The sequence below is a fragment of the Lepisma saccharinum genome, chromosome 1, assembly GCF_977018435.1.
Source record: "Lepisma saccharinum chromosome 1, izLepSacc3.1, whole genome shotgun sequence".
Taxonomy (NCBI): Eukaryota; Metazoa; Arthropoda; class Insecta; order Zygentoma; family Lepismatidae; genus Lepisma; species Lepisma saccharinum.
The window spans coordinates 11,467,408-11,539,496 of record NC_139229.1 but is presented as its reverse complement, the minus strand read 5'-3'; the positions used below and the strand labels follow the sequence as shown (position 1 = coordinate 11,539,496).

General features: G+C 37.9%; 1 protein-coding gene across 1 annotated transcript; it reads right to left on the bottom strand.

Moving 5' to 3' along the window:
- Window positions 1-24,186: 24,186 nt before the first annotated feature.
- Window positions 24,187-68,153, bottom strand: LOC145984352 (scoloptoxin SSD43-like). Its single transcript, XM_083118041.1, has 7 exons — window positions 68,016-68,153; window positions 64,932-65,058; window positions 62,519-62,665; window positions 53,355-53,445; window positions 52,417-52,552; window positions 51,370-51,587; window positions 24,187-24,464 (listed from the first exon to the last, which is right to left on the bottom strand). Exons 2-7 carry the CDS (start codon window positions 65,052-65,054, stop codon window positions 24,340-24,342), a joined length of 840 nt encoding a protein of 279 aa, XP_082974167.1. The 5' UTR covers window positions 65,055-65,058; window positions 68,016-68,153; the 3' UTR covers window positions 24,187-24,339.
- Window positions 68,154-72,089: the final 3,936 nt, after the last annotated feature.

Below are 72,089 nucleotides of genomic sequence, written 5' to 3'. Positions count from 1 at the left end.
ATTACAAAATCCTGGTAATGCGCCTTAAAAAATATGTACGAAATAAAGATAAAACAATAATGCAAAACTAATATAAGCATGAAATCTTATTGATCATTATTAATAGAAAGCAAGAATCAAATAAAATCTAATACTTAACAAAAGCATTTCAACTATATTTTGTAATATATTCGGATCTCGTCCCTCCCTGAAAAATAATCCTGGGTACGGGCCGCATCGCAATCACAAAAACTAGCCGGAATGTTACATGAAATACTACCTGTATAAAGCCGGCTTTAGACGAAAGCATTTCCTTTAATATTTTTGCTACTATAAATGCTATGTAAATGCTTCCAAAAAATCTTATAGCAGATAGTACTTTCCACGCAATGCCTAGAGATGGAAAATATGTGATAGCATGTCATTACTCTTTGCCTTCTGTGTGTTATCACTAGACCTCGGATTTTTTGGTTCTAAAAATTGTGCTTCTAGGTTCCTAAAATAGGCTCTAAAATCCTAAAATAGGTTCGTAAAACCCTAAAATAGATTCTAAAAATCCTAAAATAGGTCCTAAGAAATCTTAAAATAAGCTTGAAAAATCCTGAAGTAGGTTCAATTTTTTTTTTTAAATAGTTCAAAATTCCTGAAAATTCTTTTAAAACATCTCTTGAAATGTTAATTGACTGATACTGAAATCATCCATTACACACTGCATACTACCTTAGATGATACATATAAAGAAGGTCTAAATATGGGCGAAGGTTTAAATATGGGTTTTGGAGTTATCAGCGCTCCCGGGTGCTGCAGCCTGGCAGAGGCTATTGGAACTGGTTATCTGTCAAGGACAAAGGTTGCGGCGCCAATTCGCAAGAGAAAGGGGTGGTTAGTTTCGGCCTTGGACGCTGTTATAGAATTGCGACCTCCGAAAACTTTTTGCAGGTATGTTTTAACTCAGCGTTTTCTGAATTCTCATCTGCATTGTATAGGTTATGATATTAGCGGTACATAAAACAAATGTGGGCTTTTATAATGCCATGATTTGTTTGTGAAATATGTACCACAGAGAGCGAAAATAAATTGAAGAAGAAAAATAGGGTGCTGGTCTAAATATGGGCTATGACATGAGGTCTAATGCTGAGATCACATTTTCAACAAATATTTGGATGTTTTTCTTAATTTCGATTTTTCCCATTCCGCGTGATTTTCAAAACAACAGATTATTCATAAATATGAATTTTATAATGTTTTAGCGATAAATAACTGTTTTTTAAAATTTTAATTGTTTTTTGTGACATTGCCACTAGTAGCCCATATTTAGACCACAATTTTGGAATACATCATTTTACCATTTCTTGAAAATTGCTTCTTTTTTTTAAAGAAGGGAGACCTTCTATACTTTACCATACTATTACATTGAAGTATATATATTTCATAGATATGCATTTTAAAGGCAGGTGAGTAGAATCCATCCGAGATTAAGCCAAACAATAGACCTTTTTAATTGACATTAATGGGTTTTTTATTCATTTTCGAGGGGTGACGCTATTGTTATTTAATCTAGCGCCACGTGTCGTGGGTGGAGGAGGGGTGACGCTATTGTTATTTAATCTAGCGCCACGTGTCGTGGGTGGAGGAGGAGATGAGTCACCGATGACTCATGCACACGTGTGAGTTTGAAATTAATGGTTTTCCATTAGTGCACAAAAGACACTATTATGTATTCCGTTTTCGGCCTAAGCTAACACTATTGTTGTATTTTATTAATGCGTTTCTGCCGGATATGAGTCACAGATGATTTATACTGACGTTGGAGTTTGGAATTAATGGTTTCTCCATTAAGGTACAAAAGACACTATTATGGAGTTCGTTTTCGGACTATTCTAACACTATTGTTGTATTTTATTAATGCGTTTCTGCCGGATATGAGTCATGGGTGCTTTAGGCACACGTGGGAACTTGGAATTAATGGTTTTTTCCATTAATGTACAAAAGACACTTCCGGCCATTTTGGCGTCGGTGGTGAGTCATATTTGGTATAATTAAGGATCCGGATTTACCCTTATTCAACCGGTGCCGACGCGTTCGATCGGAGGTAGAAGATATTATAACACATGTTCGCTTTAAAGGCGAAGAAATTGAACGATGTATCCTATATGAAAACGAAGTATGCGAGCAGAATCCATGTTATTAATATTAACCTGTTACGGAAGAACCTGTTATGTGGTTGCATTCATCGGCACCCCCAAACCGCGCGCGTTCATGGACACGTGAGGGGAAGAAAGGTTCTCTATTGTTACGGCCCCCATCGCTTGGTCTTCTTCCGAAGTTGAATGGAAGTCAAGTGTCGCCAAATTTTTACACACGAGTATTGATTTTCTTTGAGGTTCCAATTTTATTTGGTGGAAGTAATCTACGCGGTATTTCTGCCGCCTTTTGTAACATTGCAAAGACTATTTAACCTAAGGCGTAACGAATTTGGCTGAACTAGGAACATTCACTTCCAGTATCTACAGGTTAAAGTGGATGCGATCCACTATTTGCTCTTATTTCTGGGTTGCGAACCACGGCCCATTTGATTATTGGGTTATAAACATCAGGATTCATGTAAAATTGACCAGATGTTTTACTGTTAGAGACAATATTTCGCATTTTTTGTGTATTTTTACTCAGAAAACGCTATTTGAACGATTCAAGCAAGAGTTCGCATGGGAATTTAGACACACAAACTGTGTTTCTTCAACTTTAGCTGAAATTTAGGTTTATTTTTTTACTCTAATATCACAATTTCTTCTATTCAGGCAACATTTTTTATTAAATTTTGGACTCACAAAGACATTTTTCAACTTTTAACTTGTTATTTTAAAAGTTTATTTCCATTTTTTACTCTAATATCACAATTTCTTCTATTCAGGCAACATTTTTTATTAAATTTTGGACTCACAAAGACATTTTTCAACTTTTAACTTGCTATTTTAAAAGTTTATTTCCATTTTTTACTCTAATATCACAATTTGATCTATTCTTGCAGAAGTGTTTATTGCAATTTTGACTTGCAAAGATAATTTTTTCAACTTCTTTTATTATTTTTTCTATTTATTGCCTTTTGTATCTTATATTTTTAATTCTTAACTTTGAGTTTTGTTCTTTATTTAAAAAATTTCTCTAATCACTAAGGAAGAAGTACTTTTAAGTAAAACTGTACCCACAAAGTTTATTATTACTATTATTATTAGTATTATTATTATTATTGTTGTTGTTTTTGTTTTGATGTAGTTGTTGAATCTTGTTGTTGTTGTTAGGGTTTATTGACTTCCACTACGCTATTTTTGGTTTGCTTCGTAGGAAAGTTTGTTTATTTTAGAGTTTCCTCGGTATTTTCTTACTGTTAGGGTAGGTAAAGTTTCCTAAATATATGAGTAGCACAACAACTCTCCAAGTGCTTTTACTGCATGTTTCCATTTTTATTGAGGCTTAGTGATTCCTAGAGCCACTTTATGCATGAGAGAAAGCTTGAAAATTTCGATCTCAGATAGCCGTCAACCTTATGTCAGAGTATTTTCGAGTATATTTTAGACTTATTATGGGGCAGTAGAATATCACGGCTTGCTTATTTTTTAAGTATGTTGCGCAGTTATTGTATTTTTGCTTTTGCTTTCTAGATAAACTGTATGAAATGTTTAATATTTGTACTTTTTTTTTTTTTCACTTATAAGAGGCCAAACTTTTACTGTAACTAAAATTATTATGTCTCTAAGCACTGAAACCCCTTTACCAAGAGTACTATAACTGAATGTTTATTAATATTGTTTCTTTCATCCCTTAAATATAACTACTTAACAATATAATGACAAATCACAGGACAAGACGATGTTAGCAGATGACTACGTGGCTCTTAAGTCCACCTGCCAAACTTTTCTTACCATGCTATTTACCCTTATAGTCTTTTATTCGGGGTACGTTTCAAGTACTACTTGACTTTTTGAGTGTTTGATTAACACCAGGGGTTATTTGTATCTGTTATGCTGTATTATTTGAGGCTTCTTTTTTTATTCTACAATCACTATATGTCCCTGAGAACTAAATTTCCATTGACTGAAGCTTAAAGCTTAGGCTCTACAGCATGTTGAATGGTTAAGCACGGGTCAATATGAATTTTACAGAGGCTAGTAGGAGGCATAGGAACACACGCCAGAGCCTTATTAGCGTGCAAGAAGCATTTTCAGGGAGTACTACGAGGAAACGAAGTTGATTTTTTGAGGGCTTTACCAGTTACACAGCCAATATTTGCTATTTCAAGTAACTACATGTACCAAAACATTTTACAGCCCAACACTAACTAGACTTCAATTTATATTTTATTAGGTGCTAAATGTAGCAAGAACACTGATTGTACATACTTTTGAGAATCCAACTATTTCAGGATTTTTTCTATGTACGCATATTTTTATTGATTACTAACTTTAACAGACCAATCAGGAAGACGCCAAAATTCACTAAACTTAGTACTATAGTGTATGTGATTGCATGAAAAGTAGAAATTATAACAACCACAAGATTTCGCTTTTTTTGCTTTTGGGACTAATCGTGACGCTGAGGATGAATGGATGGCCAAAAATCTTAAGGACTGGATGTATTTTACCACTACAGACGCCTATGTAGAAACACTAGAGTACTGTTAGCTTTCAAAATTGAGGTTATACTGTACTGTTTTTTAAATATTTCGTATTTGGCACGCTTAACAAGTTACATTTATATCCATTTCAGGACAAATATTGCTAAAACTCTCAAATTAATGTGTACAAATTTATATTTCTGCTATCAAAGGAATTAACAACCCTATTTTACAAACAAAGGGTATTGTTTACACTTTATTTACTTCAATCTGAGACTAATATTTTACAGTAATTGAATCATTCAGCCCTAGTCAATATTTTACTGCATCAGAAAGTTTGTTATTAATCTAATAAGTATCCTATTTTGTGCTATTCTAACGCAAACGTTGTTTAATTCACTGGTTATAATGCAAACTTTTGCACAAATTCGATATATTCACTACCTTCAAACCAAACAATTGTACTTATTTAGCGCATTTCATTTATATTTCTTGTAATTAACTTATGTTTCTTATAATTAACAATCTAAACTAATTACTTTGGCATGTTAAAAACCTTATTTTTTACTATTTCCTATTCTATCAGGTTCTATATTGCTGTTTTTATCAATTTATGTAAGACCACACTCTGGTAAATGCACATATATTCTCTTTTATACACACGCACGCCACACACACACACACACACACACACACACACACACACACATTTACACACTTATACGAACATACATCTGACGTTTTTCAATATTTTGCTATGAAGTTTGCATCGACGCTATTCAAACAAGGGCAGGCAATGTAGTATTTATGAGTATTAGTAATCCCAAAGTGCAGATGAGAGTCTGCTATGTGCCTTTTGCAGGGGATTGCATGTGACGTGTATGCATATTGAGCATTATTGAGTGTGTATGCTTCCATACTTTTTCGGAACTTAGCAGTTTTTTTATGTTATGAAGCAGATTGTTGTAGAATATTTTGCATGGTCTTTTGTGATATTGAGTGGCTGCTGTAACGGTAGTAAGTATCTTTCCTTCTTGTGTTGATGTTCTCGTGTAGGTTTCCTATTTTCGGTCAAGTTGCAGTAGGGAACTTAGCAGTTTTTTATGTTATGAAGCAGATTGTTGTAGAATATTTTGCATGGTCTTTTGTGATATTGAGTGGGTGCTGTAATGGTAGTAACTATCTTTCCTTTTTGTGTTGATGTTCTTGTGTAGGTTTCCTATTTTCGGTCAAGTTGCAGTACTTAGAATAATCGCTATTGTCTTATTGATCTACGAAGCTCCTTTGAATAATCATTTGCATGTGACCCTATACTCCACGCTGTACTTTGTTCTGGGAGCTATCTTTTGAAGCCTTGGCATTCTGCTAGTACAGCATTATTATCGTAGAGGTAAATTAGTTCGTGAAAATATGTATTTTTCTGATTAACTATAGTCGCTTAGTTGTTCTAGCAGGTATAAGTAGTTACTGGTGATGTTGTTAATTTTCTATTCGCACGGGCTATGTATGATGTAACGTATTTGTGTTGGCTGTCCCTTTTATTCCTATGTTGTTGAGTTTCTCCATAAGCATGTCCTGTTTTACTCTATTCTATGCCTTGTTGCTGCTAGATATCTGAGGTATGTTGCTGGTTCATATCTGAGTTAGCTTGTTTGACTATCTATTATTTTTGCTATGGCTGTGGCTATTGATGTCCCTTTCTGAATTCCATGTTGGTTTCTGTTTATCCTTGTTGCTGCTTGTTATCTGAGTTAGGTTGTTTGACTTCAGGACTATCCTTTTTTAACTTTATTGTTGATTGCTTTTTTGTTTATTTCCTTATTTGTTTTTATTTGTTTACTGAATCTATTTGTTTTGTGTCTTGTAATATTATTTACTATAGTAACAAAATTATTTTCCTTCCATCCCACATTTATTATTCTGAGCAACAGAACTTCTCCTTCTTTCCCATGTATTTGATTATTTCTGGTGTAAAAGTACATTTTTTTCAAAGTGAATGTTTTAAAAATACTATTCTTTCAAAGTTAATAATTTAAGAGTACAATTCTTCTGCTATTTGAACTTTTGTACAATTTTGTTATTATTGTTAAAATAAATACGTTAGTTGATATAAAGTTACAGTAAATTTTCAGGAATTTATATATTAAATTTCAAAATAGTGTTACTTGCTAAAGATAGCGGACAAAATAAATTAAACTTTGACAAATACTGAACAAGAAATATACAAGTATGTTGATAAATATCAATTTTTAAAAATAATTTTGTTACTATAGTAAATAATATTACAAGACACAAAACAAATAGATTCAGTAAACAAATAAAAACAAATAAGGAAATAAACAAAAAAGCAATCAACAATAAAGTTAAAAAAGGATAGTCCTGAAGTCAAACAACCTAACTCAGATAACAAGCAGCAACAAGGATAAACAGAAACCAACATGGAATTCAGAAAGGGACATCAATAGCCACAGCCATAGCAAAAATAATAGATAGTCAAACAAGCTAACTCAGATATGAACCAGCAACATACCTCAGATATCTAGCAGCAACAAGGCATAGAATAGAGTAAAACAGGACATGCTTATGGAGAAACTCAACAACATAGGAATAAAAGGGACAGCCAACACAAATACGTTACATCATACATAGCCCGTGCGAATAGAAAATTAACAACATCACCAGTAACTACTTATACCTGCTAGAACAACTAAGCGACTATAGTTAATCAGAAAAATACATATTTTCACGAACTAATTTACCTCTACGATAATAATGCTGTACTAGCAGAATGCCAAGGCTTCAAAAGATAGCTCCCAGAACAAAGTACAGCGTGGAGTATAGGGTCACATGCAAATGATTATTCAAAGGAGCTTCGTAGATCAATAAGACAATAGCGATTATTCTAAGTACTGCAACTTGACCGAAAATAGGAAACCTACACAAGAACATCAACACAAAAAGGAAAGATAGTTACTACCATTACAGCACCCACTCAATATCACAAAAGACCATGCAAAATATTCTACAACAATCTGCTTCATAACATAAAAAACTGCTAAGTTCCCTACTGCAACTTGACCGAAAATAGGAAACCTACACGAGAACATCAACACAAGAAGGAAAGATACTTACTACCGTTACAGCAGCCACTCAATATCACAAAAGACCATGCAAAATATTCTACAACAATCTGCTTCATAACATAAAAAAACTGCTAAGTTCCGAAAAAGTATGGAAGCATACACACTCAATAATGCTCAATATGCATACACTTCACATGCAATCCCCTGCAAAAGGCACATAGCAGACTCTCATCTGCACTTTGGGATTACTAATACTCATAAATACTACATTGCCTGCCCTTGTTTGAATAGCGTCGATGCAAACTTCATAGCAAAATATTGAAAAACGTCAGATGTATGTTCGTATAAGTGTGTAAATGTGTGTGTGTGTGTGTGTGTGTGTGTGTGTGTGTGTGTGGCGTGCGTGTGTATAAAAGAGAATATATGTGCATTTACCAGAGTGTGGTCTTACATAAATTGATAAAAACAGCAATATAGAACCTGATAGAATAGGAAATAGTAAAAAATAAGGTTTTTAACATGCCAAAGTAATTAGTTTAGATTGTTAATTATAAGAAACATAAGTTAATTACAAGAAATATAAATGAAATGCGCTAAATAAGTACAATTGTTTGGTTTGAAGGTAGTGAATATATCGAATTTGTGCAAAAGTTTGCATTATAACCAGTGAATTAAACAACGTTTGCGTTAGAATAGCACAAAATAGGATACTTATTAGATTAATAACAAACTTTCTGATGCAGTAAAATATTGACTAGGGCTGAATGATTCAATTACTGTAAAATATTAGTCTCAGATTGAAGTAAATAAAGTGTAAACAATACCCTTTGTTTGTAAAATAGGGTTGTTAATTCCTTTGATAGCAGAAATATAAATTTGTACACATTAATTTGAGAGTTTTAGCAATATTTGTCCTGAAATGGATATAAATGTAACTTGTTAAGCGTGCCAAATACGAAATATTTAAAAAACAGTACAGTATAACCTCAATTTTGAAAGCTAACAGTACTCTAGTGTTTCTACATAGGCGTCTGTAGTGGTAAAATACATCCAGTCCTTAAGATTTTTGGCCATCCATTCATCCTCAGCGTCACGATTAGTCCCAAAAGCAAAAAAAGCGAAATCTTGTGGTTGTTATAATTTCTACTTTTCATGCAATCACATACACTATAGTACTAAGTTTAGTGAATTTTGGCGTCTTCCTGATTGGTCTGTTAAAGTTAGTAATCAATAAAAATATGCGTACATAGAAAAAATCCTGAAATAGTTGGATTCTCAAAAGTATGTACAATCAGTGTTCTTGCTACATTTAGCACCTAATAAAATATAAATTGAAGTCTAGAGTGCGCGTCAAATCTCCTGCATATGACCTTGAACGACTGAACAGCACCAGCGAATCACGGACGTGCAGCGTTGCCTAGTTCAGAAGCTGTTTCACCTCGCTACTAAATATTGTACCTGGCGCTCGGATATAAATAGATTATTTCAAGTGTCAGTAGTTCAACAGATGGAAAGATAATGAATTTGCGAGTATGTACGAAAAACAAGCGTGATTGTAGCTTATACCGTTCCCTCTGTAGAAGCAATGTTATTATAAACGTATTTGCATTGTATCCTTTTTGCTCTCCCTTCGTTCCTGTTGCATTCTGAAACTTTCTGATTAGCTAAGGGAACAGGGCACGTTCGTTCCCAGTGATGGCAGAAGAAGTTGACGAAGAGGATACCGTCATTGTTCGTTTTTTTTTTTTTCATGTGTTTAGTGGATGTGTGCAGCATGTCGTTGAGTAAACCAAGTGGTAGTGATGGCGAGAGAAGAGGGAAAAATACAGTGTTGTACGAAGCCAGGCACGACAGGTGATTTTTCAGGTGTACATTTTTTTTAAAAAAAAAAGTGTTCGAGTGACGAACAAAGAAGTAAAATTGACTTTAAGAAGTGCCAGGATCTAACAGCTCAAGCATGTGGTGTGAATCAAGCTACTCGGATATGTTCGGGGGCAAAACAATGTGGATCGGGGCCTGCTCCAATGTTTCAATAACCTAGACTAGAAAGCACATTAATATACCGAAAAGAACGACAAATTTAGATGACTTTGAAAAAAGACGTAGTTCGTAGAACAGTCTTTGAAATTTACGATCGTGGCGAATTTTCTACTACCAAAAAGATAACGTACTCTTTACGGGACAAAATATCTTACAAAGGCTCTACAACTTCCACCTTGAGAATATTGAAAGAATTATGCAGTCCCTAATCAGGTATGTTCTTTTCTCCCATTATGTTTATTATATGTTATATTATCTAATGTTCCGTGCTCTCCGTGACAAGGCGTTTCGCTCGACCACGCTGTCTCTTTCCGTGTGAGATTTCGACATGGCACCGCTGCAGTGCGCTGCTATTGGCTATCGCCATATGCAGGAGATTTGACGCGCACTATAGTTAGTGTTGGGCTGTAAAATGTTTTGGTACATGTAGTTACTTGAAATAGCAAATATTGGCTGTGTAACTGGTAAAGCCCTCAAAAAATCAACTTCGTTTCCTCGTAGTACTCCCTGAAAATGCTTCTTGCACGCTAATAAGGCTCTGGCGTGTGTTCCTATGCCTCCTACTAGCCTCTGTAAAATTCATATTGACCCGTGCTTAACCATTCAACATGCTGTAGAGCCTAAGCTTTAAGCTTCAGTCAATGGAAATTTAGTTCTCAGGGACATATAGTGATTGTAGAATAAAAAAAGAAGCCTCAAATAATACAGCATAACAGATACAAATAACCCCTGGTGTTAATCAAACACTCAAAAAGTCAAGTAGTACTTGAAACGTACCCCGAATAAAAGACTATAAGGGTAAATAGCATGGTAAGAAAAGTTTGGCAGGTGGACTTAAGAGCCACGTAGTCATCTGCTAACATCGTCTTGTCCTGTGATTTGTCATTATATTGTTAAGTAGTTATATTTAAGGGATGAAAGAAACAATATTAATAAACATTCAGTTATAGTACTCTTGGTAAAGGGGTTTCAGTGCTTAGAGACATAATAATTTTAGTTACAGTAAAAGTTTGGCCTCTTATAAGTGAAAAAAAAAAAAAGTACAAATATTAAACATTTCATACAGTTTATCTAGAAAGCAAAAGCAAAAATACAATAACTGCGCAACATACTTAAAAAATAAGCAAGCCGTGATATTCTACTGCCCCATAATAAGTCTAAAATATACTCGAAAATACTCTGACATAAGGTTGACGGCTATCTGAGATCGAAATTTTCAAGCTTTCTCTCATGCATAAAGTGGCTCTAGGAATCACTAAGCCTCAATAAAAATGGAAACATGCAGTAAAAGCACTTGGAGAGTTGTTGTGATCACATCATATGAAAAAACATGCAAGAACAAGAATATATGGAACCCTACTCATATATTTAGGAAACTTTACCTACCCTAACAGTAAGAAAATACCGAGGAAACTCTAAAATAAACAAACTTTCCTACGAAGCAAACCAAAAATAGCGTAGTGGAAGTCAATAAACCCTAACAACAACAACAAGATTCAACAACTACATCAAAACAAAAACAACAACAATAATAATAATAATACTAATAATAATAGTAATAATAAACTTTGTGGGTACAGTTTTACTTAAAAGTACTTCTTCCTTAGTGATTAGAGAAATTTTTTAAATAAAGAACAAAACTCAAAGTTAAGAATTAAAAATATAAGATACAAAAGGCAATAAATAGAAAAAATAATAAAAGAAGTTGAAAAAATTATCTTTGCAAGTCAAAATTGCAATAAACACTTCTGCAAGAATAGATCAAATTGTGATATTAGAGTAAAAAATGGAAATAAACTTTTAAAATAGCAAGTTAAAAGTTGAAAAATGTCTTTGTGAGTCCAAAATTTAATAAAAAATGTTGCCTGAATAGAAGAAATTGTGATATTAGAGTAAAAAATGGAAATAAACTTTTAAAATAACAAGTTAAAAGTTGAAAAATGTCTTTGTGAGTCCAAAATTTAATAAAAAATGTTGCCTGAATAGAAGAAATTGTGATATTAGAGTAAAAAAATAAACCTAAATTTCAGCTAAAGTTGAAGAAACACAGTTTGTGTGTCTAAATTCCCATGCGAACTCTTGCTTGAATCGTTCAAATAGCGTTTTCTGAGTAAAAATACACAAAAAATGCGAAATATTGTCTCTAACAGTAAAACATCTGGTCAATTTTACATGAATCCTGATGTTTATAACCCAATAATCAAATGGGCCGTGGTTCGCAACCCAGAAATAAGAGCAAATAGTGGATCGCATCCACTTTAACCTGTAGATACTGGAAGTGAATGTTCCTAGTTCAGCCAAATTCGTTACGCCTTAGGTTAAATAGTCTTTGCAATGTTACAAAAGGCGGCAGAAATACCGCGTAGATTACTTCCACCAAATAAAATTGGAACCTCAAAGAAAATCAATACTCGTGTGTAAAAATTTGGCGACACTTGACTTCCATTCAACTTCGGAAGAAGACCAAGCGATGGGGGCCGTAACAATAGAGAACCTTTCTTCCCCTCACGTGTCCATGAACGCGCGCGGTTTGGGGGTGCCGATGAATGCAACCACATAACAGGTTCTTCCGTAACAGGTTAATATTAATAACATGGATTCTGCTCGCATACTTCGTTTTCATATAGGATACATCGTTCAATTTCTTCGCCTTTAAAGCGAACATGTGTTATAATATCTTCTACCTCCGATCGAACGCGTCGGCACCGGTTGAATAAGGGTAAATCCGGATCCTTAATTATACCAAATATGACTCACCACCGACGCCAAAATGGCCGGAAGTGTCTTTTGTACATTAATGGAAAAAACCATTAATTCCAAGTTCCCACGTGTGCCTAAAGCACCCATGACTCATATCCGGCAGAAACGCATTAATAAAATACAACAATAGTGTTAGAATAGTCCGAAAACGAACTCCATAATAGTGTCTTTTGTACCTTAATGGAGAAACCATTAATTCCAAACTCCAACGTCAGTATAAATCATCTGTGACTCATATCCGGCAGAAACGCATTAATAAAATACAACAATAGTGTTAGCTTAGGCCGAAAACGGAATACATAATAGTGTCTTTTGTGCACTAATGGAAAACCATTAATTTCAAACTCACACGTGTGCATGAGTCATCGGTGACTCATCTCCTCCTCCACCCACGACACGTGGCGCTAGATTAAATAACAATAGCGTCACCCCTCCTCCACCCACGACACGTGGCGCTAGATTAAATAACAATAGCGTCACCCCTCGAAAATGAATAAAAAACCCATTAATGTCAATTAAAAAGGTCTATTGTTTGGCTTAATCTCGGATGGATTCTACTCAGGTGCTTGATATTTTATTTTTTTTCCTCCGAAACTGACAAAATAAAAAGGGGGCCCATATTTAGACCTTTTCCTCTATTTATATCACACAAAAAATGCACAATATTCAATCATCACAATGCCTACAGTACCTTCTACCCTCGGCCGAAGCAGTGAAACTCCCTTATGTTCCCAAAACGTGGTAGCTGTAGACCTTTGATGCAGATGAGAAGGGAATTTGCATGATGACATCAAAGTCAGATTTCTGTCTAAACTGGAGGTCGCAACAGTGGCAGCGAACGTACAGATAAAGAAGCTCTCCTGTGAAATAACTTACAAAGTCTAGATAATCTTCTAAATACTTGCAGCTACTTAGACTTCAGCTCGTAAAGAAAATAAGCGAATGTAATAGCTGCGCTGTTCATGTTCTGTGGATTTATCCTTAAGGTTCTGAGCTGTCTACATTTTCACTCTTCATTGCAAACAAATTATACAAAATAGTTTTACCTAATGTCAAGGGGGGCTGATGGCAGTGCCAGGGGGGCTGACGACAGTACCAGGGGGAGCTGAGCCCTCCCTGGTCCCTGCCTGACTACGGGCCTGCTCCACTTCCCAGATAACCTTGATGTAAATGGAAAGTTTTGATAATTTTTAATATTTTGACTTTTACTATTGTAAATGACAATTATATAGGGTGTCCCACGAACGGCGCAACTGGGAATTAAGAGTGGCGTTACTTTGTAACCGAAACCAGTACATACATAAGTCATACACCAAATGTTAGCCCTGTCCAAGTAGATATTTTTAGACATAGTCACGGACATGCCAAACAAGAGGATTGAATTGCAACGATTTTGATGACAACACAAGAATGAAAGTTAATAATGCGTATTATAATTTAGGAAATGTTTCACGACAACGAGAATGGTTGAGTAAGTTAATCGCTTCCAATGCTTCTGTAAGGTCAACGAAGTCAGAAGACAAAAAGAGGAAGGAAAGACCGCTTCATAATTTTTTATCAGATGACCATAACGTAAAACAAAGAGTATGTCGTAAAATGTTTCTTAACACACTTGCAATTGTTGAGAGACAAGTAAGGACAATGCTAATGAAGTTAAAGAACCAGTGCATGGTAGAAGAAGAAAAGAGAGGTTAACGTCAGACAATGTTAAAAGAAAGATACGAGAAAATGCGTACAAATATTAAAAAAGCACATAAATATGTTCCCTAGAATGGAATCTCATTTTTGCCGTAGAAGTTCTAGCCAACAGTACTTGTCGTCCAACTTAAGTATTGCAAAAATGTATGAACTATTCAAAAAATAATTTCCAAACAGCTCGGCATGTTACTCCTTATACAGATCAGTTTTTAAATGTATGGAGTTAATATTTCGTTCTCCAAAAAAAGATCTTTGTGGTTTGTGTTAGACGTGCAACTCATTGAAATCAGCTAATTCTTTATCTAATCATTCTGACTTGATTGAAAAATATAACAGGCACATACAGGAAAAACAGAAGGTGAGGGAAATTAAAGGGCGACAGCTGTTCAAAATCCACAGGAGTTCGTGGCTGCTTGCTTCGACATGGAGCAAGTCATAAATCTACTACAGAGCAAACGAACTGAACTGCATTACAAAAGAAAATTATCAGCCTACAATTTTACAATTTATGAATTAGCTAGTAAAAGCGGTCATTGCTAAGTTTGGCACGAAGGATTAGTGAAAAGAGGTCCGAATGAAGTTGCAACGAACTTAAGGAAGTTTCTGCTGATGAAAGATGAACAAGGTGTAAAACAGGTAGCGTTCTTCGCCGATGGATGTGCATCTCAGAACAAAAACAGTATCCTGCCTTCTATGTTCGTTTATTTTTTAACCAATGAAGCACAAAACATCAACACCATACATGTTTTCTTCTTCAAAAAACGAGTCACGGACAAAGTGAAGGTGATGCTATTCACAGTACAATTGAAAACGCACTTCGACGGAGTGAAGATATCTTCATGCCTGCCCAACTCATCCCGGTATCAGGATGGCAAGAAAGAAACAACCATATGCTGTTCATGAGTTGCATACTAAAGACGTCTTAGATTGGAAACAATATTCGCAGTACCTGCGTATCCTAAAACTTAGAACAACAAATGAGGGTCAATTCGTAGACTGGACAAAAGTCATGCAAATTCAAGGGCGCAAGGGTTGTCCCAATATATTTATAAAACCATCGCATAACCTAAACACACACTCAAGTATATCACTTCCTAATTCACGCAGTGCTAAAGAGGACAATTTACAGCCAAGGGTTTTTACTTCAAGGCCAAAACTGCCTATGAAAAAATACCAGGACTAGCTCATATTATGTCAAGGAGTAATACTAGTAATTTCTCATCCTGATTATAAAGACTTCTATGTCAGATTACCTCACTAATTGTACAACCATTTTTGCGTCTATTAACTTTATATTTGATAAGAGACTAGTGTTGGTCAATGTATTACTATTTTGTTCCTTACATTTTATTTCCTGAATTTTATTATTCTTGAAATTTATTTGCGGGTACGTCTAGTGTTGTGTGAATTTATCTGTTTCTCACTGTTACGTATTAAACTGTTATGGTGTATGTTATGATTAGTGTATTAAGGATTGGCCTAATATTTAAATCTGTATAAATATCCAATAAATAAGTTAAAAGTTTTAGCCTTGAACTGTAGAATTCGCAGTTTTAGTGAAAATTACAATGACGAATCAAGCTAAAAATATTCCATTTTCTTTTGTTTTCACGAACTGACGAATAGATTCAATGAAATCCTTTGTTCATTTATTGTTCATTAAAATTCTTTCTACGGTGTTCTTTCTCATGTGAACTACCTTCTCACACAGCATTTATTGTTATCTCAAAATATAGTTTAGCTCGAATGATTCGCAAGTAACGCAAAATTGGCTACATTCAACTTCGTTTTTCTCAAAATCAATATTTTGCACATTCGCCGGTTCGTGATGCAGGGGAGTTGACACATTCGCCAGTTCATGAAAACATCGACGATATATATGTTTTTTTTTTTTTAAAAAAAGTTTTAAGTCCACTTTATGCACAGATGTGCAAATCGGGACTGTACCTACAGTTTAAAGTGTGATCCGAACCACCATGTGCCTCCGCCTGGTATCGAACCAGTATTCTTTGATCTATATCTTTGTGAAAACATAAGTGGCAGAAAAGCAAAGTAAAATAAATCAAAGCACCGTAAAATATTGTAAATAATAATTAGTAAATACTTTTTGTCGTTTCAAATTATTCATACTCTACTAGAATTTTAATCATAATTACAATCTATAAAACTGAATGACAATTTCATACTCTATCGCAGAGAACCAAAAAGTGTGTGATGAGAATGGAATGAAATGCATTGAAGCAATTCAAGGTAAGTTTTACAAAAATATTTTCGTTAGCATTATCATTATTATATTCAGAGCGCATGAGAAAACAACAGAGCAACCCATTTGTCTTGTGAGACAACCTAGATCAGACATTTGACTTAAAGCATCAAGTATCAGAAAACGATACTGAAGAGACGTGAAAATATACAGTAAAGGAATTTCCATTGTTTTCAAGGCTCTTCTGTTGTCTCAGTCCATTCTTTTAAAATCTATGTATTCTAATGTCATGCATGTATTTTTATATGAGTTTGCATGTATAACCCAATTAAGGAATTATGTAGTACAGTATAATTAATATTAAGAAGAACTTCTGTTTCTTCAATGTCTAAAATACCGTTTCGATGTACTGCACATACATCTTTTCCAAAAGCCAGAAAATAGCATATTTTTATATTTACATCTTTGTTGCTTATGTGGAAATATTTCAAAGCTCTTATAGCTCATTAATTTCTATGTATTCTAATGTAATGGCATGTTTTTGTTGCAATCTGTGACAGTGTACTATGCTCAATGAAATAAAATAAATCGTAATAGGTTTTTAGATATTTTTGTGTTTTGAACTTTATTAATGATATGAGTTACGTAATACTAAATCAAATACTTCTTTATCAATAGCAATAGTCTCTAATATACATACTATTATTGTAATGGAATGCAATGAGTTTGTCTTCTTTGGTTTCAGACAAACTTGAGCCGGTGAACACTTTTGAGGAAAGACATTATGGTTTGAACTGCAAATGCCCACTGTCTTGTCTTCAAATTGACTTCGATATAATATACAGTGAAGGGTAAGAATGCTAAGCCATTTTCTTAATGTGGATTCTATTATTCGATCGAAAACTAGTGTTATTAAATTTATGTTGAGGAGACTACCATGAAACCTCTGAAGAATTGCAGAACATTGCTTGGGCCACAATTCAGTAATAAAGTAATTAGCTGGGTTTCATGTGATGTCAGGATGCACATAGCCGCCATGCTTGCGTCCAATTTTGTCGGTTGCAAAGAAATATCCACCATGTAGCGCTCGTTACATCTGCACCAACTGCACGCTTGTTTTAAATCACGAATGTTTGTGTTAGTATATATTCCGCCCGCCCACTTGAATTCCGTATGCTTACAAGAACTGGCCTCAATCATGGCTGCTCGAAGCCACATTGCAACAGTTTGTGACGTAGGTGAAACACACCTACATTAAGTGGAAAATTAGATAGTTGTCAATTTCGTGACCATACTAGCTGCTGAAATTTTGGACATTTTGAGCCGAACTTTTTATAGCGGATACGTACCTTGTAGATATTTGCCTGGTATTGCATTTGAGCGAAATTGGTCAACGCGTTTCCTGTATTCTGCGCGTTGAACCAAATTTTGTAAATTGAAATATATTGGGCCGAAATGTTTGTGACCACTTATCTTGAAGTGCTATATAGATTTGAATTCGAGCGAAATCGATCACATGGAATTTAAACGTATCACTTATTAATTCAATAGTTCGTTTTTTTTGTTTTTATTACACCTCGGTGGCTAGACACGTCTCCGAAGTTCCCGAGTTCGAATCCCAGCCTGGGCGTTCTTTTTGAGTGACGCTTTATCAATGCCGAAAGTAGCAGAAGAGCGAAGTAAAATAAGTAAATGGTCTTCTTTATACAGCATTTGCAACAGAGCGACGGCAGCAGTGAGAAAACGCCCGATTTCCACCTGCCACTGCTGTCACCAGTTTAAAGACCCAGTTAAACAAGAAACCCATATCTTCCACAATTCAAGTTGCCTACCCAGAACCCTCTGAAGCCCTTCTGAAGCAACGGATTGCGCTGAAACTTGGTAAAGAGGCAATGGAGATCATGGGGGAAGCGAATGCTGATGAAACTCTAATGTTCAAATTTTCACTACCAATTCATGTAAAAGTAGAAAACTAAATAAAGTTAGATAGCTCTCAATAAATCAGGAATATTACAGTGTAAGTGAATGTTTCCATGCAAATTATACAATTTTTTATAGTTAATTGTCTATTTGTCCAGCACCGTGGCCTACGGAACGTGTGGAGGTTCGGGTTTACTGGGGAAAGCAGAACAAATTATCTCCAGAGATTTCGGCCTGTGTATGGAACCGGTGGCCACCCACCATTGTGAGTAAAACCTCGCAGTGCGGGGGAAGGGGGGGGGGAGGGGGGCTCAGCCATTGACATAGTAGAGGGTTCGTATATGCGTATGTAAAAAATAAACGTAGTTACTCAGGGGTACAGGACGAATGCAATAAGTACAGGTAAAGGTAAAGTTCCCGGTGCATATCATCGTGCCATGAATGAAAGCACATTTAGGATATATGGGGGTAGTGCCCTACATATTATCAATGTCGTCCATCTTGGATGTGATGTGATCAGCACCACGCTGCGGCCTCCCCGGTACCATTTGATTTGAGGCACTGTGGGCCCTAGAGCCGCTTTATGTGGAGACAAAGTAGGAAAAATTCTGGCCTTAGATCACACATTCCACGTTTCCCGGGTGACAGTCAAACTCGAATCAAATCAGGCTAGAATTTCAGGAGAAATGCAATGGGGAAAGCTTCTTCAACCTATCTTTAATCAGGAAAAATTTACTACTGTAACAAATGTATCATTTCCCAGGTGTGAAAAAACAATGTCATATATACAGGGTGAACCAAAAGTGGCAATACATAGGAAAAATAAATATGTTGTGATAAGATACAATGTATTCATATAATATGCTCTACGTGGTTACCATTGGTTTGCAATTCGTCTCTCCCAATCTTGATGAACACGCATTAGAAAAGAACACGTTAATAAATAAATATATATGGAAACTTAAAAACACAATTTATTTTCCTATGTAGCTATTGCGACTTTCGGTCCACCATGTATATCACATCGTCATTTAAAAATTTTGAATTGAATTCAATATGGCGGACGTCCGCTTGGAACACACAAATGTGTTCCCCCTAAACGTAACCTGTTTCTATCATGACTAATTGTACCCAGCCCAGCCTTAGTCCTTTTTATAAGGGATGTTAAGGGACTTCTGAATCACCATCTAGGCCCTTATAGGTGACTTTGTCAACATGAGATCAATATATATATATATATATATATATATATATATATATTGATCTCATGTTGACAAAGCCTATATATATATATATAATATGTAGTGTGTGTGTGTGTGTGTGTGTAAAGGTAGGTAGGTAGGCTCGGGCCCTCAACCGGCTGTCGCGCCACGGGTTATTAGTATTTTAATTGTCTATTTATTTTGTAATGATAGATAAATGAAGAGGTACTAAATCCTAAAACTTCCATTGCATATGCTTTATATGCAGTAATACATTCAAATTCTCTCTCATTTAAGGACCACAGAAATACCTGTGGGAGAATATTGTTCCATGACCTTCGATATGAAGCTATCTAGAACGAGAAGACGCATGGTACTTGTTCGTGACACACTGGATATGGTGGGTAAGTTTTCCATGTAAATAGTAAAGAGGTTCCTATAAGTTAAAGTCAGGAAAGTTAACAGAATTCAATAACCATTTCTTAATGGTTCATTAATCATAAAAAAAATATATAGGCATGTGAAGTACCGTAGACTTAATCTACAGCCTAAAGCCTAATTTACACAACGTCAGTGACTTGTATGTCAGTTTGAAAATTGCTGGATATGCGATTGGCTTCTAACGACTGGAAAGACAGTCAGACTGACCATCGTCGTTTCCATGGTAATGAAAGGACGGTTGAAGATAGACGAGCTGGAGGAAAAGCTTTATCAAAATGTCTCAGGCGAGAAGAGTTTCAATTCAAAAGGAAATTTTTGTAAGACCAAATTATATATTAAACTCAAGCTTTTGACTTCTTGGACACATCTTTGATAGTAAAATTTGGTATGTTCATTTCCTGCACCATGCACTGTAACGATGCACTCCATTCTTCACGATTCCGATACTCGGGACAAAACGAATTTTAAAAAAAATATATTTTTGCGATCTATTCACATGAACTTCGAAGTTTGAGCTACATTCCAAAGCTGAAAAACTGTAACTGGAAGGGGTGTTTATACGAGGCCAGTCACTGCAGTATAAAAATGTTCGTACAGTAGAGTGATGGAGGAAGAGCATTTCGCTCGAGTGCCGAATAGTTCGCACGGACGACAGTAGGTAGCATACGGAATCGAGAACTTCTTCGCTCGAGTGAATGATGCTCGAACAAGCAAACGAGCGGTATATGCTCGAAGTCCAGTAGTACACATGTAACTGTAAATTGTCTGTGGTAGTGGGACCTCAAATACGGACCGTGATCTCCATGTTACAATGTATACCGCGTTTGTTAGAACCTGTCCCGTTTCCCGCGCTAGGGAGCGCTCGACAGTTTCGGTGCCAATGAGAAACGAGGAAAAAATCGTCTGCTGGATAGCGAGGAGCGAATGGAAGCCAGAAGAGAGGCGCTTACGTAGACGCTGTTGCCACGTTGCGTATTTTAATTGGCTGCCTGGCTTTGACTTTCTCCAGCACCGAGAAAAGCCAGCCATCAGCTAGCGCGGGAACCGGGACAGGTTGTAACAAACGCGGTATAGTTTAGTCCATCTTACCAGGGGCGATTCCTCCATGTAGGAAGTGAGGAACTTCCTACAGTTCATTTGTACTTATTTCGAGTTCTCTACTTTTTAGGATTTGATTTGAATTGATTTGAATTTAAAATTGTGGGTGCGTCAGTACTAAGGCTATTTTGCACCCGTCACATTATACGGGGGCCAGCCCCTTATCGTTACAAATAACAACTCTATCGTTGCAGAACTAAAATCATAAAATATTAAAATGTTCTGACTTTCGTTAAAAGCTGAGGCTGTAAAGGGGCACTCAGCACACATAAGGACAAAAGAACAGGACAATACAAACAAAATTATACTGGCCATGGGGCCAGTCGCCAGAGCCTCGTTAGTCTTCAGTCCAGGGTGTACTAACGAGGAAGTGAGGTTGACATTTGGGTGTACTACGTGGAAGGTCACCCCTTACACCCCTCTACTTTTTAGGAGTTTAATGCGTTATAAAATTATGAGCGCAATGTACGTACAACTGACTAGATTAGCTACTGTCAAGAGTTGACTGCTTTCGCAAGCACCAGCGGCAGCCGAAAGACGATGGCCACAGGCTTTCTGCCGCTCGCTGAGGAACCACGGCGGTCATCCTAGAAACAGATGGGTGAGGGGTGGAAGGGGCAGTGAAGGGAGGGGCGTCGAGGTTGCGAACATCGGCGAGGACTGAGGAACCAGCACGTTATTCCTCAATCAGCGTTGCCAATCCCAGCAAAATGGTACTAAACCAAGCATAGTTTGATATTTGTTGGCACTTAGCAACCTGCTTTTGACATAATGGTAAAATCTGCAAACGCCAGTCCCTGGGAGAGGAAAAATCGAATTCAATGGGATATGTTCTCAGGAAATAGAAATAATATTATGTCCAAATCTTATTTCTACTTCACCAGCGGACATGTTTCAAACGAAAGGTAGTATGCCGATCCAGCGGCAAGCTTTTTTACAAACATGCCACGATCCATCATCTATATTTTCTTCATCCTGCCCGATTTAGTTTGTCAGGAGATTTTGTGGAAGGAAATCCGTGGAAATTTGGAGGTAAACAATTTTCTCAAATCTTTTTAAGTTCTATGTTGAACCCATGTTGTTTGTTGCACAATTTTAAACAATTTTAGGGGAAGATTTATACTATTACATAACTGTTACGCAAGTTCAAAACTCTAGAAGTAGATGCAGAAATACAATTATCCGAAAAAAGTAATTAATAATAAATCCTAGAACAATTTAGAAACATTTAGCATAATTTCGAAGTTTAAGCAGTACTTTTTGTTATCGTGAATCCACTCGACGACAGGGAGGGAGAAGAAAATCGAAATTCTTGAAAAATCTGAAATATCGTTAATGATATTTTCGTCGGTTTTTATAGGTTCACATTTAAATATTTCATAGTTCAAAGTGAGGAGCAAGGGCACCTTGCCCTACCTTGAGCATAGGCCTGCAGCTAACATTCTAAATGCAAAGGATAGTACAAGCGATAGGCTAGGTGTGAATGTAATCGAAAGCATTTTTCAAACCTTCCTAAGTTTATTATAAATTCTTCCTACACTCCGAAAAAGTCACGAGTCTTCACTGCATCTTACCAATACAGTGATATATGAAAATGAAACACTTGATTGTGGGCTGAACTGTTAGGACGGATATTTGACATACATGTGTCTACGATTACCGTTACATTAAAATGATATTCCATTGTATATGCTTGAGCGTGGGAGACACTAACGAGTACGAGCAAGCGAAAGTGGTTTCATGCACTACTCTACTGCACACACACACACACACACACACACACACACACACACACACACACACACACACACACACACACACACACACACACACACACACACACACACACACACTGCACAAATATGAATTAGTTGGCGTTAATTGAATCTTATGTAAATAGAGTGTGACATTTCAAAAAATTCCAGTGGAGGGAAGTTTCAGCAACTGTTCTTGAAGCATCGAGATATTATATACATTTTACATGTAGTTTTCTTCCCATGAGTAAAAATTAGCAATCATAGGGGGAAATCTCGCTGAACCCCTTTTAAATACCACCCTATGTGAACGACAGTCTTAAGTTGTATCCCCGTCCAAATGCAATTAATTATCCGTGTAAAAATGTTTTTCCTCTTTTCCAGTGTCCCTTGGTGGAGTGATAGGCCTCTTCTTAGGAGCCAGCGTAATGAGCATTGTTGAAGCAGTGTACTTCCTCGTTGCAAGACCTTTCTTCCTCTACTTCAAATTGAAATCCGAGACAAAATAATGAATGTAAAGTAACTTATTACAAAAATATAATTAATTCCGCGCACATCGTGAAGAAATTATTAATTCGCCAATCGATTTTCTTGACTCACTGTTGCCATTCACAGAAGGCTGTTGATGGTGATTACACTTATTTGTGTAAGAAGTGAATTTTAACCATACTTGTGCTTCGTACCTAAAAAATGTAAATTATTATAATTAGGGTTGCCAGGTGGTCAAGATAAAATAAGTGACAAAATCGCAATCATAAGTTGAAAATAAGGGGCAGAATTGCAATCGTTAAGTTAAAAATAAGGGGCAGAATCGTAATCATAAGTTGAAAATAAGGGGCACACTTGCAATCATAAGTTGAAAATAAGGGACAAAATAACATCCACAGGCTGAAAATAAGGGGCAAAATTGCAAAAACAAGTATATGACCTTAACAAACCTTTCTAATCACCATTTCATCTTCAGAGGAGTTCTTTCTTGTGAAAAACTGCTAATACATATTGTAGGCAATCTTGTCCTTGTGTCCTATTTCTCAAGTATTGATTCATTACATCGCCCCTGCTACCACGTGCTATTGAAAATACTCTTCTGCAGTATTTGTAATCTCATTTACATTTATTACCACCATCCTTCAACCGAAGGTGGAAATCTTGTTCCTCCAACCACGACTTGCGAAATACACACAGTAATTTCTTTTTTTTAAATTCAGAAGACTTTACCTTGCGAAAATATAATACGTATGTATACAATAAAGAAAATGATGTTTTCTAATTTCGGATGAGTAACTTCGTGTTTTCACGTTCTTTCTTTCAGCTTAGTTAACGCAATGATAATTCTAGTATGCAGTAGTCATAATGCTATCTTAACAGAACATGACATGACGTTTTTGAATATGCTTACTTATTTTTTATTGTACTATATATTACAATTTTCGTAACTTTACGTAAAAACAAAGAAGAAAGAAAACAAGCCAATTTTCGTCTTAAATGAATTCTTGCTACTTTTCTTTTCCAAGAAAAGTCAATGTTTTTTATCGTACTACAGATACGATCAAACAATTAACAGTACCATGCAGGAAAGAACGAGAAGAGAGTGTACCAACGCATCTGTCGTGATTTGAACGCTGTCATTGCCGCCCTCATCTGATGGGGTACTTCTTCGAATTTCTTTGATACCTGCAATTGAAGAACTAGGCAGTTAACATGAATAATATATAAAAACTATGATATTAGTATGTCCCGTAACTTCTCCTAGCTTCCTTCAATAATGAGCCCTTTTTTCTCTCTGAAGCATGTGTACAGCTTGCGCAGTGATGAATTCAGGCGGTGGCTTGGCTCGGGAGGGACCCCCTTCGGAAATTATAAAGTCTCCCCGAAAATTTCAGTAACCTGACAGAGCATTCGGAAAATAGCTAATAAATTTGGCAACCATGTTCACTTTGGCTTTGCTTCATTCATTAACGTATAATGTATTTTATCTGTCTTTCGTAGTAATAAGTGCTGATTCAGTGTTTTCACGTTCTTTTTTTCAGCTTAGTTAACGCAATGTTAATGTTAGTATAAAGTATAATGTATAATATAAAGTCATAATGCTTTCTCAACAGAACAAGACGTGACGTTTTTGAATATGCTGACTTATTATTTTATTCTAATATCTATTACAATTTTACGAAAAATAAACAAGTAAAAATAAAACAAGTCAGAGTTCGTCTTAAATTAATTTCTGCTACTTCTTTTCCTTTATGATAAATCAATTTATTTTATCGTATTACATGTACGATAGGAAAGAACGAGAAGAGAATGTACCAAAACATCTGTCGAGATTTGAGGGCAGCCATTTTTGCCGTACGCATCTGACGGGGTACTTTTTCGTTCTTCTTAATTGAAGGACTAGGCAGTTAATAGAAATAATTATCATATTAGTACGTCCCGTAACATATCCTAGCTTCCTTCAAGAATGGCCCCTTTTCCTCTCTCAAGCACGTGTACAGCTTGAGTTTTGCACAGAGGCTAATCGGGTCTGGACTTCAAGTTTAAAGTGGGATACGAACCACCATATGCCTCCACCGGGTATTGAACCGGGACCCCTTGATTCCAAGGCGAAGACGTTACCACTACGGCCATCGGGGAGACACTCAAGTGTACAGTTTGAGCAGTGATAAATTCAGGGGGTTACCCCTGGGGGGCAAGGGGGCTCCAGGAAATTATAAAGTCCCCACGAAAATTTCAGTAACGTGACAGAGCATTCGTACAATGGCTAAGAAATTTGGCAACCACTTTGGCTTTCCTCCATTCAGTTTATTTAAACGTAAAACGTATTTTCTTTTCTGCATTTTCGCAGCAACAAGCGAAAGAGGAGAGAAGAAGGAAGAAGAATGAAGGAAAAAGAGCGTGAGATAAAGAGTCCAACCACATTCTAGATGGAAGTAAATATGTTTAGCCTTTTAGGTGAAAGTACAGTTGACAAGGGAAAGCCACCTGCTAGAATGTTCCAGAACAACTTTCTAATAGTCTGGAGGGGAGTAATGTTTGTGTATATATATCGTCCTGTTTTTGTACCTTGTTACATTTGTACTTGGTGCAGAGTCTGAAGAAGACCTTGCTAGAAGGTTGACACGTTACGTTTACTTTATAGTTTTTCTTGTATGTACGCACTGCTTGCATTATAGAATTATTTTCCTGTAGTTTACGGTTATTACAAGCATAACAAAACAGTTTTTCTTTGTGACGTTTCAGGAGAACACACGCTCCTTTCATCAGACATTTATTTTCATTTTGACTAAAGATGGCACGAACACGATTTGGACATTATAAATCTAAACCCAAGAACAGGTTTGTCAACTCATATCATCGAAGAGAAGCATTTGATTTAAAAGAGAAGGGTTTTAAAAAGATTAACGGGAAACACAGAGTTGAATGTCTGGGAAGCTTCGTTCATTGCAGAAGTACACTGGAATAAATTAAATAATGAAATTGGTAACATCGATCCAGTATGGAGTTTTCTTTTTCACAAATGGAGTAAGCCACCATCTTTAAAATTTAATTTAACAGAAAACATAAAGAGACTTTGTGAAAACAATGATGAATTTGAATTACTTGATGATATTTGGGATTCATAATTTTAAAAAGATCTGAAATAAAAATAGAACAGACTGCTTCTTTTCACAGTTAAGTTGCTATATTACAACAATGTAACATTGACAACATCCATTATATAACGGATTCTTTTTGTTTAAAAAATTACTAACCATGGTTATAACCAGCCCTGGCCCATATCCATGGCAACGGTTGAAGTTTTTGCGTCCGATGACGTGTAACCGGCCAAGTGAATGCATCACTTCAATGTGAAGTCACGTGAAATGACAGAACGACAGTGCTGCAGTATGCAGATATTAAACACCAGAACAAGAACAATGTCTAGATGAGGATGTGTACTACAGGCTATGGAAAAGGAGATGTGATAACCACTAACGCCGTCAAACGGTTAGGCGGGAACTTTACGTCACATACCATGAAGAAGTAATAGGATCTGAACTGATTATGTCCTTTGCGATTAGTCCACTCAGAATTAGTTCACTTCATCAAATGATTTACTAAATCTCATCAAATTACATTGTCGAGTTCATTATTTGTGTTCTTTTTGGTTTAGGTTCAACATCTTCCCCGAAGAGAAAATTATGCTAATTTCTTTGTTTTCCTTGTCCTGTACATCCAGGGTCAAGGAAGTCAGTAATAAGGTGTGTTATATACAATGTACACCTATAGATTGAATTGTATCTTCTCCAAATATGATGTATAAAGAAACAAACTGTCGGATAACTAAGTGAGGTGAGTGTACATTTTTATATTACTATTATAGTTAGTGGAACCACAAGCAAATAAACCTGTGCAGACTCGCGACTCCTGTGCACCGTACTCCAGTGTAGAGGGGAGGAGAGAGTGGAGCAGCTCTCTTATAGCCCGAGTTGAACGGAAGAGGAGGAACTGCGCGGGGACTTTTCGACGAAGGTTCTTTTTCTTGTGGTCGCTCTTATAAGGAAGGGGAACTGTGATTGGACATTCATCTATTTTATCACTTCTTCATCATCTCAATTGACTTCAATGGCCGGAAGAGCAAAGTAAATTTATCAAATATAAATGCAAACACGTACAGTTTAATAAATAACCAAAATAGAATGAAAAATTAGCAGTTTGTATTTTTATTGCTTTATGTGAATATGTAGAGAAAAACGAGAGAGAATTGTACACCAATGGCAAAAGAAATGGTAGGCGAATTGTCCATCAACATTTTCCTCCAGTCTGTTTTCCCCAATCTGGTGATCACAAATTGAAATAAGCAGAGGACAACATCTGCTTTCCATTATTTAAAACAACACAGGATGTAAAAAAAAATGAAAATAACGTTGGACAATTTGCCTACTATTATCTATCTCTTCAAGTATAAAAATACATCTAAATTTAGAACCACACTAAGGAGCTTGCTAATGTAACATTTGTTATATAGAAGATTATTTGTGTCATATTTTCCATTAATGGACATCAGTGGCGTAGCATGAGCATTTCGCCAAGTTAGAAGGAAGCGTAGGCCTTTTTTTTTTTGCTTAAGAGTTTACCTATGGAATTAGCTGACATATGTATTGTCTATTTAAAATCACAATCTCATTGTGTTTATTGCATTAAGTCAGCCGGGTTCCGATAAAACATGATCCATGCTTGTTTTATGTAGAAAATAAGATGCCTCAGTGTGTAATAAATGCTTGGAGCACTGGTGTTTTATACCATTTTTAATTATATTGCTCAAGTCAGAAACACCGCACACCATTCGGAGTATTTTGCTCCACACGTAACACATGTGTAGCAAAACAGTATTTTATAATCAAGGAAACCTTTCGGCATGACGCAAGTAATTAAAAAACCTACCTCAATCACAAGTGCCTTTAGAACAACAGTATACTTCATTGTTGTGGATGATACAACTATTGAATGATTTGGTTTATTTTACTTCGCTTTCTATCACTTTTGGCTAATCGCAAATATGAATATGAGTGATGATATTGATGAAGAGACACTCACAAAGAACAAACATGCGTAGGCTCGGGATTCGAACCAGAAACCTCTCGCGCTGTGCAAAACACACTGACACGAAGGGGGGGGGGGTGGATGAGCCAACAATCGTACACTCTACTGACGTAACAGTGCCTATTAGTAGTAATTCAGAGTTTCAGACCACTGTTTATTGTATCTTGAGAATGCTGATAAACATTTTAAAATAATTTTGTCAAGAGATCATACAATGTTAAGAGTTTTGAAACAAATACTAAACATTTCCACTGGCACAATATTAGGCAGTTAGATACTAACGAAAAAATATTTTTTTAAATAAATAGTTTTGTGGGTTAGGTGGTAGAGCAGCCACAGGCTGAACTTCTACTACGAGGACTTTATCAACTTGTTTGACAAAAACTTTTTTGTTCTTTTAGTTTTTAATGCACTTCACTGTTCTTGCGATAAATTACACGATGCAGTGATTATTAAAGAAAGATACGTCAGTCAATATTGCTTATTGTAGCATCACACAGCACGAGCAGAGGCACGAGCGCTAAAAACCGGGTAGGAATTCTACTTCTGTCGTCTTCATCGGAAGTACAGTCTTAGAAAAAATACCTGGGCCACGGGACGTAGAATTTCGTAACGTCTTAAAGCCTGTTGTTTATGCAACCCAAATAACAAAATATTCGCTTAAGTTTGCCTGGTGATTCTGAGTTCTCGGGAAAGATTGAGCTTTGATAGCATGAGTCACATGACTCGTGCCCCAGCCACAACAAACAGCTGGGTGCTACGATGCCTCCAGATGAAAATTTCAGGAACTGGTTTCTTGACAAGACCTACTCGTAAAGAAATACTATTCTTTCAAGTGATATTAGAGTCATTGTCAAGAGGTTCGCTGAAATGATGGTTCTCATCACAGACCACATGCCACACGTTAATTGTTTAAGTCCAGTTCATGCACTGGACCTACAGATTAAAATGGGATCCGAACCAAATGCCTCTCTATTTGGTATTGAATTCGGAAGCCTTTCATTACATGGCGAAGACGTTACCACTACGACATCAGAGAGGCAATGGAACCCCTTGAGAAAGAGATAAGCGAAAATTTCTACGTGACAAACCATATTTGCCCGTAAATTTTAAAAATAAGACAATATTTTGTACTGACAGTTTCGAACCGTGGGAGAGGCATATATTTTTTTGTACCATCGTCCATTTCACGAGTTTATAATTCTTCCTCACCGACACGAGTAACGCGAGTGGTAGAAGAAAAGCGAAGTAAAATAACTGAAACAGAAATAAAAGGAAAAAGCGAAATAAATTTTATTCATAATATTCTGCAGTCACTTGAGTTGTATTCACGGGATGCTATCTTTAAAGAAAGCCGTGGTCTCTTCCTTGTCTTTTTTGCTTTCTTTGTGCTCTTGCTTCCCCCGTCACGATTGGTCTAAAACTAATTAATGCGACGTTAATTAAACAATCCAAACAACGAAACAATGCACAATCAACTGCACAAAACAACATTCCAAATGTTTTCGAATCGGAAAACAATTGAGATGCTGTAAAATGACTTAAGATGCAGTAATAAAGTGGGAATTCGGTACCGTATAGAATTAAATCGGTAGAGATGTTCGATTTGATTGGATGTTTGTTATTTAGATTTGCTATTCTTTCACTTTTGGCAAATAGCGACGATGAAGATGAGTGATGCTATGATGAAATTGATGAAGGGACACTTACCAAGGACACCCACGCCCAAGTCGAGATTCTAACCAGGGATCCATGGCATCGTAGCGCGCTGTGCTAACCACTCCTCCATGGAGTGGACATTATAGCATATTTTGTGTGCTCAATTGGGATCAATCAATGGAATGAATAGGCATATTATATGATTAATAAATTCATATCATAATACCACGTCATATTATTCGGCACGAAGTAACATCAGAGACATTCAATCTTGCATTTTTGCCTTTCAACTAATTCTTTGATTTCAGGTTAATCACAACAATAAGATAAATTATGAAGCAAATGATAGTGAATGTGGGATATTATTACGAATTACCTGACAGAAACAACATTAAGCAGGCTCGGTGGTCAAGCTCATTAAGTGATTGACATTCGATATCGTCGCCAAAGTTCCCGGGTTTGAGTACCGTCCTTGTCGGGGGTGTTTGACTATTTCGTCATCAATTTCATGTAATGGTCACTCGTCCTTATCGTCGCGATCATCGAACAGGGAATAAAAATTATAAAAATAAATACGATGGAAGAGTACTTATTTAATCTCTCACGAAATCTCCTACAAAACCTGAATATATAAAATACATGTATATTCATTCACATACATTTTCGATTTCTATATTTAACTAATCGAGACCGAGAACGGGAGAGCAATTTTCAATTCGACAAACCGAGAGACGGAGAAACTGTCAAGTCTCGTTTCTTCTTGGCACCTCCGTAATCGAGTTGTTCTGTTTGTCATTGGCTTTGTATGGGCAATTATTGCCAGTATTCTTCCCCAGCAGGTAAACCATAACGATGAATTATGATGAAATGAAGCAGATAAAAGGGCAAGAACAAGAAAGTCATGCCTGTTCGGGACTCCAACCCAGAACCTTATGTAACGAGATTTGAAATTCTGGAGAAGGCGTCCGTGTTTCACTTGGTTTTCTCTTTCCTCTACTTCTCTTATATTATCATACATGTATAATAAAAATGGATCTGATACGATATGTTGCGATTCATAATTGTGCTGGTTAGATGCTACAGATGTGAACTCCAAACTGCAATATATTATTCCCTTGTGTTTCGTATGTGGTTGAACATGAAATTTTCTTACACTGTGACAATTTCTTTCTTAGTTTTGGTTTGGTGCACAGATATGCTAATCTGGACTAGACCTTCAGTTTAAAGTGGGATACTAACCACTATGTGCATCCACCGTGTATCAAACCCGGGATCCACTGATTACAAGGCGACGACGTTATCACTACGCCATCGAGGAGGCCCCATGACAAAATGTTATTCACTCGATCTCTACCATAATTTATTTCAGCATTTACATTTTCGATTTCTTCTTCTTTTTTCCTTTTGTTAACTACTCTTATACAACTCTTTTTGCGTCTTCGAATTTCTTCTTGTTTCAGGAAAAAATAATACATGCAGGCTGTATAAAAATCCCCCGTTCAAATAGATAAAACGTTCACTCTCGAGAACTAATTTACATGTTTATCACTAAAGTAACCATTAGGAAGGAAACTATTGAAATGGTAACTGATATAACTGCAGATGAAACAATACTTACAGCCACTAACGAAATATCTATTCTTGTGTAGCCTCACAGACAAGTATATGGTGAGTCATTCACTCTTGCTGACTACGGGCGAAGGTCACTGAACTAAAGGGTGGTGGCAAGCAAGCAGGCTTCTGCTCTACCAAAGACGAGGTCACGTGTTCCAGTTATCAATGGCGTACGAAATAAGGAGGAACACAGCTATCTGCCGTATGTTTTGGTCCCGACATTGCACTTTATCGTCGTGGCCTTGAAGTTCCCTCAGGGCACTCCTACGTAAAGGCTTCTCAGCTAGAAGGATATCTTCCACATTGAGTGGAGGAAAAGTGGGTGCGTATAGAGGTCCTTCAACTTTCGTATTCTTTTTCATTTCAGAACCCGTGCTGTATCGTCGACTTAATCCAATCTATCCGATGTAGGTTTTAATCTGGACAATAACGGGATTGTGTTAGTTGCTTGATTTGGTGTCTTAAGTCCACTTTATGTCCTGTTAGGCTAATCGTGCATGGACCTATAATTTAAAGGGGGATCCGAACCACTATGTTCCTCCACCGAGTATCGAACCCGGGATCCCTTAATTACAAGGCGCCCACGATCCCACTGCGCCATCGGGGATTGTGTTCGAAACGAATGAATCAAATTTGAGTGATATGATATGCATATGCAACCATTGGAAGACTATTGAAGGAAAAGCTATGGGAACCTGCCAGTTTTTCTACTGCAGACAGGAAACCATAAACATGGAAGAGAAGCTTATATTCTATGAAACCTGACGCTATGTGCTCGAATACTGGCTAAATATAATCCATAGAGGCATAGCAACGTTAAACAACCTCTTATATGATACATATAGGTTTAAAAAGGTCAAAATACAAAGATTGTGTGCGCCTCACTGATGGCGTAGTGGTAAGGCCTTGTAATCAAGGGGTCTGGGGTACGATACCAGGTGATCGCACATAGTGGTTCGGATCCCACTTTAAACTGTATGCACTTCAGATTAGTCTATCTGTGCCGGTGACTCAGTCGGTAACGCGTCTAACTACCATGCTATAGGTCCCGGGTTCGATTCCCGGCCGGTTCAAGCCCGGGAACTTTTCTAACGTTGGAAGCGGCCCCAGCGCCCACCCAGCGTCGAATGACATGGGTACCTGGGGGAAACCCTGGTGGTAAAGGCGGTCAGGGGCGTGATGCTGATCACATCACCCCCACTCACGAACGAATCAAGAAAGTGTGGGGCGGCGTGATGATGATCACATCACCCCCACTCACGAACGAATCAAGAAAGTGTGGGGCGGCGTGATGCTGATCACATCACCCCCACTCACGAACGAATCAAGAAAGTGTGGGGCGTTACCCCCACACCCCCTATACGCCTTCATGGCGTAGCGCCAAGCACAGGTGAGAACTTTACCTTTTTTTTTTTTGCATACAGTGGACTTACAACAAAATTTCAACTTGCGATAAAGATTATGATAAGGTATTAAAGAATTGGGTCTAACACATTTTTTTATTGTTTACCAATGACATTATTAACTAATATTCTTAATTTCAGTTTCAAGATGAAATCGGCTACGAAATAAAAGGAGTGGGTTCATATTTCTGTTACGAAATTCCACTTTTGTAGTAGACCTGTGCCACACTAAGTTGTGACAATAAACAAATCTGAGACACTTTCAAAGTATTAAATTTCTATCTACGTATTTGGGAAAAATCTTTCAATATAATACTTTTTTTGGACGCGTCAAATCATAGTATTTAATTCCTGTTTTAGCAGCTTTAAGAAACCTGATTTTTTTTTGGGGGGGGTTACAAATGCCCTTTCTGCTCCCGTCAAGTTACGCCTATGACAAACAGGAATTCAAAGTAAAAGACTGTCCCGACTAAATCGGGAGACACGTCTGATAGATTTACAATTGGGAAAATCATAATTAAGCTTGTAGTTGAAAACAACCTATTTTCATATATTGCATGCAGCTCTACTTTTTCTGCAATGTGGATCAAGAACTGGGGACGTGGAGAAACACAACACTCCACGTAACCAATAGTCACGTGACCCTCTTTGCTTTTCTGTCATGTTGACCTTCGCGTGGAACACATTTCTCGGTGTTAAGACAGGCAAAATCACCCGATCATCGAAGGGTGCAATATGTGTTGCCTACCCTCCTGCATTACTTGCTCCTATTAAAGCCTTATGGGGAAGAACTTTTTTCCATGACTGTACACCGCCTTGAATCGGAAGGCAGGAAAGGTCACATGGCCCCTAGAACCAATCAGGTCTCCGTACGCCCGCATATGGCGAGAGCATTTCGCCCGTGCTGTAGAGATCCAAGCCACAAGCTTTCCCTCCTTCTCTCTGCCTACAGGCACGTATGGTCCTGTACAGTCTGAGAAAAAAATACCTGGGCCACGGGACGTAGAATTTCGTAACGTCTTAAAGCCTGTTGTTTATGCAACCCAAATAACAAAATATTCGCTTAAGTTTGCCTGGTGATTCTGACTTCTCGGGAAGGATTGAGCTTTGATAGCATGAGTCACATGACTCGTGCCCCAGCCACAACAAACAGCTGGGTGCTACGATGCCTCCAGAAGAAAATTTCAGGAACTGGTTTCTTGACAAGAGCTACTCGTAAGGAAATACTATTCTATCAAGTGATATTAGAGTCATTGTCAAGAAGGTTCGCTGAAATGATGGTTCTCATCACAGACCACATGCCACACGTTAATTGTTTAAGTCTAGTTCATGCACTGGACCTACAGATTAAAATGGGATTCGAACCAAAGCCTCTCTACTTGGTATTGAATTCGGAAGCCTTTCATTACATGGCGAAGACGTTACTACTACGACATCAGAGAGGCAATGGAACCCCTTGAGAAAGAGATAAGCGAAAATTGCTACCTGACAAACCATATTTGCCCGTAAATTTTAAATATAAGACAATATTTTGTACTGACAGTTTCGAACCGTGGGAGAGGCATATATTTTTTTGTACCATCGTCCATTTCACGAGTTTATAATTCTTCCTCACCGACACGAGTAACGCGAGTGGTAGAAGAAAAGCGAAGTAAAATAACTGAAACAGAAATAAAAGGAAAAAGCGAAATAAATTTTATTCATAATATTCTGCAGTCACTTGAGTTGTATTCACGGGATGCTATCTTTAAAGAAAGCCGTGGTCTCTTCCTTGTCTCTTTCGCTTTCTTTGTGCTCTTGCTTCCCCCGTCACGATTGGTCTAAAACTAATTAATGCGACGTTAATTAAACAATCCAAACAACGAAACAATGCACAATCAACTGCACAAGACAACATTCCAAATGTTTTCGAATCGGAAAACAATTGAGATGCTGTAAAATGACTTAAGATGCAGTAATAAAGTGGGAATTCGGTACCGTATAGAATTAAATCGGTAGAGATGTTCGATTTGATTGGATGTTTGTTATTTAGATTTGCTATTCTTTCACTTTTGGCAAATAGCGACGATGAAGATGAGTGATGCTATGATGAAATTGATGAAGGGACACTTACCAAGGACACCCACGCCCAAGTCGAGATTCTAACCAGGGACCCATGGCATCGTAGCGCGCTGTGCTAACCACTCCTCCATGGAGTGGACATTATAGCATATTTTGTGTGCTCAATTGGGATCAATCAATGGAATGAATAGGCATATTATATGATTAATAAATTCATATCATAATACCACGTCATATTATTCGGCACGAAGTAACATCAGAGACATTCAATCTTGCATTTTTGCCTTTCAACTAATTCTTTGAATTCAGGTTAATCACAACAATAAGATAAATTATGAAGAAAATGATAGTGAATGTGGGATATTGACAGTTATTACGAATTTCCTGAGAGAAACAACATTAAGCAGGCTCGGTGGTCAAGCTCATTAAGTGATTGACATTCGATATCGTCGCCAAAGTTCCCGGTTTTGAGTACCGTCCTTGTCGGGGGTGTTTGACTATTTCGTCATCAATTTCGTGTAATGGTCACTCGTCCTTATCGTCGCGATCATCGAACAGGGAATAAAAATTATAAAAATAAATACGATGGAAGAGTACTTATTTCATCTCTCACGAAATCTCCTACAAAACCGGAATATATAAAATACATGTATATTCATTCACATACATTTTCGATTTCTATATTTAACTAGTCGAGACCGAGAACGGGAGAGCAATTTTCAATTCGACAAACCGAGGGGCGGAGAAACTGTCAAGTCTCGTTTCTTCTTGGCACCTCCGTAATCGAGTTGTTCTGTTTGTCATTGGCTTTGTATTGGCAATTATTGTCATTATTCTTCCCCTGCAGGTAAACCATAACGATGAATTATGATGAAATGAAGCAGATAAAAGGGCAAGAACAAGAAAGTCATGCCTGTTCGGGACTCCAACCCAGAACCTTATGTAACGAGATTTGAAATTCTGGAGAAGGCGTCCGTGTTTCGCTTGGTTTTCTCTTTCCTCTACTTCTCTTATATTATCATACATGTATAATAAAAATGGATCTCATACGATATGTTGCGATTCATAATTGTGCTGGTTAGATGCTACAGATGTGAACTCCAACCTGCAATATATTATTCCCTTTTGTTTCGTATCTGGTTGAACATGAAATTTTCTTACACTGTGACAATTTCTTTCTTAGTTTTGGTTTGGTGCACAGATATGCTAATCTGGACTCGACCTTCAGTTTAAAGTGGGATACTAACCACTATGTGCATCCATCGTGTATCAAACCCGGGATCCACTGATTACAAGGCGACGACGTTATCACTACTCCATCGAGGAGGCCCCATGACAAAATGTTATTCACTCGATCTCTACCATAATTTATTTCAGCATTTACATTTTCGTTTTCTTCTTCTTTTTTCCTTTTGTTAACTACTCTTATACAACTCTTTTTGCGTCTTCGAATTTCTTCTTGTTTCAGGAAAAAATAATACATGCAGGCTCTATAAAAATCCCCCGTTCAAATAGATAAAACGTTCACTCTCGAGAACTAATTTACATGTTTATCACTAACGTAACCATTAGGAAACTATTGAAATGTTAACTGATATAACTGCAGATGAAACAATACTTACAGCCACTAACGAAATATCTATTCTTGTGTAGCCTCACAGACAACAAGTATCTGGTGAGTCATTCACTCTTGCTGACTACGGGCGAAGGTCACTGAACTAAAGGGTGGTGGCAAGCAAGCAGGCTTGTGCTCTACCAAAGACGAGGTCACGTGTTCCAGTTATCAATGGCGTACGAAATAAGGAGGAACACAGCTATCTGACGTATGTTTTGGTCCCGTCATTGCACGTAGACAGTGGCGTATGCTGGTTCTAACGAGTGGGTAATCTCCGACCTTTTGATCCTCAAACTCCAAAAGTTTCCGTGCAATTTATGTCACGCTCCATATTGGATTTAGGAATATTGTGTCGGAATGTTTGTCTTATTGCTACGATCACAATCAATTAATTCTCGTTATTGCAGTTTACTATACGCGTAGAATTTCAAATAATAAAACAAGACAGTATTATAAAGCTATAAAAAAACAGCCTGTGAAATATAAAAATGAAAGACGTGCACTAGTGAAATAAAAACCCGCAATATTAATTTAAGTGCAAAATTCAACTTACTCCAGGACCCGATTACTTGTGCTGTACTACATCCAAAGCACGCTGTTTGTCCAGTTGCACGTCAATACGTGTCTGGGCGAAAGATTGCAGCTTAACAAAGGAAGTTATGTGACTTTTGGATTTTTCATGTTTGGCACAAGTGTTGCAAAGATTACAGTCACGCGTCCATACATTCTTTTCAGCCCCGAAAAGTAAGCACGGCGAACAAAAATGCAAAGCTTATTAACACTTATACTTCCTGTCAACCATGGTGTTTTGTCATAATTTGCTTGCGAAAATGCCTCACATATTCCCGATTTTGTCTTTGTGTGTAGAAATAAGTTCAAGCGATGACACTGGCCTACCTGTATTAACAATTTGCAACTTCTCCTGAAAAGATCTTGTTCCAAAAGTTTTCACCAGCAAATCTTGTATCACATCCATTACCCTTTAACACAGCACTATCACGACAAACACTAACACCTAAATAAATAATAAACACGAAGCACAGCACGAAGCCAACGACTACACGCATTCAGTTTCACGCGCCAAACTTCTGTTGTTGTGTTCCTGGCTCAGAATGAAATTCCCTATGAATAATAAAAAAAATCCCTTTCCGAGCTCGAATTGACAGGTTTTTAAAAGTTCGAATCATTGCAGGTCAGAGTCAGAATTTTATTTCGGGATGGGGATCATCCCTTATTATCAGCCGCCACATAAATTTGAAACAGTGGGGTTAGAAGTCCTGAAGATGAATCTCAGATTATTAGAACGTATTAAGCAAAGTGTTTAATCCTGCTAATGAAGTAAAATGAATTACCACTATACACTTTTTAAATTAGATATTTGTAGGATTTCGGGGAGGGGGGTTTCCCTTTAAAAAATATTCAGTTCCGTGAGATAAGTATTCTCGCTGCTTTTGAAGATTAGAGAGGAGAAACAATCACTATTTTTGTAAATACAAGGATGGGGGAGTCAGCAAATAGGTGCTTTAATTGCTTAAGCCTTGAATTTTAATTCAGTTTGCTTCATCTTCAATATTTAAGCTTTTCCCTTTTGATAAATTTATGTTCAAGTAACAGAAATCAGCAAGACAGAAGCAAATGTAAAGTGAAAATTAGCGTAGAATTGGTTTGCCCATGTTATTCAGTTTTCCTGTTCTTCGCACTCTACCGGGTATGTTTTCCCTAGTTGAGCGGAGGGAACGGAAAAGGCTCTCAAGGTTGAGAGTGCGACCGGTGGACTCTCACAAGAAGGAGCTTACCCTGGGCACGGAATCACCGCGCCTGAAAAGCAGTGTTTCCTCCCCCTCTTTCCTTTCTCCTCCCTCCTCGCCAAGGGTTGTAAGGAAAGCGGGAGGAATGACGTCAGGGTGAGATTCCCTGAAGTCATTCCACCGGCTGGAGAAAGGTTCCCGGACATTCGGTGGCAAACGATTGGAAGTATTCGCGCGCTGGAAGCAAGGAAATGTATGCATCGAAATTGGTTTGGAAGAATATTGCGAGGAAATGTATATATATATATATATATATATATATATTAAAAAAAAGAAATACAGCCGGGTCATCTGCGATTACCTAGATGACCCAGAGTATACGCCGCTGCACGTAGAACACTTTATCGTAGTGGCCTTGAAGTTCCCTCAGGGCACTCCTACGTAAAGGCTTCTGAGCTAGAAGGATATCTTCCCCATTGAGTGGAGGAAAAGTGGGTGCGTATAGAGGTCCCTCAACTTTCGTATTCTGTTTCATTTCAGAACCCGTGCTGTATCGTCGACTTAATCCAATCTATCCGATGTAGGTTTTAGGTTCTGTTTCTGTTCGGTTATTTCATGTTGTCTTCCTGCTTATGTTATTCGCGACGAAGGCTCTGGATTCGATAATCTGGACAATAACGGGATTGTGTTGGTTGCTTGATTTGGTGTCTTAAGTTCACTTTATGTCCTGTTAGGCTAATCGTGAATGGACCTACAGTTTAAAGGGGGATCCGAACCACTATGTTCCTCCACCGAGTATCGAACCCGGGATCCCTTAATTACAAGGCGCCCACGATCCCACTCCGCCATCGGGGATTGTGTTCGCAACGAATGAATCAAATTTGAGTGATATGATATGCAACCATTGGAAGACTATTGAAAGAAAAGCTACGGGAACCTGCCAGTTTTTCTACTGCAGACAGGAAACCATAAACATGCAAGAGAAGCTTATATTCTATGAAACCTGACGCTATGTGCTCGAATACTGGCTATATATAATCCATAGAGGCATAGCAACGTTAAACAACCTCTTATATGATACATATAGGTTTAAAAAGGTCGAAATACAAAGATTGTGTGCGCCTCACTGATCGCGTAGTGGTAAGGCCTTGTAATCAAGGGGTCTCGGGTACGATACCAGGTGATCGCACATAGTGGTTCGGATCCCACTTTAAACTGTATGCATTTCAGATTAGTCTATCTGTGCCGGTGACTCAGTCGGTAACGCGTCTGACTACCATGCTATAGGCCCCGGGTTCGATCCCCGGCCGGTTCAAGCCCGGGAACTTTTCTAACGTTGGAAGCGGCCCCGGCGCCCACCCAGCGTCGAATGACATGGATACCTGGGGGAAACACTGGGGGTAAAGGCGGTCAGGGGCGTGATGCTGATCACATCACCCCCCACTCACGAACGAATCAAGAAAGTATGGGGCGGCGTGATGCTGATCACATCACCCCCACTCACGAACGAATCACGAAAGTGTGGGGCGTTACCCCCACACCCCCTATACGCCTTCATGGCGTAGCGCTAAGCACAGGTGAGAACTTTACCTTTTTTTTTTTTTGCATAAAGTGGACTTACAACAAAATTTAAAATTGCGATAAAGATTATGATAAGGTATTAAAGAATTGGGTCTAACACATTTTTTTATTGTTTACCAATGACCTTGTTAACGGTGGAAGCGGTCCCGGCGTCTACCCAGCGTCGAATAACATGGGTACCTGGGGGAAACCCTGGGGGGTAAAGGCGGCAGGGGCGTGATGCTGATCACATCACCCCCACTCACGACCGGATCAAGAAAGTGTGGGGCGTTACCCCCACACCCCCTATACGCCTTCATGGCGTGGTGCTATGCACAGGGGAACACTTTACCTTTTTACCTTGTTAACTAATATTCTTAATTTCAGTTTCAAGATGAAATCGGCTACGAAATAAAAGGAGTGGGTTCATATTTCTGTTACGAAATTCCACTTTTGTAGTAGACCTGTGCCACACTAAGATGTGACATAATAAACAAATCTGAGACACTTTCAAAGTATTAAATTGCTATCTACGTATTTGGGAACAATCTTTCAATGTAATACTTTTTTTGGACGCGTCAAATCATAGTATTTAATTCCTGTTTTAGCAGCTTTAAGAAACCTGATTTTTTGGGGGGGTTACAAATGCCCTTTCTGCTCCCGTCAAGTTACGCCTATGAAAAAACAGGAATTCAAAGTAAAAGACTGTCCCGACTAAATCGGGAGACACGTCTGATAGATTTACAATTGGGAAAATCATAATTAAGCGTGTAGTTGAAAACAACCTATTTTCATATATTGCATGCAGCTCTACTTTTTCTGCAATGTGGATCAAGAACTGGGGACGTGGAGAAGCACAACACTCCACGTAACCAATAGTCACGTGACCCTCTTTGCTTTCCTGTCATGTTGACCTTCGCGTGGAACACATTTCTCGGTGTTAAGACAGGCAAAATCACCCGATCATCGAAGGGTGCAATATGTGTTGCCTACCCTCCTGCATTACTTGCTCCTATTAAAGCCTTATGGGGAAGAACTTTTTTCCATGACTGTACGCCAAACCCAGCCGGCGTCCGGCAAGCAAAGACATTAGAGAAATGCTACAAGGAGAGCTGTTAGTGGAGCGTTGTAGACGGATCGCGAAAAATAGCTTTTATAATGCCATTATGCTCAATATATATTAGTATATAATTAGTCACGTTTTACTTTATATTTACAGCATTTATGCATTTTTAAAATTTTAAATCAGGGAACGCCGGGCGTATGGGCGTATTAGGACGCTACGCTACTGATGGACATTAACTTTAAAACTTTTTCTTATTATTACAAAATACACTACATTACTTCTTAATTTCTTAAAGTATTATTCTTTTAATAACTTAATAGATAAAACTAGACTATAGGTTAATTTCCTTGTATTCAAAATTAGACATTAATATTATTGACATATCCCATATCATAGTGAAACTTATACTTGTATGATCAAGTGAATGGAACTCAATGAATTAATCTTTGTAGTTGGCTGTACACCTTTAATTTTGTTTTAAATTAATGTTTCAAGAAAACTATATTTCTGCCCTGAAGAAAAAGTATTGACGGATTGAAAGTATTCCAATCAAAATTTATGTGTCTTTACTCTTTACAATTCGTTTAACTCCATTACATGCCCGACTATGAGTAATTATCCTTAGGAGCGCACAATTCATCCACCTTTCTCCAATTCATATTTCATATGATTGTTAAGGACCGCTGCTGCGAGACTTTATATCGCTAATTATTCACGCTATCTATTGTCACGATTAATACTACTATTCATTTTCATTAATTTCTACATAATTCCCACATAGGTATGAGGATGAGTTTAAATAAATATACCTTGTATCATCTTAAACTTAACTTCTGACATGCAAATGAATGATACTATCATTGCTTCAAATGTTCAAGTTATGAAATATCAAATTTATTGCTTATTTGCACGGCATAAATATATGATTAGAGGATGATAATGTGAATATATTTTACATTTTATAACAATTAACAGTTTGTCAGAAACATAAGTGGAATGCAAGTATCATCATTTGTTAAAATATAAACATGCACAAATATGTTGGGCACTGAGGAAAAAATACAAGTGCATAGCCTAGTGTAAATATAGCGTACAGAAATGCTCATTTGAACTTTTCTTTTCTGGTGCACAGCATATTATGTTCAACGTACTTGGAAGATGTATCTTGTGCTGTAAAAAAAGAGATTACTTGAAAACCAAAATTAACGAAATTGAAACAAACAGCAAAAATAAAAATATCAGAGATTTATATAAAGGTGTAAATGAGTTTAGAAAGGGGTGGCAACCTAAAGTAAACTTGATAAAAGATAAAGACGGTGATTTTCTAGCTGACCCAAGCGATATTCTAAATAGATGGAAGAACTACTTTAATGACCTTTTAAATGTCCATGTAGGAGATAAATCAGAAGTGAATGAAGTACACACAGCAGAACCTTTAGTTCCAGAACCTAACTTGACTGAAGTTAAAGATGCTATTAAAAGGCTAAAGAATAACAAAGCACCTGGCATTGATTTAATACCAGCTGAGTTAATTAAATATGGTGGAAATTCATTAATATGTCAAATTTATAAGTTAATTTGTTTAATATGGAATAAAGAAGAAATCCCTCAACAGTGGAAAGAATCCATAATTGTTCCTGTGTTTAAAAAAGGTGATAAAATGAACTGCAATAATTACCGTGGAATTTCTCTACTCTCAACAACATATAAAATATTATCTAACATTCTTTTAACAAGACTAACCCCATATGCTAATGAAATTGTAGGAGATTATCAATGTGGATTTAAACGTAACAGATCAACTACAGATCAAATTTTTCTCATCAGACAGACACTTGAAAAAAAGTGGGAATATAATCAAAATGTCCATCAGCTATTCATTGATTTCAAAAAAGCATACGATTCGGTCAAAAGAGATAAACTATATAATATATTAGTAGAGTTTGGAATACCTAAGAAGCTTGTTAGTATGATAAAAGTATGCACCAGTGAAACAGATAAAAAAAAAAGGTAAAGTGTTCCCCTGTGCATAGCACCACGCCATGAAGGCGTATAGGGGGTGTGGGGGTAACGCCCCACACTTTCTTGATCCGGTCGTGAGTGGGGGTGATGTGATCAGCATCACGCCCCTGACCGCCTTTACCCCCCAGGGTTTCCCCCAGGTACCCATGTTATTCGACGCTGGGTAGGCGCCGGGGCCGCTTCCACCGTTAGAAAAGTTCCCGGATTTGAAACAGAAAGTAAAATTCGAGTGGGTATTAATATGTCTGAAAAATTTACAATTCATGATGGTTTAAAACAAGGAGATGCATTATCTCCATTGCTCTTTAATTTTGCCTTAGAATATGCTGTTAGGAAGGAAAAAGAAACTAAAGAAGGACTAAAATTAAATGGTGTGACTCAGTTGTTAGCATATGCAGATGATGTAGACTTACTGGGGGATGATGTGAATACAATTAAGAATAATGCTAAAATATTTTTCAAAACTGCTAAAGAGATAGGTTTGGAAGTTAACAAAGATAAAACTAAATATATGCTTACAGGCCGAAACCAAGTGTTAGGTAATAATCAAAGTCTAATTATTGATAACAACTCGTTTGAACCAGTTTCCAAATTCAAATACTTAGGAGTAATATTAACAAATGAAAATTATATTAAAGAGGAAATAAAAAGTAGGCTTAATTCAGGAAATGCATGTTACTTCTCTCTTCATAAACTTTTATCTTCTCGTTTAATATCTAAGAAACTAAAAGTTAAAATATACAAAACAGTAATTTTGCCTGTAGTATTATATGGATGTGAAACTTTGTCCCTTACATTGAAAGAGGAACATAAATTGAGAGTATTTGAAAATAAGATCCTTAGGAAAATCTTTGGACCTAAAAGGGATGAGGAGACAGGTGAGTGGAGAAGGTTACATAATTTAGAACTACATAATTTGTATTCATGTCCAGATATTATTAGAATAATTAAATCCAGAAGACTTAGGTGGGCAGGCCATGTGGCACGAATGGGAGAGGAAAGAAGAGTTTACAGGATTCTTGTTGGGAAACCTGATGGTAAGAGACCTGTAGGAAGGCCAAGACGAAGATGGAGGAACAACGTTGAGATGGACCTAAAGGAAATCGGTAGGGATGGAAAAGAGTATATAGATCTTGCTCAAGGTAGGGAAAGATGGAAGGCCTGTGTTGCTGCAGCCATGAACCTTCGGGTTTAAGAAGGCTAGAGAGTTAACAAGTGGTGTGCGGTATCTCGAAAAGTCGGGACCGGGATCGGAAAGAAAAATTCCGTCCCGATCCCGGCTTCAGCAAATGACTTCCCTACTTTTCTGGATCCCGAGCAGTCGAGAAATACCGAATGGTCATTTTAAAACGATATTAATTCTTGACGTTTTCTACATTGCAAGTGTCTGGAACTTATGGGAAATTGTTAGTTTTCATTCCAGATATGCAAAGACAATCACTAAAGGTGAGCCTCGGGAAATTTCGGAAATTTCCCGTCCCGAATGTCGGAATTTAAAAATAATTACCGTTCCGATCAATAATATTCTGTCCCGCATAACAATAAGTAGCCATCGATATTTATTTTCAATTTGTCTGAAGCCACAAAATGTAAATGGGTGGAAATGCTCATTTGTGTACTCGATTTCGTGTGTCCAGTTTCTGGCATGGTTTCCTATCTGCATAGTGCAACACAAGCGCATAGATTTGGAATTCATTTCATGGATAAATTCACCTCTTACCGTCGTTTCGTCATCACGAGTAAACAACGGATTGGCCCAACCTATACTTCTAATAACCTTGGTTATAACTGTATCTTTAGTCAAAATGAAAATAAATGTCTGATGAAAGGAGCGTGTGTTCCCCTGAAACGTCACAAAGAAAAACTGTTTTCTTATGCTTGTAATAACCGTAAACTACAGGAAAATAACGTTTATTTTATGTTTTATAATAAAATTAATTACTGCCTTGGTCAGCATAATGAGTTTTTCATATCATGGAAACAAGGCTTAATGGTGTTATAAGCAACAAATGCTGATTCACTGCTTTTTATAATTAAAACTCAAATTAATGAATAAATTTAAATTATTGTCCGTTTTGATAACTGCTGAATTAAGAAAAATATAGATCAGGATACGCTTCAAGCTTGTGTGAAGATGCCAACTGCTGGGCGGGACGAAGAACCAAAATAAAGTTTCATTCTTAAAATGATAAATAATTAAACCTAATTACACTTAATATAATTACATATCAGAGGTAAACGACAATTTTAAAATATTAGAATGATTTTATAGTTATTACAACTTGAAGCCTACGACACCCTCCCCCCCGCCTGAGGAAACTGGATGGATTCAACACTGAGGTGATTGCAATTATCTCAAGAATGAAGAACATTTCCTAATCATACCCAAACATTGAGCTTCTCCACACAAACTTGATTACCTTCTTAAGCGTGGAATTCAATGCATTTTTCGTGGTTCATTTGATCTTGTACGGACAGCCTTACACACATCTCTAGTATTTTTTCCTATCAGCAAATCCAGTAAATAAAGATTACAAACAACTGGACGCGAGGAAGATTACTATATTTGATAGTAACAAAAGTGAGCCTTTGTAGTCAATTTACACTTGAGGGTAAGACGTCAAATCCGATTGCTAGCAATACTTACTGCTCCGCGTATTTTCTAACTTCCGGCCATGAGAAAGATTCCTTCTCATGTCGTTTTTCGAATTCATGGTTAACATCCAATAATTTCTAATTAGTGCTGTGTCCGAAAGGTACATGTACAAGACCGTATTTGAAGTGAACATTCTCCGAGAATGGTCTTGCACTTCGATCTTGAAGTCGTGAACTTAATGGAAGTTAGTCTTTGCACTTCGACTGCAGCGCCACATACGGTCAGTAGATAAAAAATGAGGACACGTTGTTCTTCCCGCGTTTTAAAACCAGTGTAATATGATAACAAATTACATTTGACACGCAACCGTAAAATATAATACACCTGAATTTATCTTAAATTGTAGTTTAGATAAATAAATAACAAATAATTACCTATACAGGGTGTATCATAAGTGATAGCTGAAACTGAAACGGTGAAAAGTACACGATAGTAGAAGCAAAAAAGTCTGCATGGGGTCGCAAACTGTTCGTTGCGAATGTATCGTTACGATCCGGCACTGACTTAGTTGTTTGTACACATCGTACGATTGTCTCCTTTTCTCAATCCCAGGTTTCGTTGTTTAAAACTGAACACTGACGAACATGTAACATACTGTACAGTACAATAGCCCTTGGTAGTAAAGGCAACAGTAACTCTAGCGAAGTGAACCTTTTAATTCTGTTATTTTTTACTAAGTAGGACTATGGCACCTCACACGTGGAACGCATACGATGTGCGCAAACAATCAAGCCAGAGGCGGATCGTAACCATAGATTCGCAATTATCTCGAAAACGGTTTGTTTGCGACCCCTTTTTTACTGATACTATCGCGTACTTTTCACCGTTTCAGTTTGATCTATCACTTATGATACACCCTATATATTTGTGAATTTATTTTGTGTCATTGTGATCACAGGTTCTCTGGTGTGAGAGGCCGAAAAGCGACGTAGAATAAGAAATACAAGTAGAAACCATTGATGCCCCTTTACAAACGAACGATTGATAGCGGTTTTTGAACGTCTCTGAAAACAATATTGTCTGCGAGGGAGATTCCAGATTGAAGCGGCAGGCGACACGGGGATTTCACACTAAAGCGGCAAGCGACAACCCATACAACACAAATCTCCAAAAGATATCCATTGGATATCCACAATGTCCAGATCAGATCCATGGATATTATGGATATACATTAGATACCCATTTCGGGATATCCAATTTTGGATATCGATTGGACGTCTACTGGATAGCTAGAACTGGATATCCAAAACATCTATATCTTGTCCAAAAAGAAATATCGAAAACACGTTCAATTTTGGATATCCAAAACATATCTATATTTTGTCCAAAACGGGATATTTAAAACCCGTCCCATTCTGGATATCCAAAACATATCTATATCTTGTCTATCCCCAAAACACCTCGAATTCTAGATATCCAAAACATATCTGGATCTTGTCCAAAATGGGATAGCCAAAACACATCCAATTCTGGATATCCAAAACATAGCTAGAACCGGATAACCAACAAAGGACATAAATAGGATGTGTTTTGGATATTAGAAAATGATCATAATATTTTCGTATTTCTTTCATACTTCATCCTGCAGTTGAAACAATAATTTTATTGAAGCAGCGGTTATAAACTTATTTACCTGTTATTTAGTGATTGATTAATTTTTTTTTCTTAGAATCAGAAAATTTCGTTTGAGCCTTACTCAACGCTAAAAGACACTCGAGACTCAAATCGAGTCAATTCTGCTAGCGTTACTCCCGCCTTAGACGAAAGCATTTTTCTTAACATTTGTGCCATGACCAAGATGCTACCGTGTGAAGTGAAAAATGGCTTTTCAGATGTTATGGCATATTTCATGGCATTTCTCAAGGATAGAACCCGTCCCATTTCCGTAGCATAACCAAATCAGAACGTATCTAGAAATATGTTTTGGGGGGTCCGAACCAAGTGTCTCAGGAATAATAATAATAATAATAATAATAATAATAATGTTTAAATTAAAATAATTATATTAAATTAAATTAATACTAATTACAATACATAAATTAATATTATATTATTATTAGGCTACACGAATAGGTAAAAAGTATGTATAAGAATAGAGATATAACAGCGCATATTCATTACGTAGCTTACCTGTAGTTAAGATCGGAATAATTTACATAAAAATAAGTGCCCTGGCAATGAAATTAATGTGAAATAGATGAATAATTGAATATTTATGGAATCATAAAAATGATGCTACATGTAGTTGGAGAAAAGTAAGTTTCTGATTAATATTTTATGCATATTGAGTAGTAGTGTGCTTCTTTGTAATGTCATTCAAAGCCGTATGATCCCAATTTAATCCTTGCCTTCTAAAAAGTTCAAAGGAAATTAATAAACGTCGATTATGCAACAAGTGCTAATATTTTCATTACTTAATTTTAGAACTTGGTAAGTCTTTTGGGGGGGGTCCGCACCCCTGGACCCCCCTAAATACGTCCTTCCTGTCTTTCAAAGCCGTATGATCCCAATATAATCCTTGTCTTCCAATAAGTTCAGAGGAAATTATACAACAAATGCTAATCGAGTATATTTTCATTTGATTTTCGTACTTAATAAGTATTTTGGGTGGGGGGAGGGGTCCGGACCCCCTAAATACGTTCTTCCTGTCCTTGAAAGCCGTATGATCCCAATATAATCCTTGTCTTCCAATAAGTGGTCACGGTGGGTCAGTCGGTAACGCGTCTGACTACCATGCTAAAGGTCCCGGGTTCGATCCCCGGCCGGTTCAAATCCGGGAACTTTTCTAACGGTGGAAGCGGCCCCGGCGCCCACCCAGCGTCGAATAACATGGGTACCTGGGGGAAACTCTGGGGGGTAAAGTCGGTCAGGGGCGTGATGCCGATCACATCACCCCCACTCACGACCGGATCAAGAAAGTGTGGGGCGTTACCCCCACACCCCTATACGCCTTCATGGGGTGGTGCTATGCACAGGGGAACACTTTACCTTTTTTTTACCAATAAGTTCAGAGGAAATCATACAACAAAGGCTAAAATAATATATTTTTCATTATTTAATGTTAGTACTTGATAAATCTTTCGGTGGGGGGCGGACCTCCTGGACCCCCTAAATACGTCCTTGCAATAGAGATACTCATTAAACATAAACAATAATGACAAAATGAAATAAAACCGAAAGACAGTGTTACGAAGTGAAATGTGGATATATTATGATGTTGATGTTACCTTCACTCGCTAGATGGCACTGGCCAAATGTATAAAAGAAAATAAAGTTTTCGTAACACAAATAATGGTAGGTTCGATTATAAATATAATGAAAAATTTTGTTTTAACACCCTTCGAAAGATGTGTGAACATTAAGCTACAAGGATGAGAGGAAAATTTAGATACTATGAAGATACATCCAGAGCAGAAAGAATGGTAAAAGAAGTTCACATGGACACTTCAATAGTAGAAAAAGCGGCAGATGAAGGCTTCATCTTCCCAAAGAAGATAGCAAAAGTCAGTGAAAACGGTACATCAACACCTGCTACGGTTGAAACGAATAATATCTTCCAACCTCTGAACATCCATCAGCCAGACATCACTGAACGATCTTCAGAGACAACGAAAATACGGCCTCCATCACTATTCTTATTCCACACTAAGAATAGATATGCTCTCACCACAGCAGAGGAAAAACCGACGTTAAAGATAACCCGAGATGGCATAAGCGTACAGCTCAAACGAAAAAGGCTTTTGACCAAGTCACAGAATACTGCAAGCTGAGCGACACGGAGTATGCTACTTCGACTCCAAAACAGACAGACCAATCAAGATCGTCATCAGAAAATTCCCAATAGATACGCCTGTAGAAGACATCAAAGCAGAGCTTGCAGAGACCTACGACGTCGTCGACGCCTCAAGGATGACAAAGAGAGACAAAAGCACCCATGCCAAGGTGCCGATGCCTGTATTTTTGATTATTACAGCGAATGCTAGAGAAATTCACCAAACAAAATACCTGTTAGGCTACAGAGTTCTGGTTAAGCCATACAGATCTCCCGGAACACCTCAATGCCATAGGTGTCAGTGTGTCGGACACACGCAGAGAAATTGCCAAGCGGCGCCTAGATGTGTAAAATGTGCACAGAGTCATCTGACCAGAGAATGCGAGAAGAAGGACCGCAGCTTGAACGCAAAGTGCTGCAACTGCGGGGGGGGGGGAACATCCAGCTAACTTCAGAGACTGTAAAGTTTTTCAAACAGCCCCAAAACCAACAAGAGCTGAGTCTCTTCAAAAGTCAACGCCAAGAAGAGAAGCACCATCACAGACTGAACGAAAGAACAGAGGAGACACTACCTATGCCATAGCAGCAACTCCAAAACAGAGAAGACCTGAATACCAAGAACCAAAACGACAACACAGCGAAGAAGATGAAGAAACACTCCAGTGGTTACTTCAGAAACTTCGCAGAGGCAACATCCTACAGAGGATAAGGAGTGCCAGAAACAAGATGTCACAACTTCAAAGTAAAGAGGACAAAGCCACACTCCTGATGGAAGTCTGCCTAGACATCGTCGCAGCAGGGGACTTCTAAAACTTCCACAGATACGACATAAAAAACCAAGACGGCCCTTCTTAGGACCAAAAACGAATTGTCATTCCAGGCCCTTTTAAGGACCCAATATAACGGTTCTAACGAAACCAAAACAAACCACAAAGCAGATGTATCCACCAAGCGACAGTTGCAGGAGGAAAAGAAGGACAAGTCAACCAACCCACGTCAATAGTGAATTCCACACAGAAAGGAATAGGAGCCAGGCCTGATAAAGGCGATACTTCACAAAACAACCGTCAAATAAAGAAGTCAAGTCAAGGTGGTGAAAAACTGACACATTTGCTCAGTGATCGGTTAGTTGATATGAACGTTCCAGCATACACATTACCAGTGCGTAGTTACAAATCGGTTAGTTCATTGAATTATCCAACTTGATTAGTGCATATTTTAAGTGGGAGCAAGAAAACATCTTTTCATATCGAAATAATATCCAGATAAGATCCAAATGTAGGCCAAAAATTGTACTTATCGTGTCCATACAATATCCAAATACGTGGGAAAAAAGGTCTAAATCAACGCATATAATGTCTAGATAACGTCCCACTTGATGTCCAAAACATATCCAACAGTGATCCGAAAATGTTCAAAACATATCCATTTCTAATATCCTTTGGATATTACTTATGCGGACAAATGGATATCCAGGAGATATCCAATGGATGTCTTTTGGATATTCCTGGATATCTATTGGATATCCAGAACTTCCAACACAAATATCCAAAAGACATCCAATGGATATCATTTTAACATTTGTGTGCTGTGTGGGCAATGGCCCCTTCAGTGTGAAGCAAAACATTCACCGCGCATACGCGAACAACAAACCGAGGTGACACGATGCACTGTATGGAGAAAAATACCCTGTACGAGCGACATGGAAACGACAATCGTCGCGTGTCGCTTTGATGTGAAAACTCTTTCAAACTTTTCAATAACTGCAGAGATCTGTTAACTATGATTTTATAGGCTAACTTATACCAAACAGAGAGCAAACTTACCACATAAATTGTTGTAGTTCTGGTCGCAAGCTCCAGCGGCGCCGCAGGCCGAGCACGGTGCCCCCTCCTTGTAGATGACCTTATCAACGACGTTGCCTTTGGGACGATAGTCGCACACCATAATGAAGTCGCCTCCCGCTTTCGCTTCATATCCGATGCCGCAGCCGAATTTCCTCGTATCCGCCCAAATCAGCTGGGTGTAAATGTCGGTTGACGTTCTACAAAAAAATTACAGACAAAGTTACAACAAACGCTCAATGGAAAATGGCAATATTCTAATGATTGGCGCCAAGGTGTACGAGCACATGTATTTGGGATATGCGCTGTAGTTGGTATGAATAAAATCAAGTGTTTGGAACCTTTACTATATTTCATATTAATGAAACCTTCCCATTTCTCAAGTTTTTGGTTACCGGGTTCGAATTCCGGCCTGAGCGTTCTTTGTGAGTATCTTATCATCAGTTTCATCATATTATCACTCATCTTCGTGTTTTGCAGAAAAGCGTAGTAAAATAAACCAAATCAATCAATCAAGTTTTCAGAACAAGTGCTGCATTTCATGTGAAAAAAAAACTGACCACTTTCTCATTTCTCAAGTTTTTGAAACAGGTACTATGTTTCAAATGCACAAAACATTAACACCTTAGAATTTTTCAGGTTTCGGAACGGGCATTATATTTCATTTTAATGAATGAATGGATGGATGATTTATTTTACTTCGCGTTTCTGCCACTTTTGGCTAATCGCGAAGATGAGGATGAATGGTGATAAGATTATATGGATGAAGGGACATTCACGAATACACACGGGCAGTACACAAGACGAATCTCACGGAGGATTATACTGGCCATGGGTCTAGACGCCAGAGCCTCGCTAGTCTGCAAAATGTAGTGGGAGTAAGTTTGACATTTGGGTGTCTTCAGAAATGATCTCATATTAATAAAACTGATTACCTTCTAATTTCTCAAGTGTGTGAAGAAACTACTCTATTTGATAGTAATAAAACCTAGTCCTGGCAACCCATTTTGACTTGCTAGCAATACTTACTGCTCCACGTATTTTCCACCTTCCGGCCATGCGAAGGACCCTTTCTCCTTCATTGCATTCCAAGCTTGCATGGCATCCTGCAAGGATTCATTGCTTTGTTTCCCTCGGTACATATTCTGTCCAGTTGGGGTCCCATCTGGAAATCGACATTAAATTTAACGTTCACTTCACACTTAAACTTCAACAGTTAGATTGGGTTCGTAATGACCTAGTGTTCATGTTTTTTTTCTAAATATTTTATTATTAGAATAAACAATTTGTTCATATTTTCTCCCTACAATGCATGTCATTTAAACATGCAATTTTTTTACAAATAATATTCATAATAAGAAGTATAAACGGTAAAGTTTAACCCCGTACTGGTCGAGTTCATTTCAGAAATGTTTTCTTATAAGGAACAATATACTCTGACTGTTTCGGCGAACTCCCGTCACCTAGAGCTGGCTGGTGTTTGCTGATTTAGCACTTACGTTGCGGCTCGTGACACAGGCTAGAATGTATGTTCTGGTACAGTTTCCACCATTCATTCAGTGGTCTGTCGTCCGCAGACCGTTCTTTACAAATTTAGGTTCCGTGCAAACGTGTGAATGACCGTATCTTGCAGGAGTCCTCCGAAAAAGGAAGCAGATATGTAATATTATGAGACATCCACCTCTAAGGACAAATTCCTTTCCTCTCCCCATCTGAAATACCTGCTCCCTGTGTGTGGGTTGCCTTTCCCTCCCTACTGCAACCAAGTGTTGAATTCCCCATCTCGAAAGGAACAGCGAGCTCTGGTTGGCAGAGAGCAAAGCACGTGCTGTCTCCAGCCATCCTCTCGGTAGGTGGATAGCTCCCAAGGTCTTACAGCAGCGACAGACCACCGAGTGGCGTGAGCGGTACTGAGGTATAAACTGAAGGAACTTTACGGTTCAAAAATACGAGCAATGCAAGCTTACCTAGTGTTGGTCTGCACGTATCATGATCGCCCGCAGTTCTGCATTGGGAAGCCCACTTTTGAGAAATTAATTCCAACTCCGAATCCCAGTACTGAAAGATAAAGTTACTAAATCAATAAACTTAGAGATAAAATGCAACTTTTTCAAATTTGATCATCACACTGACAATGGAATATTATCATGAGAGCCCGCACACTTCTTTTTACCAGAGGGGAGCTGGGCCAAAATCGAGAGTGCATCCTCAAACGGAATACATCCTTGTGTGTGTGTATGTGCCCTCGCAAAAAATAATTTTATATCCTGTATGAATGCAGTCCCTCATCACAGGTTCACGGTTGTGACGTTCCTTTACGTGGGAGGCACAGGATTACCACGTCACGGTAGTTGCCCAATCCTCGTGTGCGGCAGAGTTATAAGCATGATTATAAGACTCTCCTCCCAGTTGCGGCTACAACAAACCTTCTCAGGACGTGATGTCGAAGAAATTAAAACCTAATGTTTATTTTTGTTTCATCTTAACCAAGACCAATAACAACATTACAACACAATTATAGACACTAATACCAACAAAGTCCAACGAACTTTTCTCTGGTAAATTAATCCGTAGCTCACTTACAAATCCTATTTTACATTTCACAACTAGTCTTCTTCTCTCATCGTCCACGGTTGTCATGGCAGCCCAATCAACAACAGATATATCTGTGCCAGAATGGATAGCTTTACCAATGTCTAGTAACCGAAAATGACTTCCGCTTTCGGAATCACTTTTAATCACACACAAATCCAAAAACTATAAATTTGATAACACAAACCAATAAGAACAGATTAATGTGAAACTAACAAACACATGAAGCATATACACATTAAAAATAAACAAGGCGTAGCACGGTTGCCACTGCCATTTATTTTTCTGTCCGAATGCGTTTGTGTTTCGCACCAGTTTTGAGCGAAAATACTGAATTTTGCGGTAACATGTAAATTAATACTCACTTGGAATTATGGGATATTCTAAAGCAAAAATGTTGGTAATTGGATGCGTATGGAATACTTACCAACTAAAATTAATCAATTAATATTTTGAATAATTTTTAATTTTCAAGCATCGGTATCGGTATCGGTGGGAATCGATGGATATAAAGTGATATATATGCACATACCGTATCGCAACGCTACGACTGCGTTGGGATCGAACCATGAACATTTAGATTGAATTGGGTAGTGTAGTTATTCCTCATTCATCTTTGGGTGGGTTGTTGCCCCCTTCATCTTCTTTTCCTTCCAAAATATTAATGATGTTTCCAAAAAAATCCTCTCGTTGGTGCACAGCAGCATAAATAGTCTCATCTAACAATAACAATGTACGTGGCTCTGTACGCTCCTCGTCCTCATCCTGTGGATCATGTTCTGTCTCTCTGCTTAAAGCATCCGCCATATTTTGTGTGCTTTTTAGGTGAATTGGTGTAAAATCAAACTCGGACATCAGCGTCGACCACCTAAGTAATTTATTTGAAAGTTGTGTTGAGGACCGAATGAATGTGATTGATTTGTTATCGGTAAATGATTGAAAATGTCGCCCTAGTAAAAGAATCTGAATGACTTAAAGCGTATATGATTGCCAACAATTCTTGCTCGATGGTTGAAAGTCGAGTTGCATGGTCTTTTAGTACTCTACTACAATATGATATAGGCTAAAAATCACCATTCGCATTTGGTTGTAAAATCACCGCGCCAATAGCCTTTCTGTTTGCATCCGTAAGTACCCTTACTTCTTTGGATGGTTTATATACCATCAATACAGGAGCTGTAAGTAAAGCTTCTCTAAACCTCTCAAACGCCGTTTGCTATTCTTCATCCAAAGAAATTTTGTCTTTTTCCTATCAATTTTTGCAAGGGAAGTGCCATCTCGGAATATGATTTTAAAAATTTCCTGACATAGGATATTAATCCGAGAAAAGTGCGAACTTGTTTCACAGCTGTAGCTGTCTTATATTTCTTGATGGAATTAATGATTTTGTCGTTGCTCCGATTGCCAAATATCGAAATTTTATGTTCTAAAGCGATAATCTCAGTGAAGCCAAAATGACATTTCTCTATTGCAAGTTTCAATCCCGCGGCCTGTAAACATTGTAACATTTTCTCCACAGTTATGAGCATTTCTTCAAAGGTGTTCCCAAAGCAAAATAAATCATCTACATAGTGGGCAAAGTGATTAGGATCCATATTTGAGCACGCTAACTGAACGCAGCGGGTCATTGCACTTGGTGAACTGACGTGGCCCTGTGGGACTACATTCATTTGATACTGTGACATTCCTGGTATTGTAAATGCTGTATATTTCTTACTGTCCTCGGTTAGAGGTAAATTAAAGAAACCCCTTTTTAAGTCTGCCGTACAGTAATATTTCTTGCCCCTATTGTATAATATTTCATTGATATTATTCACCCCAGAGCGTCAAATACAGAAGATACGTTCAATCTGCGATAATCCTGGCATAATCTATAACCCCCCTTTTCTTTCTTTACAAGGTTAACCGGAGAGCTGAAAGGTGATTGAGTAGGAGAAATTACCCCTTGCTTTTATAAAATCTCAATCTGATTTTTAATTTCATCACGAAGGTGAATGGGAATCGGGTACGATTTTAAGAGAAATTCCGTGTCATCTTATAGCAGAATTCGATGTTTATAATTCATGGCTCTACCTATATTATCCTTTGACCACGCAAAAGCATGTGGATATTTCATTAAAATAGCCAAAAGTTGCTACTTTTGCTGGGTTCGAAATTCGGATTCATATCAAACCGACTAGGGTCCGCCCGTGCATCACTTGACGTTCCCTGACTCTTCCGTCGAGAAAACCTGTCCCTGTTCACGAATTTCATACTTATCCTCATCATTATTGTTACTCATGATTGGCCTTACCCATGTTTCAGTTCCCTGGTCCCGTAAATTCTTCTACAATTTTAGTTTTTAAAGTTGCAAAATCTATATCCTGTGCTTCCTGGGTTCGACTACAAGTATTGAGCCATCCCAATGCTGAACCACACAAAAATGCCGGTAGCATCTGTCCTTTCTTAGAGTCATTCCACGCATTAAGAATGGTTAAACTTTCAAATTATCAATGAATTTTAATACATCCTCGTGAATGTTACCTTGAAACTGGATAGTTTCGAGAATGTCGGGGTGGATAAATCTAGATTGCACCATGATTCTATGATGAGCTTATACGTAGGGAAAATGCTGGATTATCTTAAAATGATCACTAAGTTGCTTATTTTCATTTCTCGTCCTCTGTGGCTTTGACAGGATATTATTAGCAATTGTTTTACTCCCCCGGAAATTTGGTAGGCTAGGTTCCACAATTGCGTAACACATTGACGAAAGTACCGAACACATCTTTGAAATAGTTAACCAACCTTTATGCAACATCCTAATGTTAATTCTCATTATTCCACCAATCAATCACCAAATAACCTAGTTGAAACCTTAACTTAATCTTATTTATTTGTGCCTTACCGTGCAGCATATTGCTAGGCCCACCTTTTGTTTTCTTTTCATTCTTTTAACAAATTGTAATTAGTACAACGTGAAGCACTAAGAAATAAAAATTCCGGCGCCATCTCACGTACGTAATTTTAAAAGCTAAAAGGCTATATTATTTTCATCTTTTTTTCGGGATGAAATAGAAAAAAATAGCAGCTTTTCATGTAACGCTATATTTTCCTCATCGCATTTTTTGCAAAAAATGGATGAGAAGCCCTAAGCAGCCTCCACCACGTATCGCAACGCTACGACTGCGTTGGGATCGAACCATGAACCTTTTGATTGAATTGGGTAGTGTAGTTTTTCCTCATTCATCTTTCAGATGGTTATCAGTCTCTTGGCCTAAATGTGATAAATGCAAGAGGTTACATTTAAAGGAATGGCGATAGAATTTAACGTAAGTTTGATTTGGGTTTTGTACTCTCCATGACTGAGCCGATATGGATTGGTTTAGAAAAGGATATTACTTGCCTTACAAATAAATTAAGATTATTCCCACACTTGTCCTCTCAAATGTCACTTGTCTGACCTCCATGTCAGACATCAATCTCACCACACACCATTGTCCAATAATCGTTATCCACTTCGCTTCTTTCTCACAATCCGCAGTCCTTACTATTCTCGCCAACTGATCTCACTCCCTGTCAATTCCAACACTCCAAGCTTCCCGGTCTCCCAAGGCAATAAACTCACGTTTGCCTCATTGCATACTCCGCATTTCTATCTCTGTTTCCTACTATGGTAAGAATGACATAATACTTGTCATTTCTATCCAATACCTTGGGTACGATACGATACACATCTTCATTTTTCACCTTCTCTTAATCAAAAAAGGAATTGAAAGATGAGATGAAAGATGAAAGTTCCCGCTCCAGGAGCATCTGAAGTAGCAGGAAGAGAGGACAAAGTGTGCCATCATGAAGATGTAATCAAGCTACTACTTAAAGATGATGAAAATAACAAGGATAAAGATGCAACTAATGCAACTATTCAGAGAGTGATAGCACAACCCATGACAGACGACAAATACGTGGATGGAGTTGTCGAGGACTTTGGAAACAAGATAGATGAGAAATGCGAACCTATTCAGAAGAATATTTGTGACCAAAGGGAAAAAAATGTATATGAGTGTAAACCTATCCACTGCACATTGCAACATATAGCCATGGAAGCATATGAGGGGATGTTAAGGACACATTCACAGTCTCACAGTGGCGTCCGGTGATATTTTTCGTTGGGGAAGCAGATCCAGAAAAATTAAGAAAACCCAAGAATTCATTCCTCCTACATGGTACGTTACACTGGAAAAAAATGAGTCCTCTACCTGATACTGAATAACGTTCTAAGAGGAAAGATGAATGTCTTGGCGCAGTTGTTCATTTATTTGAACTTAATTTGGTCTGTTGTCAAACGTATGTAATGCAGCAGACGATCGTGGATGATTGAAACAATTTGCACGATTTTCACATGTTGCAAAATTCACATAAACAATGCCAACACTTAAGTCTTTGAAGCTTTCGGTTTGCACACAACCCCTCGAAGTTCCCTTAGTTTGAAAGTAGGTTACATTTGAAGACCTTCTCTGCTGGCACAATTCAGGAATATCTGTAGTTGAACGCCCATTTTTTACTTTTGATTTCACAACACTCTCACACAGAAAGAAAGAAGGGGAGAGGAATAGAGAAAGAGAGATGTGCACAAAAACAAATAAAACAAATATAAATTCAGACGCCCGAAAAACAGTAACTTTTAACCTCGCAAAGCACTTGTAAAGTGTGACCGCGGCCAGCCAGTATTGCCAACTCTATTTGGCGGATGTGTCTATGGACGTGTTAGCTGTTTCAATAGACGGAACGCTCTGAAACATTTATCTTCACATAGAATATGTCATACGTATGTCAGCAATCACATTTTTGCGACTCTCCTGTGCTTTGAACGCTGGAAGTATACAGTGCACGTGGACACTTAATCGTGCAGTTCGCAACACTGAGGACATCAGCAGCCTACACCGATGGCACTCTCGCTTTTTTCGGCTCTTACCGATTGGAAAACAATGTTCCCCTCCACATAGCGTACCATCCCATTGGATCCTTCAAGGTCGCCTGTTGACTTTTCGCCCCCTTGCTAGCGTTGTTGCCTACAGGCTGGCCAGGGTGGTGTCGCATATGTTTTGTCAACACACGACGAGAGGGTGTTGATGGCCCCTTTTCGAAAAAATACGAACCTTGGAGGCTTGCCGGTTGATTGTTTTGAGGTAACAGGGAAGAAATAATGAAAAGCCAAAAGTTAAAGAAATACTTTTGTAACTGTTATGTTGTAGGCCAGCAAGGCTGGCCTTGCTATACTTGAGTGCACGCGCATGCAGTCTCAGGCATATGTAGATGAAATGTATCGACACCACGCTCTCGCGGACTTCACTCCCATGGTTTACCCTGGATACTCATTTATTGGAGACTGGGTGAGCCCAAGAGCCGCTCCATAAAGACACATTGATGGAAATTTTCCAAACTGAAATCACCCACACTAAGAATAGAACTCACGTCTTTCGGGTTGGAAGTCAGACACCCTACCGAATGAATCACACAAGGTAACTCACTTATTTATTTATTTATTTATTTGAAAAGTCCTGAATACAGAAAAATCCATTTTACATCAGAATATCAACCGGAAAAGAAATAAACAAAATAATAAGAGCCCGTATCACCGCTGGTAACGACACGTAGAAAATAGGTTCGAACAGTCAAGTGTATGGCATTTACTTTTTACTGATCAAATATGTAGTCAATTACATCTTGAAGCATTTTCTTTATTACGTTATTTATAACATGTTTTTCCTAATCTGAATTTCGTAAAATTCAATTCCTCACCAATTACATGTAATAACTTCAATCAAAATTTTAAAACAACAAAAGGCTTCAACTGTTCTCATAATGTAAAAAAATAAATTAATTTCACACTTTTTCTTTATGGTATACGTAGATTCCTGTTTTCCAGAGTAATGTAAGTAAATTTTAACTTCAACGTTTTTAAGCAAGTTGTGCGAGCCGTTTCCCCCTTCGCAGTGTTTACACACTCATAATTCTGTTCTTTGCTAGCAAGAACACACACACATCTTACAAGCCCACAAAATAAAACAGTGCCATCACGTTACCAACAGTGTCTCCAGCTTAAAAAAAAGGAATTTGCAAATCAGTAACAGTAACTTGAGCAGTCTTATAAGTTACACAAGTCTAGATATTACAATCAAAACAGAAAACATCAAACAATAATGCAATGATAAAGATGGCAGGCTTTATGTATGAGCAAATATTGACACGGGAACCTTAAATGCATCTACTGCTCAGCAAAGATGAGAAAGTCTCTCTGGCATCTGTCCTGTGGGCAAATTGTTTGTTCGAGGATGGAGTCAGGTGGGAGGTGGGGTTAGCAAGGACTGCTCGATTTCTGACACCCTTTCAATGATGCCAAACTTACATGGACGAAAGGTCATTGAGTTTGGGTGCGTCTGTTGTGTATGTTGTTAGTACCGAAATGAAGGACAAAACAGTACATAGTGAGAGCCGAGAGGTGATTTCGAATGTTGTTTAACCTTTTGGCAACGAAGCGAGAGAAGGATGTTACACGTTTCCGGTCAATCAAGCTACAGTTCCGGCGGCTGCAGTTCGAATGTCGGACACTTTCATAAAGAAAATTAGAAAGGAAGGAAATTCCGTGGGGAAATTTACACCAGGTAAGCACAGGTCTGCCGAAAAGCGTAGAATTGTTGTAGACGACTTTGACAAGTGTTTGATTCTAAAAACTATTGGTAATTTTTATACAATTGAACATGAAGTCTTAACAGTAAAAAAAGTGCTTTGGATATTAAAGAAATAAATTAATTTTCGGGGTAGTCGTGAAACTCTTCGCAACATTATTTGCAATGACTTAGGATTTCGTTTCCGAAAGTGCAAAAACGGTACTTTGGTTGAAAGGAGAGACATCGTGTCCAATCGAACAAGTTTTAGGGCATTGAGGCGAAATGAGAATACTGGCGTGAAAAGGCCAGTTATATACTTAGATGAAACATGGATCCATGAGAACTACACGGTGAAAAAGTGTTGGCAGGGTGAAGGCAGTGTACATGGTGCTTCATCAAATACCAGTGCTGGAAGAATAGTGATCATCCTTCACGCCGGGAGTGAAAACGGTTTCGTACCAAATTGTCTACTTATGTTCAAAGCTAAACAGAAAACCGAAGATTATCATGTGGAAATGAATGCTGAAAATTTTGAACGATGGTTTGAAAGTCAATTGTTACCGAATATTCCCTCCAACAGCATTATTGTAATGGACAATGCGCCTTACCATTCTGTGCAAGTCAACAAACCTCCCACAATAGGCAGCATTAAAGCTGCAATTCAGGACTAGTTGAAAGACAATTCAATTGAATTTTCAGATGACCTTGGAAAGGCTGAATTACATCAGCTAATCAAAACCAACAAAAAAAACCGCAATATCGGGTCGACACTCTTGCAGCAGAAAACGGTCACACCGTACTTCGCCTTCCACCTTATCATTGCGATCTAAACCCTATTGAGTATGTTTTGGGTATCATAAAGGGTCGTATTGCATCACAAAATGTGGCTCGTAATTTGGGCAAAGTACTGGAAGTTGCAAGAGAAGAATTTCAGAACTTTCCCAAAGAAGAATGGAAAAGGTCTTGCGAAAAAGTAAAGGGGAAACAAGAGGAATATTGGGTCGAGGATGGAATTATTGAAGCAGAAGTTCACAAGTTGGTAATCGAAGACTGCTCGGAGTCACATGAGCGGTGAGGATTCGGATTCAGACGAGAGTGGAAGTGCCATTCAGGTTGACAAACGGTGCGATAATGACAGTCAGGTGAATGTTAGTGACGAGTGGGATTTGGGTTGCACTCCACTGTAAATGGTAAGTTTACAAAAAAAATCATTCTTTAATAATCCTTGAAGCTTTCCTGGCGGCGAATATTGAAGAAGTTTTTTCGGGCAATCAGCCCGAGGTGATAATGATATAATGCAATATATAATAATATAATATAAAATGCAAGCTGTGTGTATATTTGACGGGTTATTTATTAACATAAATATTGTTTATGCGAACCTTGCCCCCCAAATGTATCTTAAGTTAGCGCTCTGGCCTGGTCCCCCCAATCGCCGCCATTGTCTCTAAGGATATAATTATAATTAGTAATTAAATTGAAGATAAAATCTATTTCTTAGATGGTAATATTTACTATCGCATAGTAAGAATCACAACCATGACAATAGATTTTATTGTTATTAATTATTTAAATCGGGAATCTAACCATTTCCATTCTTCTTCAACCACTGACCGCGCCTCCCTGAACGTCGCGTTTTGCGACAGGTCCGCTAGAATTCTATCTTCCAGAGAACAGCTGTGAGGCAATGTGGCAACAGCGTGCCATTTGAGAGTAGAGGAGCGAATGATTTCCCCCGGATTCTCGTCTGCTGCCGTTCACCAGGCCAGAAACAAGCAGGGGTGGATTTTAGTCCGCATATTTTCCTCGTGTTTTCTCTTCTTTGCTGAGCAGTACCACTCTGGGTTTCCAAAATGAATAAAATTGACATATTAACACTAATTACTCACCATCACTTGCATGTTGGAAGATTTGGGGAGACCCTCAACGCTCCCAGAAGCAACTTGGTCTCTTAATTGATTGTGACTGTTCAATAAGAAATTACGTACTAGGCCTCCTATTCCACCAGATATATCCTGACAACCTTCAGCTGGTTTCTAGGAAAGGATAATAGGAGAATTAGCATGTATTTCGCCAATAAGTTGAAATTACTATTGTGGAATGTCTGACGGTGCAGATATGAATCCCATAATATAAAAGTGATGAGAAGGAAATACCTCAGGTAAATGAGAGAGGAAACGGGATCGTTACCCGGCGCCTCCACCACGTGTCGTAGCCCTAATGGCTCGACACTCGCTCATATAAGCTCCCTCTCTCTTCCAAGGACTAGACTGAGGTACGGACCTGATCTGATCAAAATTAAATCCGTTTATAGGCCTAATATCATAGTGTTAATAGACTTATGTAATCACGAAACTATTGATAATATCTAGACAACAGTGAAAGAAAATTACACGAAAATTCACGTCAATGCTCTAGAAGCAATTCTAAGCTGATGCAATTTTTCAGGTTTTGAAATGTCCAAGAGGTTTCTCGAATGGAGAGGAAAATGTGAAAATAATCACCCATTCGGCTGCCAGAGGTCCAGTGAGCCTTAAGACAAGGACTGACCCTGTCCGTGAACGTTGAATCTAGATTCCACGTTTGAAGCACCTCTCGTTTCTCCCCAGCTCTGTTCTGCTCTAGTCTGACCCACTTCCAACCACTGCCCTGCCTTTTAGTTGCCCCATCCTCCAATCACCACCTAGCCTCGCCTCGACAGTCACCAAACATTTTCCTAAGGAATTTCCTTCTCGTCACTTTCACATTGCTAGATTCAATCCTGCACCGACAGATATTAGACGCTATGAACACGGCACACAAATTCACAAATTTCCCCTTTAAAAATTCTGAATGTGCATATTCATGGACGTCCGCACGATTTTTAACAGGAAGGAGCAAGCAAATTATTATAAGCATAAAATCGAAATTAGTTAATTTACTTACGTAAAGTGAGTATATAGTTGTCGTAGACGACGTTTCGGTGGTAACTGCCCCCTTCTTCAGGTCATGAAATCGGCTATTACGTGCATACGTAACGTTTCGTCATTTAGAAAGGATCAAGGTATATGTATGGATAGGTCTATGGGGAGGGGAGGGGAGTAAACGAGGCATATCTCTTCCATAACAGTGTTGACTTCTCAAAAACACTCCTTAATTTTGAAGTTATTTTCCAGCAACGCCCTTGAAATAATTAACATAACTTACTGTAACTGAAATAAAATAAAATACTTTTAGGGTGGCATTTATTTTCATTCAATGTTATGTACATTTTATAACACATCATCATTAATAATTGATATATATAACAACTGAGTTTAAGTAACAAGTAGCCTCCCGGATGGCGCACTGGTAGCGCCGTCGCCTTGTAATCAAGGGGTCTCGGGTTCGATTCCCGGTGGAGGTACACAGTGGTTCGGATTCCACTTTAAACTGTAGGTCCAGTCCCGATTAGCCTTACTGTGCATAAAGTGGACTTAAAACACCAAATCAATCAATTTAAGTAACAAGTATAAACTTGATTCAATTGCTATAGAAACATTTGTACTGCGAGTGAAGCGAGCAAACAAACTTCTACTTCTTTTCAAATTCATAATGTTAATTTAATATAGCGCCGAAAATTCAAAGGGGCATGAATAACGTCGTTTACTCTTTTTGAACATTTATTTTTTGTTCTTTCGAGGTCCCTTTAGTCAGCGACCAGGGCTACCACAATATCTTCACAGATTGATTAAGTGATTTGATTTATTTTACTTCGATTTTCTGCCACTTTTGGCTAATAACGAAGATGGGAGATGAGTGATGATATAATATCTTCACAGAAATCGATGATATTCAGCGAACAACTTCCCCCACAATTCATTGCGCGAAATCAATAAAAATCCACACTTACTCGCGGGTGAAGCTTCTATATTAATAATGACAATGTAATCTCATTGCCCCCCAGAAATCAAAAGAAATCGGCGCCTATGGGATATGATTCTGAATGATTTCAAAAAGATACGGGCCGCGGTGGCTCAGTCGGTAACGCGTCTGACTACCATGCTCAAGGTCCCGGGTTCGATCCCCGGCCGGTTCAAATCCGGGAACTTTTCTAACGGTGGAAGCGGCCCCGGCGCCTACCCAGCGTCGAATAACATGGGTACCTGGGGGAAACCCTGGGGGGTAAAGGCGGTCAGGGGCGTGATGCTGATCACATCACCCCCACTCACGACCGGATCAAGAAAGTGTGGGGCGTTACCCCCACACCCCCTATACGCCTTCATGGCGTGGTGCTATGCACAGGGGAATACTTTACTTTACTTTTATGATTTCAAAACTTACCATGTAGATGCATACGGTGTGGGGATTTTCACTGCTACAATTATGACTACAATATTCCATTGGATCAATGCCAAGTACCACGTCGACCACGATGCAGATCAGAAGTAGAAATTGCCAACTCATGTTTCTGTAAAATATAGATCGAAGGAAAAGAAGTAAAATCGCAGAGAAACAAACAAAATCACATTTTGAAATTTGTAGGGTTAGAAAAATACGGGCGCCCAGTCACCATGGTGCTAGAAAATTTTCACCTGGCGCTTGAATTTTCAAATTCAATTCCAATTATTCTATGAAAATTTTGAGTTCACTTGTAGAAATTTCCATTACTCTCTTTTTTAAATAACGGATACAGTGGGTTTTTATGTTTGTGTGTTTTCTATATCACACGTATTATTAAATCAGAATAATAAACATGCCATTATAGATTTCTGCACTGTTACTAACCAAATTTTAAAATCTTCAGCAATATGTTAGAGTCGGCCATTGAACAATTATTCATGCTGTTACCAGTAGAGCCTTCTTTAGGAGGCCACTCCGGTGCAAGAATTAATTACTTTTAATTCTACCATGTATTAATTAAAAATTAAATGTCTTAAAATCATATTTAACCCCGACGTTCTGAGGCAATTTTCCAGTCGCCTCACCTGTTATGTTTACACCTGCAACACAAAAAGTTTATTAGATACATGCTTGAAACTTGCAACACATACAACGAACGGATACATGGGTAACTGGGGGTGTGCGGGATCCCGAAAAGTCGGGACCGGGATCGGAAAAAAAATTTCCCGTCCCGATCTCGACTTCGGGAAATGACTTCCCGAATTTTCGGGATCCCGAGCAGTCGGGAAATACCGAATGGTCATTTTAAAAAGTCGATAATGCTCGACTTTTTCTGCATTGCAAATTTCTGGAACTTATCGGAAATTGTTATTTTTTATTCCAGAAATGCAAAAACAATCACTTAAAGTGAAAATGACTTGTAGAATTCGAGATTTTCAGAGCTTCGGGAAATTGCGAAATTTTCCCCTCCCGAATGTCGGGATTTAAAAAAAAATTTCGTCCCGACCCAAACAATTCTGTCCCGCACAACCCTAATGGGTAATAATACTACAGAATTTGGTTCATCAGACACAATCGGAAGTGGGCCAGGGCACGAACTTATTGTATGCCCCTCGTACTTTACTCTCTAACAAGTCAGATTTAACTAAAGTATTTAACCAATTAATGTGGTAGCTTTCCGTATTTTGAAATATATATACAAGTATATATATATATATTTAAATGAAAAATTATCGACATTCAAATAAAAATATTTTTTTTCGTATTTGTTCAAACTAAATTTGAGTAATTATATTCCTGTAGTTTAAGGTTATTACAAGCATAAGAAAACAGTTTTTCGTTGTGACGTTTCAGGAGAACACACGCTCCCTTCATGAGACATTTATTTTCATTTTGACTAAAGATACAGTTATAACAAGAGTTATATAATGGATGTTGTCAATGAAAATACTGTTTTCTTATGTTTGTAATAACCGTAAACTACAGGAATATAATTATACAATGCAAACAATGCGTACATACAAGAAAAACTAAATTTGAGGAGGATTGGTTATGATGAACGACTTTAGGGGGTATGTGTCCATGGCCTTGGGACGGATGGGCACCCCTATCGCAAGGGGAAATATGACCCTAACTTTGGTAACCTGCCGATCTTGGTGCCGGAATGGTTAGTGTAACGTAACGCGATATGAAGCAAGATCTTAGGTTCAATTCAAGAGTAATGCATGAATGTGTCATTGCGACAGTCTCATTAGCTAATTAATCAACTCATCATAATTATCGTTCGAGACCTAAAACCTTGTTGTGAACTCAGGTAACATAAGTCTATTTCCGAACTAGGATATTGGCAAGGATATTGGATGAATGTTTAACCATTTCCCCTCTCTACGAAAAGAGTTATAACGGTAAGTAGAACTTGTATATTTAAAAAAAATGGTAAAACTGTCACAGCCGGGAATCGACTGTAACTCGTTTATTCTGTAATTGTTGACATTCGTACTTACTTATTCTGCAATGCGAAAGATTGTTTAACAAGGGATTTCGCTTTTTTTTAACGAAATTAGTATCTATTGTTGACATATCGAGTAATTATTGTTCGTTTTTTTCTCGCTTCCTGAACACGCAAAATGGCGGGCAAATCGTGACTAGCGTTGTGTATCAAACGGCAAAGCAGTGTTTCAACCTTCTCAACAGAAAAAAATCCCACATAGCCCTGAAAACCATGCCTGCATAGCACCAAAAACCATCCACGAATAGCCCCAAAAACCATTCCCGCATAGCCCCAAAAACCATTCACGCATAGCCCCAAAAACCATTCTGGATCGTATAACCATCCACGAATAGCCCCAAAAACCATTCACGATAGCCCCACGCACCATCACGGTAAGGTTAGGTTAGGTTGCTTTAGGTTGGGCAATATAGTGAAAAAACGGTGTGTTTGGAAACACTTACCGGGGATTATATCAGATGCTCGCAACATCCGGTTCAAGTACATGGATGAAAATGCAAGCAACAGCTTTCGTGCATCGGACGGACATTATTATATGAAAATAGATGAATTAGCGGCCAAATACATTGAAAAATGCGAGAAAACACTTCTACGACGTTCCGAAATTACACAGAAACTCAATTCCGTAAGTACTTTCTCCTGTAAATTTGAAGAAATCCGATTCCCGGCTTTGACAGTTTTTACCAAAAAAATATATATTAAATTTTGCCAAATCCGAAATGTAATAGCTACGTATAAAGTTAATCGTTTGTCGCCAACCTAGTTTTGTAAGCTGATAAATTCATAATCCTTATACGAGTCAGAAATACTTATACTACGGTCATAATTATTGTACTTACGTTGCAAAAGGACAGAAACAATACATTTTCTTTGTTTTGCACATACTTTAACTTTCAATGTTACATTACCAGCTTATACAATTATGACCGCGATATGGCCTATTCATACTGTGTCTTTATCTATTTTGAACTAATTTAATGTAGATCTAAGTGAATGGAAGAATTATAATGATTTACCTTGTCAATCAAAAGCAAACTTCCAATCCGAAGAAGATTAGCCAACTTAATTGGCTTTGTGCAGTATTTCGAGTAGTTATTAAAGCTTTATAAACATATTCTTGCACATACTGCAAATGAATCTGATTAAAATGGATTCCTCCAAGGAAGATAGAATTCATACAGGTGAGTCTGGCAAGGAAAATTGGACAAAGAATTACATGACGTCACATGGGAGACCCTGCATCAATGTCTGAACAAATTCTTCAAATTTGTGACATTGGTTGACAAGAAATTAGGTTCACTTTAGGTAGGCGAGTTCAGCGAAAAGTGAATAGAAGGACAAATACAATTTCACGATTTCAATACACCTCTCGTGAAGCACGCTGCTCACTGTGAACTTGTTTTCACACTACAAGTTGCGTCCCGCGCATAACGAAGGGCCCGTGAGATCTCTCGAAATTCATAATTAGGTCAAGTCAACAAGGGATGCTTTTGGGATCCAATAAAAAAAATCAGGGAATGCTAGAAGAAATTTTATTATCTTCGTAAAAGTGTTCTTAACAACATATTAGGGCCTCCCCGATGGCGCAGTGGTAGCGTCGTCGCCTTGTACCCGGTGGAGGCACATAGTGGTTCGAATTCCACTTTAAACTGTAGGTCCAGTCCCGATTAGCCTTACTGTGCATAAAGTGGACTTAAAACACCAAATCAATCAATCAATTAACAACATATTAATTTTGAACCCCTCTACCACCCCTGCTTTGGCAGCCATATTTGAAAAATGGCGCCTAAAACCATTTTTTTTTGCAAATATCTCGCTTGAAAAGCAGTTTGCAGCAAAATAGGTTGACAAAAATTAATCTACATAAAATTTTCTACAAAATATGTTCTGTGCATTTTTCTTCTAGGATGTGCCGTTTGGGTGCTAGAGGAGCGAGAAATTTCTCACTTTCTGCGACTCCCACGGCCTCGGATTAAAGATAGCCATGCCACTCCCCATTATCCCTCCAACTTTTCATGCTTGCGTACACCCCTAACTTTTTTTGACCAAACTTCGAGGTACGAAGTATGAAACGTGTATAGGTATATAGATATATATTCTGAAGTCACTCTTGACCTTTTCAAAACTAGCTTGAAGTCTCAAAGTGTGAAAAATGAAAATGATTAATGACTATTACAGTGTATAAATAACACAAGAGAGTGCCAAAGGTCAAAACCACTGTTTGGACCCTGTGAGAGAGTTCGAAGTTTGCGTTCGTGCTCTTTCCTTAGTGGTTTGAACAAAAGTTATTATATTCAAGTGCCGCGTGTGATTTAGAACCTTCGAAAAGTGAACATAAGTAGAAATAAAAGGCCTTTTAAGGTCTACAAACAATGTCAAAATGGGAGACTCAAACGATCGTCACAATGCTGTATTGATGCATGATGAAAATGCTAGTGTTAATGTTAGTGATATGGATCCCCATGCTCCTCCAGAAGAATGGGATAGAAGAAGTGGATAACACTAATAACGAAGAAAATCAATGTAATATTTCACAAAAAGGAACAATGACTCAAAACACAGAGAACTATATCAAGTCTCCTCTCCTTCTCAGAATTTATATGAGCTCAACAGTTCTGGCCCATACATTGTCTTAATAGAGGGTATAGGGAAGTATATTTGAAAGCTAGCTGGGAGAAGCCTAGGAAATAAATTTAGGAAGGCAGAAATACCAGTAAAACATATTGATCAATGTGGTCGAAATAGAGTTAGAATTACGTTCAAATCCGCTCCGCAGGCGAACAGTTTCGTCAAAAATACGAAATTCCAAACTGAGCTCTCGATCAAATCTCGATTACCGCAACCTTTATTTCAACGAGAGGGAGTAGTGTACGGGATAGAATATGATGTTAGCGAGTAGGATGTACTGGATGGCGTTCAATCGCCTATTCCAGTTATTGACGTCAAACGCATGAAAAAGAAGTTGTGGAAAAATGATGGATCATTCTTGCTACGAGATACAAAACTTGTATGTCTGACATTTTTAGGGCGTATAATTCCCCAGAAAATAATCATAAATAGCATGATACATGAAGAAAATCCCAGGCAAAAAGCTGTTCTTCAGTGCAGACAATGATTCACGGCAACTAAGTGCCGTTCTCAACAAAAGTGCGCAACCTGCGGAGACAATAAACATGGTACCTCCTGTAACATATGCCACGGTGCCTTCAAAAATTACTTTAACATAATGCTAGCTTAGCACAGGGGTAGAGTAAGAGATACCTAGGGCTAAGATTTGAAGAGCTAACGTTTTATGTTGGTCAAAGAAAACACAAAGTTTACGTACTACAGAAGGACTAAACCGAAATATATTCTGAAAATCATTTGCATAATACAATTTCAACACTAAGTTAGATATCTTTCTACAATTTCGGTTAATGATAATGTATTTTGGTATTTCCTTCTTCGTTGTGACTGTTATCTTAGAAATGCTTCTTCTTCTGAAAGCATCTTCTAAAGGCTTCTTCTTCTGAAAGCTTCTTCTTCTAAAATCTTCTTATTCTAAAAGCTTCTTCTTCTAAAGATTTTTGCTTACTCATGCATATGTGCATACTTCTTGGATTACAACCATTCATCTGCATGCATATATTCGTCTTGGATTACAACCATTTATCTGCATACATGTATTCTTCTTGGATTACAACCATTTATCTGCATACATCTATTCTTCTTGGATTACAACCATTCATCTGCATCCATATATTCTTCTTGGATTCCTACCCCCAAATATCTGTATGCCTTCCCTAGGGTTGCTGCCTAGCTTGCTGCGCCGCCTACTAACCAAATGGAAAAAGCGGTAATCAAAGGGCGCCGCCTATCAAGTGCTCACCTTAATTGGGTCTGCAATAGATGCGCCTACACGAAATGCTTGGAGGCTGCCTAAGAACTGGCGCCACACCGGGAAAACAACCAAAGCCTAACAAGAAATCTCACCCTTGTTGGAACCGTAGACATAAGACGGACCCAAAATCGTAATCACATGTCGATTTCTTTAATTTCTTCGTGTAATCATATATGTTACGTGTAGCGATCCTTTAATCTTTTCTCTTTGATTTCGCTTCATCATTATTCTGAGTTCATAGATTAAGACAAACACAATTAATTTCAGTATTTACAATCACTTTTATTTAGTTCCCGCACTCATTGTTCCTTTAATCCACGATCCTAATACTTTTGTCGCGTGCTGCCATCTATTGTCCACTTTATATGACTCGATGCTACGTTTGGGTGCGTAACACTTACCAGCTAAATGCTCCAATTACCAGGGAGCTCATCCAGCTCTTGATTAAAACTGTCCAATATGGCGAAGAGAGCAACAAATACAGGAGCGTATGGCGAACGATAATCTCTCTTACCGTGAGGTCAGATAAATTATTGAAGGCACATACATACAACCGCCATCTACAGAGGAAATTCTGAATCCCATTGTAAACAAAACAGATTTTCCTCCTATTCAGTTTCGTGCCCGAGTAAATGCTTCACCCAGTGTCTCAAAAATACCAAATCATAATGCACAACCCACCCTCACATCTAAACCCATCACAATTTCAAACCACAGCCCTAGCATTAACATATGGCAAAAACATTCTGTTGGGTCAAATCTAACTCCAGTTCCTTCAACGATTCATCATCCTCTTCCACACACATCAGGGAAGTCGATAGAAATACATAGAAATATCAGAGCGACATCAAAACATAAAAGGAAACGTTCTAGGAAGACAAGGATACATACTCACTCCAACCCATCCACATCATTAATTACAGACACTTCTACTGAGTCAGAACCCGAGCCCTCTTTATATATAGGGCAAAATGCTAATTTTCTAATTCTATTTCCTCAAGGATACAGCATGTTAATTCATCAGATAAAAACTTAGAACAATCATACTCCTATCATCCATCTGAAAATATTCACAAAGTTTACACCTCATTATTAGAGACAATACCGCTTCTATGGTCTACTCTTGTGCAAATAAAAGAGTTCCAGAAACAAAAACTTCTTTTACAACATATTAATACCCTATCTACAAACCTGCTGGCAGTGTTACAGA

What these genes read in the sequence shown, in the direction of transcription:
- LOC145984352 (XM_083118041.1), bottom strand. Translation starts at nt 65,054, where the DNA reads ATGAGTTGGCAATTTCTACTTCTGATCTGCATCGTGGTCGACGTGGTA. An exon ending in TACGTGCAGACCAACACTAG is followed by an intron (nt 52,553 to 53,354) that starts GTAAGCTTGCAT and finishes GTCGATTTCCAG; the next exon opens with ATGGGACCCCAACTGGACAG. An exon ending in GAACTACAACAATTTATGTG is followed by an intron (nt 24,465 to 51,369) that starts GTAAGTTTGCTC and finishes CTTCAATTGCAG; the next exon opens with GTATCAAAGAAATTCGAAGA.